The sequence below is a fragment of the Anomaloglossus baeobatrachus genome, chromosome 5 (genome assembly GCF_048569485.1).
Source record: "Anomaloglossus baeobatrachus isolate aAnoBae1 chromosome 5, aAnoBae1.hap1, whole genome shotgun sequence".
NCBI classification, from domain to species: domain Eukaryota; kingdom Metazoa; phylum Chordata; class Amphibia; order Anura; family Aromobatidae; genus Anomaloglossus; species Anomaloglossus baeobatrachus.
The window spans coordinates 560922753-560983700 of NC_134357.1; the positions used below are offsets into that span (position 1 = coordinate 560922753).

Here is a 60948-nt window from a genome sequence, read left to right on the forward strand (position 1 = left end):
GCACAATGTTATTAAAGATAATTTATCTAATAGATTAGACCTTATATGTAATGTGCAGCTTTTACATAGTGTAGATTAAGGTGTCAAATCTGCTTTAGAATATAATTTTGTAGTTTTAAAATATTCTAATTTTAAAATAAATACTACCAAGTTTGCATTAAGAATATTTTATATTTTTTCTGTTTATAATTATTGTTTATAAAACAATGTGATCGGCAGTGCTGAATGGGTGTGGATGAGGAGTGGTTATGGGTGTGACTAGTTGTGAAATGGGTGTGGTTAGGGGCATGGCCTAAAAAATCGCCGCGGCACGCCACACAGTTTCACCCTCTTTCCTTTCTTTGAAAGTTGGGAGGTATGGTGTTTGTACCAAGTACAGACTTTATAAAAAAAAAAATCAGTGTTACAGTTCGGAGTTTGGGTGCTTTATGTATCCTAACCACTCGATCTAGCATTGGTGTGCTCGGGCACACTCAGTGCTCGGCCCACTGCAAGACGTTTGCAGTGTTTGAATGGCTTTCACGTGGAGGTAAAAACATCGTTATAGGATGTATTGTGTACAAGGATAAAACTCCATCCAATGGCTAGATGCATGTGGGTGGAGACCTGAACTGCTCAATCAGTGACTTCCACTGGGGTTCAGGACAAGTCCGGTTCCCGAACTGAACTTTATTTAAAGTCCGATTGAAAAAGCTGAACACGAACTTCAACGGGTCCGCTCATCTCTATTTTTGAGTAGCCCTACAAAAAAAATAATCCTTTGGATATCACACATATTAAAAATCCTTTAGTTTGTTTAGTTTTATTTGGAGCGTTTGATGAGTGGCATGTGCCTCCTTGTGCCATGCTAGAAATAGTACTTCCTTCAGAGACTGGAGTGAGATTTCTGGCATAAGGAACGCCATAGCTCGTCATGAATTAAAGAACGTTTGCTGTCACGACCCTGTCCCACCCAAGCTCTGCCAATTTTGGAGTGAAAATGCCAAAAGCCGCCAAATGTTGCCACAACTCTCCGAATTTGAGACTTTTCAGAGTTTTTGTGACAATTTTTTTTACATAAAATCTTTGATGAATTAAGAAAAAAGCATCTTAACAACTTCCACATATCTAGCATGCATATTGCGATTCAATTCTCCCCTAAATATTTTTGTGTGAAATATCTACAGCTCTGCCTCAACTCCACAGGTTCTGAGGCAAAATCATCACATCTAGACAATAGATAAAACTAGGCATGAAGAATATGTATTTTACAAGTATTTATTAAAAAAACAACAAGAGTTGAAATGTAATTATATACAATGTGATATACTTCAGAGTTCCTATCTCCAATCTGGGGCTGTGCTTTTTAGTAAATAAAGCAGTAGGCAACCTGAGATTAGTAAATTATCTAAATATAATCCAGTATCAAAACTATTCAAAAATATTCCTAAAGGCTCTCAAAAGGGCTAACAGTGTGCCAGCTAAAAAAGAAAATGAATATTCACTGCTCCCCATACCCACCTCTAGGGAATGAAGCCAGTGCCAACCAAGAGGTGGGTGGTATTGTGTGGAGAGCAGTGAATATTCATTCTCTTTAATATTGGGTACACATGATCACCCAGCCGCTAGGCTTACTGCTGTGGCTGGGCGATCACTTGTGTCTATTAAGAGAATGAATATTCACTGCTCCCCAAGTCCATAATCCCGGCTGTGGGGAGCAGTGAATATTCTGGCAGCTTACGTCTGCATGTAACTGGGGTCAAATGGCAGTAATGTCATGCGCTGTGCTGCTTACATGCTAAAGTCACTTGCCAGCATCAGAAGAGAACACAGAGAGAGTGGAGGGATAGTGAGTATAATAATTTATTTTCTTATGTGTGCAGCGTGATGGGGAAATATATACAAGAATGGGCCCGAGATGAGGGCCATATATACAAGGATGGGGACATATATACTAGGACAAGAGCCATATATACCAGGATGGGATAAAGATGGGCAACATATATACCAGGATGAAAGACATACTGTATATACGAGTATGGGAGACACATATACTTGGAAGGGGCCCGGTATGGGGGATATTAGTACAGAATTGGGGGATTTTATCCCCGTAACAGTGTCAGCAGCAGATCCTACTCATAACAGTGCTTCATGACCACATTTTTGCTTTATTTTTTTCCCTATATTCCTTCTTCAAAACCTAGGTGTGTCTTATAGTCCAAAAAAATACAATAATTTCTAAAAAGAAGAAAATAGTTCTTTTACTCACAAATTCTTACTTAAGGAACTGTTTCCGATTTTAGGATAAAACCCTTTGAATTATAGTACATCATGATGGCTTATCCCGTGTGACTCATCTGACAACATGACCTGATTAATGATAAAAACATTTGGCAAAATCTGAAAGCAAAAATGGCTACTCCACTCTGTTTGTTTTCTGATATCGGCAAGACTTGATTTACCAGTTAAACATTTCAATTCTTCACAACATGAAAAGGTTCCTTCTCTGTGCAGCTTCTTCACATGTTTAACAAGATGTCATTTCTAAGAATTAAATTTTCCCCATTCAAAACATGAAAATGGATTATTTTGTGTGATTTTTTTGATGGTGAACAAGACCTGATTTCCTAGTAAAACATTTACCACATTCTGGGCATGAAAACAGCTTCTCCCCTGTGTGAGATCTTTGATGCACAACAAGTTCTGATTTCCGAATAAAACATTTCCTACACTCTGAACATGAAAATGGCTTCTCCCCGGTGTGAGATTTTTGATGCACAACAAGTTCTGATTTCCGAATAAAACATTTCCCACAGGTTGAACATGAAAATGGCTTCTCCCCTGTATGAGATCTTTGATGCCTATAAATATTTGATTTCTGAGTAAAACATTTCCCACATTCTGAACATGAAAATGGCTTCTCCCCTGTGTGACATCTTTGATGCACAACAAGAGCCGATTTATGAATAAAACATTTCCCACATTCTAAACATGAAAATGGCTTCTCCCCTGTGTGACATCTTTGATGCCTAACAAGATCTGATTTGTAGTTAAAACATTTCCCACATTCTGAACATGTAAATAGCTTCTCCTCTGTATGAGATATTTGATGCCTAACAAAATTTGATTTCTGAATAAAACATTTTCCACATTCTGAACATGAAAATGGCTTCTCCCCTGTGTGACATCTTTGATGCACAACAAGTTTTGATTTTTCAATAAAACATTTCCCACATTCTGAACATGAAAATGGCTTCTCCCCGGTGTGAGATTTTTGATGCACAACAAGATCTGATTTCCGAATAAAACATTTCCCACAGGTTGAACATGAAAATTGTTTCTTCCCTGTGTGACATATTTGATGCACAACAAGATCTGATTTCTGAATAAAACATTTCCCACATTCTGAACATGAAAATGGCTTCTCCCCTGTATGAGATCTTTGATGCCTATAAATATTTGATTTCTGAGTAAAACATTTCCCACATTCTGAACATGAAAATGGCTTCTCCCCTGTGTGACATCTTTGATGCACAACAAGAGCCGATTTATGAATAAAACATTTCCCACATTCTAAACATGAAAATGGCTTCTCCCCTGTGTGACATCTTTGATGCCTAACAAGATCTGATTTGTAGTTAAAACATTTCCCACATTCTGAACATGAAAATAGCTTCTCCCCTGTATGAGATATTTGATGCCTAACAAAATTTGATTTCTGAATAAAACATTTTCCACATTCTGAACATGAAAATGGCTTCTCCCCTGTGTGACATCTTTGATGCACAACAAGTTTTGATTTTTCAATAAAACATTTCCCACATTCTGAACATGAAAATGGCTTCTCCCCTGTGTGACATTTTTGATGCCTAACAAGATCTGGTTTGGAATTAAAACATTTCCCACATTCTGAACATGAAAATGGCTTCTCCCCTGTGTGCCATCTTTGATGCACAACAAGAACTGATTTATGAATAAAACATTTCCCACATTCTGAACATGAAAATGGCTTCTCCCCTGTGTGACATCTTTGATGCACAACAAGTTTCGATTTCCAATTAAAACATTTCCCACACTCTGAACATGAAAACAGCTTTTCCCCTGTGTGAGATCTTTGATGCACAACAACATCTGATTGCCGAATAAAACATTTCTCACACTCTGAACATGAAAATGGCTTCTCCCCTGTGTGACATATTTGATGCACAACAAGTTTTGATTTCCAATTAAAACATTTCCCACACTCTGAACATGAAAACAGCTTTTCCCCTGTGTGAGATATTTTATGCACAACAAGATCTGATTTCCGAATAAAACATTTCCCACACTCTGAACATGAAAATGGCTTCTCCCCTGTATGAGATTTTTGATGCCCAAGAAAAGTTGATTTCTGAATAAAACATTTCCCACATTCTGAACATGAACATGGCTTCTCCCCTGTATGAGATCTTTGATGCCTAACAAGATCTGATTTGAAATTAAAACATTTCCCACATTCTGAACATGAAAATGGCTTCTCCCCTGTGTGACATCTTTGATGCCTAACAAGATTTGATTTGAAATTAAAACATTTCCCACATTCTGAACATGAAAATGGCTTCTCCCCTGTGTGACATCTTTGATGCACAACAAGTTTTGATTTCCAATTAAAACATTTCCCACACTCTGAACATGAAAATGGCTTCTCCCCTGTATGAGATCTTTGATGCCTAAGAAAAGCTGATTTCTGAATAAAACATTTCCCACATTCTGGGCATGAAAATGGCTTCTTCACTGTGTGAGTTTTTTGGTGGATATTAAGATGTGATTTCCTAGTAAAACATTTCCCACATTTTGAACATGAAAATGGTTTCTCCCTTGTAGGATCAGTTTCATGTTCCACCTCCCTTCTGTAACTTTTATTTTGCTTACAATTCTGTGATAAATCGGAATTTTGAACTTGTTTGAAAAGATCTGATGATAAAGCTTTCCAAGGAAGGACTGGAGGTAAATCTGGGACAACAGCATGCTCTTCATATGTATCATGTGTGATATTTTCAGAATTTAAAACAGATGATGAAAGTAATAGATTTCCATCTGAGCTCCGAATACAGTCATCTGCTAAAAAGAAACAATGTTATTATTTTTAATGATATTATCTTGAAAGTAATTTTTTTTTTTTAAAAAAAAACCATAACATCAGAAATTTAATTAGGAAAAAATGTATTCTAAATCTCTTGTCCAATTTCGACATCTAAAGGCCGTTTTACATGCAATAACATCGCTAACGAGATATCGTTGGGGTCACGGAATTCGTGACGCACATTCGGCCTTGTTAGTGACGTCATTGCGTGTGACACGTACGAGCGACCGCTGACTATCAAAAATACTCACCTAATTGTTGATCGTTGACACGTTGTTCATTTCCCATATATCGTTGCTGGTGCTTGGACGCAGGTTGTTCGTCGTTCCTGAGGCAGCACACATCGCTAGTGTGACACCCTGGGAACGACGAACAACTGCTGGCAACGAGGTGGGCGTGTCGTTAATGCGGCTGGTCTCCGCCCCTCCACTTCTATTGGCGGGCCGCTGTTTGACGTCGCTTTGACGGCGCACGAACCTCCCCCTTAAAAAAGAGGTTGTTCGCAGTCCACAGCGACGTCGCTAGGAAGTATGTGTGACGCATCCTAGCGATATTGTGCGTCACGGGCAGCGATTTGCCCGTGACGCACAAATGATGGGTGCTTTCACGAGCGACATCGCTAGCGATGTCGCTGCGTGTAAAGCAGCCTTAAGAGTAGAGATGGGAGATCCTCCTGGTCGGGATCGGGGAGACTCGTCCGATCATTTTGTAAAGATAGAGATAATACGATCTTGCGTCCGATCACCGATCTTGGACTTTACAGTTATGGGATGGGGCGAGGGGGGGCTGTAAAATAAAGAATACCGTTTATAAACACTGTCATTATACTTACAGGTCCCGCAACGTGTCCTGCACTCTGTCTCCCGCCGCTTCTGCTTCCGAGTACGATCATCGCTGTGTCCTCCCGGTAACCAAAGGACCTTCCGTGACGTCATAGCCATGTGATCAATCACGTGGGAATGTTGTATTATCTCATTGGCTACAGACTGGGTCATATGACTATGACGTCATGCAAAGGTCCTGTAGTGTCACCATGCTCACCGGCAGACAGTGCTAGCCTGAGCATCTCTGTGCTCATTATAAACGGCGACTGCCGTGTACCGGTGAGATGCTGGGGCATATGCTCTACTCCCCCCTCCCTGCATGTTGGCGCTCTTTACAGAGTTAGCCCACATGCAGGGATTCGCTGCCACAGCCGGTGCTGAATAGCGGCACCTGGAATCAGGTGATCGGAGATCACCGTTGCTATAGTAACCCGCTCGTTAGGTTACTACGCCAACGGTGGCAGCGGTGACGTCACCGCTTACCAACCCGCAGCCTGTGATTAGACAGCGCAAGGAGCAGCAGCATTCTTCCTCCCCCTCATGCATTCTGATATAGCAGAGCTAGATCAGTGACAGAAGACCAGGATTGTGGAAGGGTGAGAGGGAGTAATAAAGATGGAGTCCATAAGTGTGTCTTTGTATTTATTTCTAATAAAGTATTTTTTCTCTGTGTAGTGTCTTTGTTTTAACCCTTTATTGGAGATTCTTAATGGCCGAGTCAAACTTGCCTGACATTAAGAATCTTGGGCTTAATACCAGCTGGTAAATCAAAGCTGGTATTAACCCCTTATTACCCAGGGCCGCTGGTAGAGTTGCATACAGCGCCAAAAGATGGCGCCTCTATGAAAGCGTTCGTTTCTGGGGTGGCTGCGGACTGCAATTTGCAGCGGGGGGGCCAGAAAGCTTTGGCCACCCTGCACTGAGGATTCCAATCCCCAGCTGCCTAGTTGTACCTGGCTAGACAGAAAAATTGGGCGAAGCCCATGGATTTTTTTTTTTTTTTAATTATTTCATGAAATAATTAAAAAAATGGCTTCCCTATATTTTTGGTTCCCAGCCGGGTACAAACAGGCAGTTAGGGGTGGGGGCAGCCCATACCTGCCTGCTGTACCTGGGTAGCATACAAAAATATGGCAAAGCCCAAAACAAAAAAAAAAGGGGGGGCTTCCCTGGGTTTTCCATTGCCAGTGAAGGTAACACCAAGGAGTGTGTGTTAGCAGCCAGGAGCTGCTTGGATTACCCTTAGCTAGCAATAGAAAATGCAGCGGGAGCCAAGGCATTATTTTTTTAAATAGCTAATTGAAAAAAGATTAAAAAAAAATGCTTCCCTGTGTTGCCAATGTATGTAAAGCGCTGTGGAATTAATAGCGCTATATAAATGAATAAAATTATTATTATTATTAATTATTTTGATTGCCAAGGCAAAGCCAGGCAGATGGGGGTGGGCGTAGCGGTCTGCTTTATGTGCACTGACAATCAAAAATACCGCGGAGCGCTGCATCATTTTTTAAAATTATTTCTTTATTTTTATACAACTATATATTGTGTACCAGTATAATATATATATATATATATATATATATATATATATATATATATTGTGAGACTGTGACCGGGGTTATCTATGACGGCCGGTATGTCTCGCCCCGGTTGTGCTCACTCCAGGATAGAAAGCAACTCCACTCCAGGGTTAATGCTGTTTCCCTACAGGCTGAAAGAAGGGTTAAAAGGAAACAGGAACAAGGGCGGGGGTGCCGAGTGTGAGGGAGTGAACACAACTCCCTAAGTTCTCTGCCGGAGAGGCACATGTGTACTGTTGTGGACTTTTGTTTGGATATTAAACCGTGTGCTGTGACCTATGGTGCCTGGATCCCGTGTCTTCTGCCGCGCAGCCGACCACGCTACCTCACATATGGTGGAGAATCGGCGGGCATGCCAGCCCGGTGAGGTGTAGCTTCCATTCCTGGTGACCCGGTAGCACATGTCCTGGATTCGAGCGGCTATACTACAGCCCAAACCCGGCGACACCATGGAGGAAATACTAAAGCAGCAGCAACAGATCAATGCACACCTGCTCCGGTCGTTGGATCATCAGCAGCAATCTTTGAAATTGCAGGAACAAAGGCACCAAGAACAGATGGTTCTCCTGGCCAAGTCGATCCGTGCCGGACCGGCAGCAACAACCCCGGGACCGGGTGACGACGGCAGCGTCCGGAAAGCGGTGAGACAAGCATTGCAAAAGATGACCCCGGGGGATGATGTGGAAGCGTTCCTGGCGGTGTTTGAGCGGGTGGCCGAGCGGGAAAAGCTGCCGACCCCCCAGTGGGCTGAGGTATTGTCGCCCTATCTGACGGGGGAGCCCCAAAAAGCGTACCTGGACCTCTGTACCGAGGACGCCATAGAATATGCGACTTTGAAAGCCGAAATACTGGCTCGGTTGGGGGTGAATACCTATGTACGGGCTCAGCGGGTAAATCAGTGGTTCTATGAGGAAGCCAAACCCGTACGCTCCCAGGCCTATGACTTGTTGCATCTCGTAAAAAAGTGGTTGCAGCCTGACACTCTGAGCCCGGCGCAAATGGTGGAAAGGGTAGTAGTGGATCGTTTTGTGCGCACTTTACCCGTCACCATTCAACGGTGGGTAGGACAGGGCGACCCGAGTACCCTGGACCAATTAGTGTCCCTGGTAGAGCGGCATGTGGCTACGCAGGACTTGATACGGGACACTGAGACTTTGCGTACCGCCCGTCGGTCCGGCCCCTCCAAGCCTAGGGCCAAGGACCCACCGCCGACACCGGTGCAGGAGTCCGCTACCGTCCCGTCTGAGGCCGCGCCCGCCGTCCCGGAGGTCCGGAAGGTTCTGTACCCTAAACGACCACTCGTCAAGGGGGTTTCCTTCCCTATTAGATGTTGGCGGTGACAGCGGGTGGGACATATGGAAGCCCAGTGTCCACTCACCACGGAGCCCATGGATTGTGGGGTTACCCGGCGGGGTTCAATGTATGCTCAGGTGGTGTATACCGCTGACCTGGTCTCCCCAGAGATTGAGCCCCACTTGTGCCAAATACAGGTGAATGGATGTCCGGTTACAGGCTTGTTGGATTCCGGAAGCTTAGTGACCCTTGTGCGATCCACCCTAAGGGCTAAAGTAAAGGCCACAGGACGTACCGTGGGGGTGGTTTGCATACATGGGGACCGCCGAGACTATCCCACGGGGATTGTCACCATCTCAGCACCTTGCGGTCAGGTGCAACATGAGGTGGGACTTATTAACACTCTTCCCTATGACGTGATCCTAGGAAGGGATCTGCCCTATTTTTGGACTTTATGGAAGGGACCTCCTAAGTCCCCTCAGATATTGGTCAGTCCGGGACCTGAGCCCTACAATCCTGAATCCGGGACGCCTGCCGTAGGGGTCCCCATGATAGGGACAGAATGTGAACCCGATAGGTCGCCCCTAGAGGTATTGGCAGGAGAGGCTGAGACGGTCGAGCCCATCCCGGAGTTGGAGGCGTCCCCGGATACGTTTGGGACAGCCCAACTCCAGGACCCTACATTAATACATGCCCGGAGTCGGGTGACAATAGTTGACGGGGTGGCACAGCTGCCCGGTGCCCAGGTAAGGTACCCCCATTTCGCTCTTAAGCAGGATTTACTCTACCGGGTAGATGAAATACGGGGCGTGGGGGTAGAGCAGTTGGTGGTGCCCCAGCCGTATCGCCAGCGGGTCCTCGACTTGGCTCATAAACACCTGATGAGTGGCCACCTAGGGGTCAAGAAAACGCAGGAGCGAATATTGCAAAGGTTCTATTGGCCCGGGGTCTTTGGGGAGGTAAAACGGTTCTGCGAAACCTGCCCGGAGTGTCAGCTTACCGCACCCCTGACCCACTTTCGCAGTCCGTTGGTGCCCTTACCCATTATAGAAGTCCCTTTTGAACGGATAGGGATGGATCTGGTGGGGCCCCTCGTAAAGTCTGCTCGAGGGCACCAACACATCCTAGTGATTGTTGACTATGCCACCCGGTATCCAGAGGCGATACCTCTTAGACATACTGCGGCGAAGCTTATTGCTCGGGAGTTGTTTGCTGTGTTCTGCCGGGTGGGGTTGCCCAAGGAGATCCTTACGGATCAGGGGACCCCATTCATGTCTAAAGTGACCAAAGAGCTATGCCGGCTACTCCAGATCAAGCAGTTGCGTACGTCTGTGTATCATCCTCAGACGGATGGGTTAGTAGAACGATTCAATAAAACCCTGAAAACCATGCTGAAAAGGGTGATCTCCGAACGGGAAAGCCTGATGGTTGTTTTTTCCCCATCTCCCTCCTCTTCGGGTCGTTCACATCCGGCTCCAGCGACCTCCGGAGAGGACGAACCGGAAGTAAGGATTGGAGAAGCCCTCAACAAGACACAGAGGCGAGAGGCCAGACGGCTGGTTCAGCAGAACCCCGATGTTTTCTCCGAGCTGCCTGGTAGGACCAGTCTGATACGACATGACATTGTCACCGAGCCTCACCTGAAGGTACGCCTGAAGCCATACCGGGTACCGGAGGCTCGAAGACAAGCCATATCAGAGGAAGTGAAGACAATGCTACGCCTGGGGGTCATCGAAAAATCCCGGAGTGAATGGGCTAGTCCCATTGTCCTAATACCAAAACCCGATGGCTCCTTAAGGTTCTGCAATGACTTTAGGAGATTGAATGAAATATCCAAGTTTGATCTCTACCCCATGCCCCGGGTAGATGAGCTGATTGATAGGCTGGGACAGGCGCGATATTTCACCACGCTCGACCTGACCAAGGGGTACTGGCAGGTGCCACTGACGGAGTCCGCCAAGGAGAAAACCGCTTTTGTTACGCCGGAGGGTCTCTTCCACTATGTTGTCTTGCCTTTTGGGTTACATGGCGCTCCGGCCACGTTCCAGAGGTTGATGGACTTGGTGCTGGAACCCCACCAGGCGTATGCATCAGCGTACCTTGATGACATCATTATTTACAGCTCCGAGTGGCAGACCCACTTGGAACAGGTACAAGCGGTGGTGGACGCGCTTCGAACAGCCAGATTGACAGCCAATCCCAAGAAATGTGCGTTGGGACTCACGGAAGCCCGCTACTTGGGCTACGTGATAGGCCAAGGAGTGATTAAGCCCCAAATTAACAAGGTTGAGGCGATCCAGAAGTGGCCTAGACCCCTGACCACGAAGCAGGTTAGGGCCTTCCTGGGTATCGTGGGGTACTACAGGAGGTTTGTAAAAGATTTTGCGGGACTATCAGCCCCCTTGACGGACCTTCTCAAAGGCAAGAAGTCCGTCATGGTGCGCTGGACTCCGCAGGCCGAGGACTCCTTCCGGGCCCTGAAGGGGGTTCTGTGCGGACAGCCCGTTCTTGTAAACCCTGATTTCCGGAAGGAGTTCATAGTACAGACTGACGCCTCGGAGTTCGGCCTGGGGGCAGTGCTGTCTCAGGTGGTTCAGGGGGAGGAACACCCCGTCACCTTCTTAAGTAGGAAGCTCACCCCTCCCGAGCGGAATTATAGCGTAGTGGAGAAGGAGTGCCTGGCGATCAAGTGGGCCTTGGAGTCCCTACGCTATTACCTGCTGGGACGGCAGTTTCGCTTGGTGACGGATCACTCTCCACTGGTCTGGATGAGGTCCGCCAAGGAACGGAATGCCCGGGTTACCCGGTGGTTCCTTTCTCTGCAGAACTTCCGATTTACGGTTGAACACCGGGCCGGTAGGTTGCAGGGCAACGCCGATGCCTTGTCTCGCGGCCCGTGTTTGATGGCGGGAGTTCAACCCCGCACGCTTGAACTGAGGGGGGGTATGTGAGACTGTGACCGGGGTTATCTATGACGGCCGGTATGTCTCGCCCCGGTTGTGCTCACTCCAGGATAGAAAGCAACTCCACTCCAGGGTTAATGCTGTTTCCCTACAGGCTGAAAGAAGGGTTAAAAGGAAACAGGAACAAGGGCGGGGGTGCCGAGTGTGAGGGAGTGAACACAACTCCCTGAGTTCTCTGCCGGAGAGGCACATGTGTACTGTTGTGGACTTTTGTTTGGATATTAAACCGTGTGCTGTGACCTATGGTGCCTGGATCCCGTGTCTTCTGCCGCGCAGCCGACCACGCTACCTCCCAATATATATATATATATATATATATATATATATATATATATATATATATATATATATATATATATATACACACACACACACACGCGCACTATATACATATATACACATATACACACAAAGCTCCGCCAAAAATTAATAGACCACTGCAAAATTTTCAGTTTTTCTGATTTTTCTCCTTATATATTTTTGAGTAAAATGTAAATTGTTCTTTTATTCTATTAACTACTGACAAAGTCTCCGAATTTCCAAACAAAAAAATTTGTATTTATTTTTACAACAATTTACATTTTACTCAAAAAAATATATACCCATAAAAAACAAAAATCAGAAAATCTGAAAACATTGCAGTGGTCTCTTAATTTTTGCCAGAGCTGTATACAAATATATATATATATATATATATATATATATATATATATATATATATATATATATATATATATATATATATATATATATATATATATATATATATATATATATATATATATATATATATATATATATATATATTTATATATATATTACACACACACACACTGTACATATATAAAATGTACACAATATATAGTTATATAAAAATAAATCATTTTAAAAAAATGATGTAGCGCTCCACGGTATGTTTGATTCTCAGCGCTCATGAAGCGGACGGCTATGGGCTGCCACCCCCATCTGCCTGGTTTTTCCTGACTGGTAATCAAATACAGGGAAGCCCATTAATTTTTTTTTTTAAATTAAAAAAAAAAAAAAAATGCGTGGGCTCCCACTGTATTTTGATCCCCTGTCAGATAAAGCCAGGCAGCTGGGGGCTGGAATTCTCAGCAGCCCGCAACCGTCCCTGGAAATGGCGCATTGTTTCTTAGTGCCATTTCCAGGTGCTTTACCCAACTCGTCCAGCGGCCCTGATGGCGGTAGCACGCTGGATAATAAAAGGGTTAATACCAACTTTGTATTCTCAGATGGTACTTAGCCCGAAATTCATGGTGTAACGCCAAATTAGACATGACCACCATGAATTTCTAGTAGAAAGTAAAAACACACAAATTTTTTTTAATAGAAACAAAACAAAAAAAAACAAAAAACATTTAGAGAATCCATCTTTTAATAAAAAAAAATCCTTAGTCCGACGTAATCTACAGGTAGAACAATGTCAGCTTCATCACTGTGCACAGACATAGTCTATACACAGTGAGAAGCAGAGAGGCAAGTCAGCTCTGCTACATCGCTCTCTACAGAGCAAGAAGCAGTCTGACAGTGAGGACATGATTGCACTTGCGTCTCACATGGGCATCACCTCGCACGACTGATCTCAGGACAGGAGCGCTTCAGCTGCATGGAAACACATGCAGCCGACCTACTGTTGTCTGGAGATTGAGCGCCGTGATGTGACACTCGCACAGTGACAGTCAAAGTTCAGGCTATAAGCCATGGACTCTGGTGAACCCTGACGTCATCGCAAACACAGCCGATGACTGCTGAGTGCCGAGCAGTGCAGTGAATACCCCTGGAAGTTAAGAGGACCTTTGAAAACGTCATAGTTATGTGACCAGTCTGTAAGCCAATGTCTGTACAACATTCACACTAGCTGGTCACATGGGTATGACGTCATTGAAGGTCCTGTAAGTCCAGTGTTGGTTACCGGGCGGCACAGCTATGAACGATCATGGAGGCAGAAGCGGCCGGGAGACAGTCTGCAGGACGCGTCGCGGGACCTGTAAGTATGATCATAATGTTTTTTTAATAATGTGCTTCCTCTTTACAGCCCCTGGACCCGATCTGTAACACAAGCTTTCCAGGAAATCTCGTGATCGCCAACGTGCACACGATCACTATGTGATCGGTACGATCCCCGATCTTTACAAATCGGGATCGCCCATCCCTATCTAAGAGTTATATCTTCGTTAATTTGAATCTCCCATTACTAGCACCAGTTCTCTAGAATGTGCTACAGTAAATAATCTGATTGACTGTCACAATGTGACTGCAAGATAATGAGGGACAGGGGCCTGCTATCCTGCCCCTCACGCTAGGGGACCCTAAACTGTTCCTAACCTCTCGATTACCCCTGAAGATGGAGATGCCTGAGTATTGTGCCTTACTATTCTCCTGACCAAATCTAATCTGTTATCCCCCAAGGAAGGAAGGAATGGATAGGAATATGATGGAAACACAGATTAAGACAGACAATACACATTGCAAACTCACAGAAATAAACAGTGAGAGACTAAGGAGAAAAGCAAGAGCAGAAAGGCAGCAAGAAAAAGACGAGGGTTAACACCACAACAGCTCACAGCAATAATACACAACAACCACCTGTAAGTCTGGGTCACAACACCTCACCAGACCAGTATAGGTAACCTATAGCTGGCATTAATGAAATAGTCCAGCCAGCATATACAGAAAGGGAGCGATGGATACTTTCTCCTCTACAGCATGTGATCAAAGACATTAACAAGCAGCCCAGCAGAGAATAACTCTTGCTAGCCTGCCCAAGCCTGTGTTTCGACGCCTGCATCTCTCTGCGCTGCTCACAGACATCAGAGCAGTTACCATGCCGAGTACCAGAATCTATAATTTCCACAGATCCTGACACCGCCATGACAGTTGGCAAAACCTACAAAAATCTCCTTGTATCATGGATCCACAACATAGACAATTTCAAAGAGATTTTGTTTCAAAGACGAACATAAAATAGTTACAGACAGATGCCGGATATTTAATGGGGTTGTCTGGGACTTTAACATTGATGGCCTATCCTTAGGCTTTGTAACCAAAGCAGGTAGCAGGGTTTTGCGGTCTGTGCAGACAAGCATTCGAGCTCCAATTCATCAAAACCGGCAATGGACACTGACAAATGACATCAGGGACTGGACTGAGATTTCTGGTATAGGGAACTCCACAGTTTGTTATGAATTAGAGAAGCAGTGGCATCACACCCTTCTTCTGGCCAAGCTCTGCCCATTTTGGCAAAGCTGGTTAAAATTGGCGTGAACACACACACCAGCCTTTGGTCACATGACGTGATGTCAAAAAGGTCCTTAAGCAGTCCTAAAATTGGCATATAATCACTGGGGCCCTTAGGAGAATGGGGACCTGTGAAATTATCCAGTTTGCGCTCCCTTTCCCCTAATGCCAGCCCTGCATGCCAGCCTGTGTCCTGTTCAGTTCTTTTAGACTCCTGCAATTAAGAGACCTTTGGTTACATCACGTCACATGACTTTGAAGTCATCAAAGGTCCTTAAACAATCAACCTCAGAATACAACTGATGGGGTCCCTAAGACTGGGGTTCCTGAGAAATTGCGCAGTTTGACTCCTCCCAACGCTGGTCCTGACTGTAACTAAGACTTATTTTTGGAGTAGGGCTTATATATTTCAAGCATTCTCCAAAAATCCAATAAAATCATGCTATGTCTTATTTTCGTTGTAGGTCATCTTTTCTGGGAAACAGGGTATTCATGAACCCTCTGCAGGTCTTTGAGTTGCCTTCATAACGACATAGAGAAGGCACTGGAAACAATAGCAGAAGAAGCAAAGAAAATACACCTGAAAAAATAGAGCAGAAAGTCTAAAAATGTAAACACAAAATTAGTGCAGAAAGTACGAGTAGAAATCTCTTACAGGATAGAGCTGGAGGAAACACATCCTGAGGAACATTGGGATCTTCTTGTCTACAGTCCCGTGGGAGAAGAGGACGGGGACATCTCTCTGGTGTTGTCCTCTTACTGGATAGAACTGGAGGAGACACATACAGGGACTGAATTCATTCCTTATATACAGATAATTATAGGCCGTGTGTATTTAGCCCTGTCTATTACCTGGTGATGTGAGGGGCTGGGGATCCTCCATCATGACGTCCTTGTACAGATCTTTGTGTCCTTCTAAATACTCCCACTCCTCCATGGAGAAATAGACGGTGACGTCCTGACACCTTATAGGAACCTGACACATACAATGATACCGTCACACCCGATCCCTTCATAGCGCTACTGTATAATGTCCCAGCATTCCCAGCAGTGTCACCTCTCCAGTCAGCAGCTCCATCATCTTGTAGGTGAGTTCTAGGATCTTCTGGTCATTGATGTCCTCATGTATCGGGGGGTGAGGTGGAGGCCCCGTGATTGGGCTCAGGGGTCTTCCCCATCCCTCAGACACAGGGGCCGGACAACGCTCACTAGAGGTCTTCTTCACTACTGTGTAATCCTGGTTATGGAGAGACACAGTAAGAAATCTCACTCCAGACATTTCCAGAGTCCTCACCTCTCCAGTTCTGTCCATCTGTTATTCCCATAGATAAGAACGATGTAATGTGACGTCATCAGAATCTCTCACCTCTCCAGTAAGCCGGAAGAGGATCTCTAGGGTGAGGTGCAATCTCCTCTCCTCCATCTTGCCCCTGGCCATATAAATCCATGATGGGTCGATCAGGAGAATTCTCTTATATAGAAGATCTCCACTGAGAGGATCCAATGTTGTAGGGACCTGAATGGGGAGAAGATAACGATGTAACATCATAAAGAATCCGGTGTAATAATACAATTACTGGAGATAACCGTTCACTAGATAGATATGATTCCTGCGCTACCATGAGGCGTCCAGACTAACTCTGGTGCCTTATTACAGTGAATGAATCCTTTGGGGGTTTCATTTGAATCATGCCATTTGAAGAATTACATGTAAACCTGTCATACTAATAGGTTGAGAAGAAGGGCATAGCCTCACTGCGCCCTGAACCAGACTTATCCAGAGGGGCATGATTAAGTGCCTACTCAATCATCACCAGAGCCTCTGGGGTTGGACTTTGCTGACAGTAGGCACCAGTTACCAATACAGGGCAGTCCCTGGTTGTTGTGTTTCACCAAGAGGCTGAGCGGTGTATCACGAGAAAGATGAAGTGGGAACCACTGCCTCTAGGGAAGAACAGGAAGGATAAACCCTGTCCCTTACGATGAGCAACTCTGTGTTCCCCAATGTCCCAAGACAGGTTCTTTCCCCTTGTGTGGAAATCAAGTGTGTATCCCTGCCGTGCCCTAATCACATCCATGTCTAGTGAGCAGGGCAGGAAGAACATTAGTCCTGCTCTATGATAATGACATAAAGGGAAAACGGCATAGGAAAAAGAAACTGTATTCCCAAACAACAGGTGGTAAAAAAAAGGGGATGGAAAGAGAAATTAATAAAAAGGGAGATGATCAATAGGAAGACACCAAGTAAAGTTTCCAGGCAGAAATCTCCAGGATCAAATTCAAAACAATTTCTCTTTCTATGGGTCACACCTCTACCCCAGGACCATGGGAAAGCAAGTTATCACTGGCAACTACTGAGGTAAAGTGGTGAGAACTTATACCAGGGGGAATACAAAATCAGAACAGCTGAGACAACTCAGGACGGTAAACGAAGAAAAACACAAAAGTCTGCTTAACCCTAACAGCGCCAGCACAAGGCTAGTCTGCACAGCTATGTAGAAGGCAGAGCAGATCCAACTAGTGCTGGCAAGCGCTGTGACCTTTTGACCCATGGAATAGGGGCTACACCTCTCTGTCCAATAACCCTGTGAGAAGACCCTGATGTAAGTGTTCAGTGTAGAGAACGGGATAAATGTGATCCAAAAGTCACAGACAGATGGAGAAGTCCCATCTATGATCAGCTCTAATCCTGCCATCTCCACCGCTCTCATTACACAAGTATAACACATATAATACTGGAGGATAAAACAAGACTGAGCACAAGACCTTCACAGCCGTCTACACATCATAGGAGATTTCATGGCACCTTCTCTCCATCTACCTGATGATCCTGAGGAACATCGGGATCTTCTTGTTCACAGTCCTGTGGGAGAAGAGGATGGGGACATCTCTCTGGTGTTGTCCTCTTACTGGATAGACCTGGAGGAGACACATACAGGGACTGAATTCATTCCTTACATACAGATAATTATAGGCCGTGTGTATTTAGTCCTGTCTATTACCTGGTGATGTGAGGGGCTGGGGATCCTCCATCATGACGTCCTTGTACAGATCATTGTGTCCTTCTAAATACTCCCACTCCTCCATGGAGAAATAGAGGGTGACGTCCTGACATCTTATAGGAACCTGACACATACAATGATACCGTCACCCCCGATCCCTTCATAGCGTTACTGTATAATGTCCCAGCATTCCCAGCAGTGTCACCTCTCCAGTCAGCAGCTCAATCATCTTGTAGGTGAGTTCTAGGATCTTCTGGTCATTGATGTCCTCATGTATCGGGGGGTGAGATGGCGGCTCCGTGATTGGGCTCAGGGGTCTTCCCCATCCCTCAGACACAGGGGCCTGACAGCGCTCACTAGAGGTCTTCTTCACTACTGTGTAATCCTGGTTATGGAGAGACACAGTAAGAAATCTCACTCCAGACATTTCCAGAGTCCTCACCTCTCCAGTTCTGTGCATCTGTTATTCCCATAGATAAGAATGGTGTAATGTGACGTCATCAGAATCTCTCACCTCTCCAGTAAGCCGGAAGAGGATCTCTAGGGTGAGGTGTAATATCCTCTCCGCCATCTTGTCCCTGTCCATATCCATCCTTCTCGGGGCAATCAGGAGAATTCTCTTCTATAGAGTGATTGTTCTGGGTAGAGTATAGGTAGCGTCTGGAGAGGAGTTGATTTTTTGAGGCAATGACGTCACCGGAAAGGGCGGGGCCTCCTCAGTCCAGTGGAACCGTTTAGCAGTGGGCGGGGCCTCCTCAGTGCCGTGCTGATCTGTGGGCGGGAAGCAGCAGTGCTCGGGCTCCTCTGTGCAGAGCGGACGGATCCTGACCCTGAGGTGGGAGAATATTCAGCTTTTCCTCATTAGTTATAGCTCTGGGGTCTCAGACTGTATGTTGGTGGCACAGAACAGTGTCTCCTGTCTGTGTTGGGGGCTGCAGCTCGTGTATATCGCACGGGGAATGTACTCACGCTGCAGCACCGTGCTTTAGAGGCTTCAATAAGAAAGGGGACTTATGGGGGGGTTGCACGGAGCAGGGGGTGATGCTGTGGAGGCTTTCATAAGGAATGTGGGGGTTACACTAGGCGACGCTGCACGGAGCAGGGGGTGATGCTGTGGAGGCTTTCATAAGGAATGTGGGGGTTACACTAGGCGACGCTGCACGTTTGGGGAGCTTGCACTGGGCAGGAGGCGACGCGGAACGCTTGGGGGTCTTGCACTGGGCAGGGGGCTATACTGCACGTCTGGGGGTGCTCGCAGGGGGCGACACTGCATGTCTGGGGGTGCTCGCAATGGGCACAGGGCGATGCACGTTTGGGCGGCTCGCACTGGGCAGCAGAGGGCAAAGCTACACGGGGGGTTCGCAGGGAGAAAGGCTGCACGTGAGGGGGCTCGCAGGGGGGAGAGGCTGCACGTGAGGGGGCTCGCAGGGGGGAGAGGCTGCACGTGAGGGGGCTCGCAGGGGGGAGAGGCTGCACGTGAGGGGGCTCGCAGGGGGGAGAGGCTGCACGTGAGGGGGCTCGCAGGGGGGAGAGGCTGCACGTGAGGGGGCTCGCAGGGGGGAGAGGCTGCACGTGAGGGGGCTCGCAGGGGGGAGAGGCTGCACGTGAGGGGGCTCGCAGGGGGGAGAGGCTGCACGTGAGGGGGCTCGCAGGGGGGAGAGGCTGCACGTGAGGGGGCTCGCAGGGGGGAGAGGCTGCACGTGAGGGGGCTCGCAGGGGGGAGAGGCTGCACGTGAGGGGGCTCGCAGGGGGGAGAGGCTGCACGTGGGGGGGCTCGCAGGGGGGAGAGGCTGCACGTGGGGGGGCTCGCAGGGGGGAGAGGCTGCACGTGGGGGGGCTCGCAGGGGGGAGAGGCTGCACGTGGGGGGGCTCGCAGGGGGGAGAGGCTGCACGTGGGGGGGCTCGCAGGGGGGAGAGGCTGCACGTCGGGGGTGGGGCTCGCAGGGGGGGAGAGGCTGCACGTCGGGGGTGGGGCTCGCAGGGGGGGAGAGGCTGCACGTCGGGGGTGGGGCTCGCAGGGGGGGAGAGGCTGCACGTCGGGGGTGGGGCTCGCAGGGGGGGAGAGGCTGCACGTCGGGGGTGGGGCTCGCAGGGGGGGAGAGGCTGCACGTCGGGGGTGGGGCTCGCAGGGGGGGAGAGGCTGCACGTCGGGGGTGGGGCTCGCAGGGGGGGAGAGGCTGCACGTCGGGGGTGGGGCTCGCAGGGGGGGAGAGGCTGCACGTCGGGGGTGGGGCTCGCAGGGGGGGAGAGGCTGCACGTCGGGGGTGGGGCTCGCAGGGGGGGGAGAGGCTGCACGTCGGGGGTGGGGCTCGCAGGGGGGGGAGAGGCTGCACGTCGGGGGTGGGGCTCGCAGGGGGGGGAGAGGCTGCACGTCGGGGGTGGGGCTCGCAGGGGGGGAGAGGCTGCACGTCGGGGGTGGGGCTCGCAGGGGGGGGAGAGGCTGCACGTCCGGGGGGGGGCGAGGCTGAAGAGAGAGAGAGGGAAAAAAAAAACCACGGATCCGGATCGTGCACTCCGGATCCCGGGTACTGGTTGGACTCTGATTGGAACCTCGAACCGTGTGGATCCGGATTTTTCAGATCCGGGTCCGCTCAACAACTAGCATAAATACAATTTTTACACCTAAATCGCACAGGACTCCGATACAAAAGATTTTTTTCTTTCATTGTCTCCAATGTCCAACATGGCTTTATTCTACGTATTGATTTGTAAAGTTGATTGTAATATATTTCGATGCCCGACCTGTCTCCTCCCCATTCCCCTGTAGACTGTAAGCCCCTGAGGGCAGGGTCCGCTCCCCTCTGTACCAGTGTCAGGATTGGTTTATTCACTGTAATTTATATCTGTATTTTGCGTGTAACCCGTTCCAATGGACTGCATGGAATCAATGGTTCTCTATAAAAATAAAACTATATAAATATATATTCTTTTTTTTTTTTTTTTTTTTTTTAGAACTCTTGGTATACTTGTTTAATAAAGCTGTTGTAGAAGTGGGATGAATGTTCATTTCCATAATGATAAAGCTTGGAGTGACATTAGTGAACAGTCACTGCCGGTTGGATCTGTATTGGGCTGCGGTCACACATTGCTGTAGGTAGTTTCCTCAGTCCTCGCATGTAGGCCCACAGTAAATAGTTCAGATCTCGCTGACAGTTTATTTTCTGTCTTTATCCCCCCCTGATCCTCTTATGCCCCACATTTATTAGGACCCAGTTGTGTTTCTCAGTGTTTCCCTCCGTTTGTGGCAACATAACTCCATGAGGCTCACACCGCCTGATTCAGGTCATATGGGGCGAAGCATTTTTTATTTATTTTATGTAAAGGGATGTAAGTTGCTGAGCGTCTGAAGCGTCTGTTGCCACCGCTGTTCCATTGGACAGGCTCTGGCAGAGGTCACACTACATATTTTACAGAGGGGTTAACAATACTGCCGCTGAGGAGAACATCATAATTTACAACCACTCAAAACGATAGTACATACAGTAGATGGTTATCCATAAGGCCCCTTTCAGACATCCCTGTTTAAACAGGTACAAGCCACATGTACCGGTATGGTCGTCCGTGTGGTACCGTTAAAAAAAAAAAAAGTAGGATACTGAAATGAATGTTTTTGGTTTTTTTTTTAATGTGTAAAGCCTGAAAAATTATAGATATAGAAAGATAAATAGAACTGATAGAATAGTGATATAGAGATAGTTGGCTTAACCAGCTATTTTACACCATTTTTATTTTTTAATTAAAAAAAAAATAAAAAAAAATACATGGGGTCTTCCCAACTTTCATGTCCCTCACAGGAACAGCTGCAGGCTGCAACACTCCGTTCTCTGCTGTACCTTGGCTGGTTATGAAAGATAGAGGGAATCCCATGCTTATTTAAATTTTTAGACACCTGAGAAGTGGCACATTCATTAGATGCGCCAATTGTGGTGCTGGACCTGGCTCTTCCTGTTGCTCTGGTGCGATGTCAAACAGGGTAATATTTGTGGAGTTGATGCTAGCTCCAGCTGGTATCAAGCCTTGGTATTAGTAATGGGTGGTGTCTAGCAAACACTGACATTACTAATCCAGTAGTTGAAAGAAAAATAACAGAGTTTATTTGAACAAAAAACCTCCGATTCAGCCCTCATTACCAATTTATTTGATGTTATAAATCAAAAAAAAAATTCTGCCGTAATCCTTGGTGAGGTCACATGACGTTCCCTAAAAAGCAAACCTGGAAAGACATAAAAAGAGAAAATCATTCAATAAATAAAGACAAGAGACACACCCTCTTTTCCAATTTATTTTTCTATCAAAGCCCTAATCCTGGTCTGCCGAAATCCAATTTTGGGCGGCCACGTCAATCCCATACTGCTGTCACATTCAATGGAGAACTGAACGTTCCTCATTGATTGTGAGAACACACACACACACACACACACACTCTGCTGTGTATGCTTCCATTCGGTGACCTGGATCTCATAAGGTGAGCTCGGGTCACCGCAGGGACGCCCTCAGCAGTATGTGTGCGGGCGTGGCAGTGATTTCAGAGGTTAATCAGAGTTCACAATTAACTCAGATGACATCCTGATGACACCCCTGTGACGTCCGCGCTACTGTGGGTGTCGCGGCAGTAACGTCATGGGTTCATCGGAGTACCCAATGAACTTTGATGAACCTGTGATGTCACTGTCGCTACACCCACGGTAGCATGGGTGTCATCAGGATATCATAAGAGTTCCTTGGATACTGCGATGACCTCTTAACCTCACTGCACATATAAGGCTGGATACTCACCAGTCCCCAGCGATGCTGTCCCTGGCACTGATGTCTCTGGTGCTGCTGCTGATTCCAGGTCCTCCGTGCAGTGCATATTCATTAAGTATAATGAGCGGGGATTGGAAGCAAGTGACAGCAGGGATGGAGACAAGAGAGTATAATATATAATTTTATTTCAGAGACACGTATTTTCTCCGGTACGTGTCACACAGATCATATTAGTGTGTGACACCCATGCTGCTGGAAAAAAAACGGACATGTCTGTGTACAGGGAAACGTGGGGCCATGCGGTCCATGTGAAAACACATGTGTGAGGAACACCATAGAACACCATAATAACATGAGTACGTGTGGCATACGTGTTAAAAACGGTTTTCCCAATCAGTGTGGGTCCCAGTGATCTGACACTGATCAGCAGGTTATCACCTGGCCCATGGATAGGTGATAACTTGTTTTCACTAAACAAACCCTTTAAGGCCCGTAAACAATCCCTACAATTGTTTGTCAGACAGCTCTCTCTTGACTATCACATACAGGAGTGCTGGACCAAATATTCTTGTGTTCTCTATCTGAGAGCAGATGTCGCCTCCTCTGGTGACTGCTTATCTTTGAAGAGAACAAAAGGATCAACAAGTGGAATTCAAACACGTCAGTTCCTACTATTGTGTCACCCTGGGCAAGCCAGGGGACACAGAACACAACACCCACACCCCACATCCCAGGTAGGAACACCACAGTCAAAACACAAATCCTTGTTGCCTTCCTCCAGCAGTCTGTTGATGCACACCAGGGGGTGGGCCAGGCGGTTGGCTCCGCCCACCAAGGAGCTCACAGATCTGGAGGCAGGAAGGAAACCAGGCAGAAGAGCTCAGGGAGAGCTTGAGTGAGGAGTCAGCTCAGGGACGAGCTTGAGTAAAGAGGCAGAAAGCCCAGGCAGGGCAAGAGTGAAGTCCAGTGAAGGGCTAGAGTGAACAACCAGAAGTGAAAGTAGAAAGGAGAAAGTAGAAAGTGACAGAAAAGCCTGAAGGTCCGTGACTGTGTGTCCGGACGGAACCAGCAAGGTTGGCAACGACGGTGAAGGTCTGGAGTGGGACTGTCTGGAGGTTACTGGAAGGACCCCGTTGGCTGTGTGCCCGGTGGTCTGGAGCGGATACAAAGGGCAGTCAGCACCAGAGCAGGGGCTTTCGGATCCCAGCAAGGCTAGGAGTCGCTGTAAATTGCTAAATCCGTTAGTGAAGGGGACGTAGATCCCCCAGCAACAAAGTCCCGATTGACGGCAACAGCCCGACCATTACCGAGGAGACACCGCCACCGCCAAGGCACCAGTTTCCTCAGGGCCAGCGCCTGCGGGCAAAGTGTAGGGCTCCTCCGGCCCAGATTGCAGCCGGGGAGCGGGTAACCGGAGGGAATCCACCGCTACCACCATCAGAACACAAGGTGCAGGGAAGAGTGACAACACCGTTAACTACCGGGAGTGCAGGTGCAACCGTCTGTGGGACCGTCCTACCAGCCGTTGGTTTACCGTACAAACTGTGTCCGTGTCTCAGGCTGAGTGAGTACCACAGTGCCGCAAGGCACAGCGCTGCCCCCGCGTCCCTGCGCCCTCCAGGCCCTACACTTCACATCTCTTCACCGGGCCCCGGGATCACCAACCCCTACCCACGGAGGGGCAACACAACACCTGGCTGCTCCAATCACCATCCCCGGGACCCCCACACTGAGCAGCGGTGGTGCCATCACCACAACCGTGGGTGGCGTCACGAACTATAATCCCAACAAACACCCCCCCTTTCACTCACGGGCGAGGAGTGTCGCTCGAGACACCCCGGGATCCGGCCCGCAGCTCGAGCCACCAGGAGCAACTGCCGGACCCGAGCAGAAGGGGTGAGCGCGGTATGCTGACACCCTCCTCCCCGCCTGCGACAACTTGGCGTCACGAACAGGATCTTACCGCTCTGCCGTCAGGTAGAGGTGCGCCTTGTTACAGCCGGAGGTATCCGGCAGAAAAATTTCAGAAGCCGCCATCTTTGGCGCGAAAAGTTCCCGCTCGAGCGTCTTCTCGAGCAGTAGAGGTGCGAAGGCCAAAACCCCGCCCCGAGAGAGGAGGGGCCGGAAAGAGCTAAGGGGGACGGAAACAAGATGTCTGCGCCCGACGGAGCCGCTGGAGGAGCGGTGGTCGCAGCCGCAGCGGCACCCGCGGATGGGAATGGGCCTGCCCAGGTCCCGGCCGTACTGGCGGGAGGTGCCGCGGCCCCCGCGCTTGCTCAGGTCATGCCGTTTTCCTTGCCCTATGCGCCCGGAGCTGCCTGGCTACCGCAGTATGACGGGAAACCGGATGCGTTGCAGGCCTTCCGGAAAAAGCTTAACCCGTTGCTAGAGCTGTACCCCCTGACTGATAAGCAACGTGCAGCGATAGTGCTAGGCCAGCTAACCGGTGCGGCGGAGCAGGAAGCGGAGACCTGGGCCGAGGGGGACCGGCTCTCTGTAGCCACCATCTTTGAGAAGCTACAGACTGCCTTCGAGACCCGGACTGAAGCTGAGCTGAGGATGCAGTTTTACCAGTGCCGGCAACGAGCCGGGGATAGCATTCGGGACTATGCTCTACGTCTGCAGACCGCCCTCCGCACGCTGAAGCGGGTGAACTCTATTAATGAGGCGGATAGCAACAAGATGTTGGTGGAGCAATTTGCGCAGGGGATGAGGTCCCCTGAGGACCGTAAACAACTCCGGCTGTGGGCTCTGGAACACCCTGATGTGGACTTTGCTGTGTTAAAGGAGCGGGCTATCAAAGCACTACAGCCCCCAGCTACTGAAGTTCTGGAACCCGCCCCGTGGCCCGTCGAGACAGCTCCCGTTGTGGCGGCCCCAGCCAAAACAACCTCCTTACTACCTGCAACCTCGAGCAGCACAGTGGAAGAACTGGCAGCCCAGGTCCGTCGCCTGGACGGAGACCTTGCCAAAATCCTTGCTGCACTACAACCTCTGACCAGATCCCAGCCCCCAGCGCAGATACAGCTTGCTGACAGTCCTGAAGATGTTCCCTGGATGCAGCGGAGAAGCGCTAACAACCCGCGGAGCAGACCTCCAATCTGCTACAAGTGCCGTAAGCCGGGCCATGTTTACCGACAGTGCCCGTTAAACGAGCAACCCCTGGGGCCCCGGGCCAATCCTCAGGAGTAGAACACCGTGGCTCCCCGGACTGGCGAGACCGATACGTCGGGACCCGCCCTATCATCCCTGTGGCTGTGGACGGCATACCCGTGATGGCTCTCTTGGACACTGGATCACAGGTAACTACCATACCGTACACATTGTATCAGCGATATTGGGCCACAGACGAGCTGGCGCCTCCAGACAATAGTATAAATTTGATTGCCGCTAATGGACTTCCATTGACCCAGGTGGGGTACAAAGAGGTGGCTATGACAGTGGGGCAAGCTGAACTGCAACACCAGGGTATGATTGTGATCATGAATGAGCCTAGTGATCATAACCCGAAAATAGTGTTGGGAACCAATGTGATGGAACACTGCATGGCTGATGTGTTGAACCTTTTGCAGCAGCTAGCCGCCACGGCGGCGGGGAGCAGGCAGAGGGCTGTGCAGCGTGAAATCCGCGCCCTGATGTACCGCCAGCATGTAAGCTCAACCGGAGGGGAGATTGGTGGAGTGCGAGTGATGGATGTTGCTCCATTGACTGTGCCCCCTAGGAGTGAGATGATGATCTGGTGTAGGGCAGCAGTAGGGCCTCAGGGGCGTGACTACCCTGCAATGATGGAGCCCATGCCTTCTGAGCACTGGCCCACTGTAGTGGCCGCCCGAGGGGTGGTAGATGTGAAGAAAGGGAGAGTGCCTGTGAGAGTGTTGAACTGTGGGGAGGAAGAAGTCAGGCTCCCCCGGTATGCCACCATTGCCAAGCTGCTCACCCTGGATCCTCACACTATCCAGGAAGCCCGTCCATCCACACTTCCACCTACCACCAGCGCTTCCCCACCCCAGGGGGACACCAAGGAGTGGCACCAACAGCTACATGTGGGCACTGATGATACCCCTACACATCACAGGGCGGGGGTACACAGGGTAGTGCAGGAGTACGAACAGGTTTTCAGTAAGCACTCCCTAGACTTTGAGCAGATCAAGGGGGTCCAACACCACATTCCCACGGGTGAACATCCCCCTATCAAAGAGAGGTATAGACCTATTCCCCCTGCACATTATCAGTGTGCCAAAGATATGTTGAAGAATATGAAGGAGGCAGGGGTTATTCGGGACAGTTGTAGTCCCTGGGCCGCTCCGTTGGTACTGGTCAAGAAGAAGGATGGTACCATGTGGATGTGTGTGGACTACCGGAAGATCAACCAGATAACCCATAAAGATGCCTATCCATTGCCTCGTATTGAAGAATCTTTGGCTGCACTGAGAACTGCAAACTACTTCTCGACCCTTGACCTCACCAGCGGATACTGGCAAGTGGCCGTGGCCCCCGAGGACCGGGAGAAGACCGCCTTCACCACCCCGATGGGGCTATGCGAATTCAATAGCATGCCGTTTGGGCTGTGCAATGCCCCCGGGACCTTCCAACGATTGATGGAGTGCTGTCTGGGACATTTAAACTTCGAGACCGTCCTGCTGTATTTGGATGATGTGATTGTTTATTCCCAGACGTATGAGGCCCATCTGGAGCACCTGGCCGAGGTGTTCGCGTCCCTTGCCAAGTTCGGGATGAAGTTGAAGCCCTCGAAGTGCCATCTGCTGAAACCCAGGGTGCAGTATCTCGGACACGTGGTGAGTGCGGATGGTGTCGCCCCCGACCCTGAGAAGATCACTGCCATCCAGAGCTGGCCGAGACCAACCACAGTGAGGGAAGTAAGGCAGTTCCTGGGTCTGGTGGGGTACTACCGGCGCTTTATAAAGGGGTACACGAGGATGGCTGCCCCCATGCAAGATCTCCTCGTGGGACAGACCAAAGGTGGTAGACCTATTGGAGCTCCACTGTTGTGGGAGGACAAGCATGAGGAGTCCTTTAGCCAGTTGAAGGCGGCCTTGACCGGAGAAGAGGTCTTGGCGTACCCTGACTATGGGCGCCCGTTCATCCTCCACACGGACGCCAGTAACGTGGGGCTAGGAGCGGTCTTGTCCCAGGTCCAGGATGGGAAGGAGAAGGTGATTGCCTACGCCAGCCGAAAACTCCGGCCGACCGAAAGGAACCCTGAGAACTATAGCTCCTTCAAGCTCGAGCTATTGGCGTTGGTGTGGGCTATCACAGAGCGGTTCCGCCACTACCTGGCGGCGGCAAAATTCACCGCGTTTACGGACAACAATCCGCTAACTCACCTGAACACGGCCAAGTTGGGCGCGCTGGAGCAGCGGTGGGTAGCCCGGTTAGCCAACTATGATTTCACCATAAAGTACCGAGCTGGTCGTGTCAACATCAATGCAGATGCACTCTCCCGGATGCCCCATTTGTCAGAAGAGGGGTGTGAGGATGACGACCTCGAGGAGATTGAGTTGCCTGCGTTTCACCAGCCGCCTACTGAGAGGGTACAAGTATGTCAGCAACGGGTGGATCTGGACCCACGGCCCAGTCGAGAGTGGCAGGACGCCCAGGACCAAGCGCCGGCTGTCCGCCTTGTCAAGACCCTGGTGGAACAAGGTGCTATGGGGATAGACCCTGCCGCTCCAGCCGAAGCCCAACGCTTGTGGAAAGAACGAAAACGGCTCTACCTACACCAAGGGAGGCTGTACCGTGAGCTGATCAACCCAAAGACCCATGAGAAAATATGCCAGTTGATCGTTCCTCAAGCTGAGGTCGCTACCGTCCTGCGGGCATACCATGATGGTGCTGGCCACTTCGGGTGGAAGAAGCTAGAGATGCTGTTGAGGGAGCGGTTCTATTGGAGTGGGATGCGTGAATCGGTGGAAGCCTGGTGCCGAGAGTGCGGTCCTTGTACACTGAGGAGAAAGGACGAGACTAGCCAGAGGGCACCGTTACATCCCATAGTCACCCATCAACCGCTGGAGCTGGTCGCCCTGGACCATGTCAAACTCACCCCTAGCCGAAGTGGGTACACCTACGCATTGACCATGGTAGACCACTACTCAAGATTCATGGTGGTAGTCCCCGTTAAGGACCTGACTGGTCGAACCGCTGCCCGAGCGTTCCAGGCCTATTTTTGCCGACCCCATGGGTACCCCGAGAAGGTGCTGACCGACCAAGGCCCGGCTTTTGAAGCAGAAGTGTTTCACGAATTCTGCCAGTTGTACGGCTGCAAAAAGATCCGGACCACTCCGTACCACGCCCAAACCAACGGCATGTGCGAGAAAATGAATCACTTGGTCCTGGGGCTCCTCAAGACGTTACCGCTGGAAGAACGGAACATGTGGCCGGAAAAGTTACCCGACTTGGTCGACATGTACAATAATATCCCATCCAGCTCGACGAAGTGCACCCCAGCGTATCTGATGAGGGCCCGGCCTGGCCGCCTGCCGGTGGATCTGGAAATGGGGTTGGAGGCTCCGGAAGCACTCCCTTCAACGGCAGAATGGGAAAGTCGGAGGAGGGCCCAGTACCGGCAAATCCAGGAGTATGTGGAGAAAAACCTCGGTCGAAGTCGAGAACAGCAAGAGCACCGGTTCAACCAGAAGGCGCCTGCAGGTCCTTTCCAGCCAGGAGATGTGGTGCTGAAACGGAAGATAAAAGCCCACAAACTGGATGACCAGTGGGAGCAAGTCCCTTACGTCGTACAACCCACCGAGTGGGACAATGGGAAGACCTACCAGATCAGTCGCGACCAAGGGGGCACCCTGGCCACAGTTTCTCGGGACCATCTAAAAAAATGCCCCCCAGCGTTGAAAGCAGAGGCTGAAGTACCGGTTCCTCCACCGGTGGAAAAGGCAGCAGAGGTAATCCACACTGTCATGGGTGACTTCCCAGCAAACTGGCCCACACAGAACGGCGCGGTGATACTTCCAGTGATACTGTTCCCACAACCCGTGGATGAAGAAGTAGTGGAAGCGGTTAACCGTGAGCCAGAACCAGTGCCAGTGCCCAGGGATGAACCTGTACCCAGCCCCCCTGCACCTCCGCCTGCCCCACACTCTAGCAGGGAGGAGGAACCGATTGTTCCCTCTACCCCACTGTCTAGCACCACTGACACCGGGCCCCGGAGGTCCACCCGTTCCAACCTAGGTAGACCCCCACTTAGGTACAGGGAGACCGTTCTATGAGTAAGAGGGGCCCGCAAATGTAAAAGAGTGTTGTGTGTTTGTTTGAAAAAGTTTAAAAGTTTTGAAAAATGAAAAATGATTACCGAAGTGTTACCTGATTATCTGTGTGATTAGCAACCGGCTGGAGCCGGCACCGTTGTCCCCGTGGGGACCGTTTAAGTTTAAAAATGCATGGGAACTATCCATGGACAAGCCCGTGAACTCTGCAGGGCAACCACAAACGTTAGTGGCTTGTAAATATGTTGGGTACCGTTACCGTTTCCGCAATGCCGCCTCCGGAGAGGCAGGTTGGAGGGAGGGCCCTGAGCAGAGCAGGCCAGGGCCCAGCCACCAAAGGGACCGGTGGCTACCCTCTGGAGGGAAGGACAGATCCCGCTCGGGTGACTTGTGCTGGACTGTGGGTCAAGGGGTGCTGCCTGGGTTTTAGGGGCAGCATCAGGGCCAGGTTGCTTGGGTGGGAGAGAGCGGAAACCGTGACCGTAAACCGTTGAAACGTTAAAAGTAAAATGTGCCTCCCGTCTTGGGAAGAGTTGATTAAAAATGTCATGTATGTTTTGTTTAACCCTGTTATCCCCTTTTTGCAGAAAAATAAAACCGGTGTAGGACGGCAGCCCGCGGACGGTCTGCATTTTGCTAAGGGGGAATGTGTCGCCCTGGGCAAGCCAGGGGACACAGAACACAACACCCACACCCCACATCCCAGGTAGGAACACCACAGTCAAAACACAAATCCTTGTTGCCTTCCTCCAGCAGTCTGTTGATGCACACCAGGGGGTGGGCCAGGCGGTTGGCTCCGCCCACCAAGGAGCTCACAGATCTGGAGGCAGGAAGGAAACCAGGCAGAAGAGCTCAGGGAGAGCTTGAGTGAGGAGTCAGCTCAGGGACGAGCTTGAGTAAAGAGGCAGAAAGCCCAGGCAGGGCAAGAGTGAAGTCCAGTGAAGGGCTAGAGTGAACAACCAGAAGTGAAAGTAGAAAGGAGAAAGTAGAAAGTGACAGAAAAGCCTGAAGGTCCGTGACTGTGTGTCCGGACGGAACCAGCAAGGTTGGCAACGACGGTGAAGGTCTGGAGTGGGACTGTCTGGAGGTTACTGGAAGGACCCCGTTGGCTGTGTGCCCGGTGGTCTGGAGCGGATACAAAGGGCAGTCAGCACCAGAGCAGGGGCTTTCGGATCCCAGCAAGGCTAGGAGTCGCTGTAAATTGCTAAATCCGTTAGTGAAGGGGACGTAGATCCCCCAGCAACAAAGTCCCGATTGACGGCAACAGCCCGACCATTACCGAGGAGACACCGCCACCGCCAAGGCACCAGTTTCCTCAGGGCCAGCGCCTGCGGGCAAAGTGTAGGGCTCCTCCGGCCCAGATTGCAGCCGGGGAGCGGGTAACCGGAGGGAATCCACCGCTACCACCATCAGAACACAAGGTGCAGGGAAGAGTGACAACACCGTTAACTACCGGGAGTGCAGGTGCAACCGTCTGTGGGACCGTCCTACCAGCCGTTGGTTTACCGTACAAACTGTGTCCGTGTCTCAGGCTGAGTGAGTACCACAGTGCCGCAAGGCACAGCGCTGCCCCCGCGTCCCTGCGCCCTCCAGGCCCTACACTTCACATCTCTTCACCGGGCCCCGGGATCACCAACCCCTACCCACGGAGGGGCAACACAACACCTGGCTGCTCCAATCACCATCCCCGGGACCCCCACACTGAGCAGCGGTGGTGCCATCACCACAACCGTGGGTGGCGTCACGAACTATAATCCCAACAAACACCCCCCCTTTCACTCACGGGCGAGGAGTGTCGCTCGAGACACCCCGGGATCCGGCCCGCAGCTCGAGCCACCAGGAGCAACTGCCGGACCCGAGCAGAAGGGGTGAGCGCGGTGTGCTGACACCCTCCTCCCCGCCCGCGACACTATCCCTTGACATCCATTCTCGAGGTAAGTCAGGAAGCCCCCATACACATCAGACAGTTGTCTGATCCTGGCGACTTTAGTTCTGAGCTTTCATAGAATCTGTATAAGGGCTTATTCAAACATCTATGCACGTCAGTACAATCTTGGGTCACAATACATGGACTGGGTGAGACCGTCATTATAGACAGTACAGTAAGCTCAGAAATCATGAACCTCAGTGCAGCAACTCCGCTCTAGTCACCTCTGTAGTGAGACAGAATGGAGTTGCTGAAGGGAGGACGTCCTTATAGACCAGTCATGGCGAACCTTTCACAGGCAGAGTGCCCAAACTGTAGCCCTAAAACCATTTTTTTCCGAAGTGCCAACCAATCCTATTATGTAAATAATTGATTTTAACCTTACTTTTGCTGTCTTCTCTTCTCCTCAGCAGGGGGCATCACGCTCATGCATGCTTACCACACATTGCAGCTGAGCCCCTGCCATTTCCAGACACAGCAGTTGGATTGATCTTTCTGGAAAAAATTGCAGCATATTAGACAGAGATTTTAGCATGGAATGCAATCAGATTTCACCCTATAATCCACATCTACATTTCAAAGTCTGAACATTTTGAAATCCCATAAAGATGTACGAGTTGCTCCCCCTCCCCCTTCATTGTGTAGTTATGTCCCCCTTCCTGGCCACTTTTTGGTAAACATGTCCCCCATCTTGATATTTATTTCCTACATTCTGGTATATTTTACCACATCATGGCCCCATCCTGGTAAATGTACCCCATCCCAGCATATTCCCCATCCTGGTAAATGTACCCCATCCCAGCATATTCCCCATCCTGGTAAATGTACCCCATTCCTGGTAAATGTACCTCATCCAGGCATGTTCCCTTATCCTGGTAAATGTCCCCTTTCCTGGTAAACGTACCCCAACCTTGTAAATGTACCCCATCCTGATAAATGTCACTCTTCGTGCTAAATGTTCCCCATCCTGGCATTTTTCCTCATCCTGGCAAGTTCATGTACCCCCATCCCGGCATGTTTCCCCCCATCCTGGTAAATGTATCCCATCCTGGTAAATGTACCCCATCCTGGCATGTTCCCCCATGCTGTTAAATGACCCCATCCTGGTAAATGTACCCTTTCCTGGGAAATGTACCCCATCCTGGTAAATGTCACCCTTCCTGCTAAATGTTCCCCATCCTGGCATTTTTCCTCATCCTGGCATGTTCATGTTTACCCCCATCCTGGTAAATGTACCCCTTCCTGCTAAATGTACCCCATCCTGGCATGTTGCCCCCCCATCCTTGCAGCCATGTTTCCCTCCCATCCTTGCGTGTTTCACCCATCCTTGCAGCCATGTTTCCCCATCTTTGCATGTTTCTCTCCCTCTTTGCATGTTTCCCCCATCTTTGCACGTTCCTCTCCATCTTTGCACATTTCCCCCATCCTTGCAGCTATGTTTGCCCCGTGCTCTGTTTGCCCCCGTGCTCTCCATGGCTGCCCCCGTGCTCTGTTTGTATGCCCCATGCTCTCCATGTTTGCCCCCGTAGTCTCCATGTTTGCCCCCGTGGTCTCCATGTTTGCCCCCGTGGTCTCCATGTTTGCCCCCGTGGTCTCCATGTTTGCCCCCGTGCTCTCCATGTTTGCCCCGTGCTCTCCATGTTTGCCCCATGCTCTCCATGTTTGCTCCGTGCTCTCCATGTTTGCCCCCGTACTTTGTTTGCCCCGTGCTCTCCATGTTTGCCCCCATGCTCTCCATGTTTGCCCCGTGCTCTCCATGTTTGCCCCATGCTCTCCATGTTTGCTCCGTGCTCTCCATGTTTGCCCCCGTACTTTGTTTGCCCCGTGCTCTCCATGTTTGCCCCCATGCTCTGTTTGTTTGCCCCGTGCTCTGTATCCCCTGTGCTATCCATGTTTGCCCCCCGTGCTCTGTTTGCCCCCCGTGCTCTGTTTGCCCCCCGTGCTCTCCATGTTTGCCCCTTTGCTGGATGTGTCCCTCCACACCTTGGCACAGCCGCACACAGCCTAAAAATAAAAAAAACCCTCACCTTCCAGCACAGGTTCCCGCGCGGCCACAAGACGCCGGCACCGCCTACTGACGCTCCTCCGTCTCCTAGGCCCAGGAGAGGAGTCAGAGGGAGGAGAAATGTCTCCTGTGCTAAACACCACTTTGTACTGTCGGCGCGATCACACCGACAGTACAAAGTGTCTCAGTGTGGCGACAGCACGCGTGCCAGCACAAAGGGCTCTGCGTGCCCTGTCTGGCACGCATGCCATAGGTTTGCCGTCACTGTTATAGACCGTACCCAGAAATCATGGACCTAAGTGCAACAACTCCGATCTAGTCACCTCTGTACTGAAACATCTATAATGAAGTTGATGTACACCAGACGTCCTTATAAACAGTACAGTAAGCTCAGAAATCATGAGCCTCAGTGCAACAACTCCGATCTAGTCACCTCTGTATGAGATAGAATGGAGTTACTGTACAGAGGACGTCCCTTATAAACAGTGCTGTGAGATCAGACATCCTGAACCTCAGTGCAGCAACTCCGATCTTGTCATATCTATACTGCAAAAACTAGAATGGAGTTGCTGTACAGAAGGTTTTCCTTAGGCCAGAGCCACACTAGCATAAGGCATCAGATGAGATATGCTAATTGAACTCGGATAAGGTTCTGCTGCGAGTGTGAGTCGAGTGTCATTATACAGTGATCGGATCACAGGAGCAGGAGAGAGGGAGGGATTAATCTCTCCATCTTCTCCATTACTTGTTTTTGCGTATATCCATATGTCATCCGAGCGCAGTACGATGTTTCACACGCACCCATAGGCTTGTATGAGTGCAAGTGAGTCGTAACTCCTTGCAATCGCAGCAAAATAGAGTATACCCCGGCACACTATTACTCCCAAAGAAGAAAAAATCATGCGACTGTTCATATGCAAATTTCTTTTTATTGATCAAATTGAGCTGAAATTTATGGAATATGGTTCGTCCAAACAAGTCGACGTTTCGGCTGTAGGCCTTCGTCAGACTGGACTTTATTTTATCTGAACATGATAACAGAAACAAAAAATCAATATCATATATACAAGATTGACAAAATGTGATTACAGTTTCCAACATTAATGGAAGTAAATCAATGACATTATAGAGAACACAGAAAAGGTAGAGGCATCTCCTATCATTTTGTAACACACTTCCGTGGTACAATGAAGAAACACTCCACTTGTTTAATACAGAGATTTGTAGAAACATGCACACCTTATAGTAACATGGATACGCTGAACTTTGGACCGGGGATGCGTATAGTTAGTGCTCATGTGACCGTGGTTAGTATATATGGAAAACCGACCATAGGGAGGAAGTTTGACAAGAAGGCGGGGAAAAAAGACCAGTGGAGAGAAAAGAAAAAACATGCAAACCATAAAGAGATGAAAAAATGAAAAAAAAGGAGAAACCGGTATAGAAGGAGGGAGGTAGTCTAACTGTTTTTTTTGGCTCTTGCTCCTGATCTCCCTCTCCAACATTTGTTCAACCAAATTTTTCAACTTTTTCTTATAATGACGAAGAAACCTCAAATATAGTCTCCAAAGTTACTACCTCCAGTAAGTTCTTGATGATACCACCTGAGGAGCTACGGGGTAGAGACTACGATAAGGAACTCCAAAGACAAGCTGCACTTGACCTCCACCTAGTGACTCTAGTAGAATACCACCGCACGAAAAGGATACCTAGAGGCCTGAGGGTATCCCTTAGACCGACCCTCTTTTCAGAAAATCCTCTTTTTTGTGATAAGTTCGAAGCCATTTTAAACAAGTGCTCTATTGATATAATCACATTAACGATAGAATTTTTGCAGAAGGAGATTCAGCAAGTTACTGAGAACATAAAGTCCACAGAAGAACAACTCAAACAATCTTTATCAGCATCAGATTTGGATCAACTGAAGACTAAGGCCAACGACTTTATAACCAACTTCCGCAGTAATCTTGAAACAAAAAAACGACAAATTTCTTCGTGACCAAGAAGACTACGCCAAGGGCACTGTATACCGATGGCGGTCTGGAGAAGGATTCAGATTCCAGCGTTCATACAGACATGGAGGGTATGCTTCCACCAGCGATTCAGAAGGCGACTATGGAACATCCCGCCAGCAGCCGAGTTTTTTAGAACAACGCAGACCACCAGTAAGAAGACAAGGCGAGGGAAGAGGAGGAAATTCCAACAACAGAGAGGGCAGGATATGGACTCGATCCCAGGTAACACCAACCTTGTCCTCAACATCTCTTCTTACAACCTATCGCCCGCTGAACATCTAGTGTTACAGAAGGGATTATCCTTCAGTCCCACCTCACGGTATGATACTTTTCAGGTAGAACAGGAGCTTAATCAATTTTTTAGATCTCTTAGACTGAAGGTACATTTTGGTAGTGAAAACACAAGACCTGAGCCTCCACTGAGGGGTAGTGTCTGTTTTAACCCTAAAAACCTTGGCCTGACTATTGCCAGTACATACATGCCACCACGGCACTACCATCCAGTAGAGACTTTTATTTCATTGGACAAGGGTGAATTTCAGTTAAATCATAACCTGAGTATTGAGGAATCCAGAGCCATACAAAATCTGAGAGATAACACGACCATCATAATTAAGCCAGCCGATAAAGGTGGGGCAACGGTCATTTTAGACCGAGACTATTATGTTTCAGAGATTCAGGGACAATTGGCCGACACAAGCACCTATGAGCCTATCCCAAGAGATCCAACATCACAGATATCTTCCCTCATTAAGCCACTTCTTCGCGATACCTACAATTAGGTGTCATAGAACAGAAATTGGCCAGCTTTCTCACTAACTCACATCCCAGCATCCCGGTGTTTTACACTTTACCTAAAATTCATAAAAACCTCACCCATCCACCAGGCAGACCCATAGTGGCATCGACAGACTCAGTACTCTCCCCTCTGGCTAAGACCATTGAAAAAATACTATCTCCGTTTATACCCCTCATACCATCATATGTGAAGGATACTTCACATTTCCTTGATATCATTAAGGACTTACATAACATCCCCATCCCTGCATTCTTGGTGACGCTAGACGTTAACAATCTGTATACGAGTATCTCACTCAAGGATGGCATGGATGCGGTACGCTGGTTCCTATGTGAGCATACCACTTTACCCATTGACAATAGGCAATTCTGTCTTGATCTTCTTGATATAGTTCTTGGGAAGAATTATTTCATGTTCCAAGATCAATTTTACATGCAGCGTAAGGGGACCGCCATGGGGTCTAACATGGCGCCCCCTTACGCTAATATCTTTATGGCCTTCTTTGAAGATAAGTTCATCCACTCCAACCCACTCATCAATAGACATGCCTAACTATGGCGAAGATACATTGATGATATTTTTTTGGTGTGGGATGGAGACCTTAACAGCCTTCAAGAATTCTTTTCTGACCTTAATGAATTCATGCCCGGACTGACCTTCACTATCCACCAAGATCAGACCCGAATTAATTATTTAGACTGTATGGTGATAAGAGGACACTGGCCTTTTGGTCACTGACATTTTTGTGAAACCGACGGATAGGAACAGCCTTCTTTTTTACACTAGTAATCACCCTAGGCACGTTAAAAAAGCATTACCTATATCGCAACACACACGGGTTGACAGATTGGTTAGAAAACCAGAGACAAAATTAAAACGACTTGAAGAGATGAGCCTAAAATTTCTACAGCGGGGTTATCCGCGTGAGATAGCCGAGAACAAAGGGTCCATCACTAGACAAGATAGGACGGCGCACAATCAGGTACCATGCGTGACTACTTATCATCCCTTTCAACCCTTGTTAAGAAAGATCATTTGCCAGTACTGGCCCCTTCTGAAAACGGCGTACCCCAAAATTGAGGCTTTTCATAATCTACCTCTCTTCTGCCATCGTAGATCACCTAACCTGAGGAACCAATTAGTACGTGCAGATATAGGTTCCACGAAAATAGTATCACGTCAGACGTTTTTAGACACACAACAGAGAGGCACATTCCCATGTTTGGGATGTGCGCAGTATGCCAATGTTACCAAAGGTGATACTTTTACACATGCCAGAACAGGAAAAAATTTTCGGATTAAAGGTTTCCACACATGTGACAGCACGTTTGTGGTATACTATAGTATAAGTGTCCCTGCGGTCTCGGGTATGTTGGGGAAACTACCCAGCATATCCGAGACCGCATCAGTCGACATAAATCAGACATCCGGTGTGGTAACACCCTCCTGCCTATACCTAATCATTTCTTAACAGTTGGTCACCGAATATCCCAACTCAAATTTCAAGTGATTGACCACGTAGATGCTATACGCAGGGGAGGCGATAGGGTTAAACGCCTCCGTGATAGGGAGGCAAGGTGGAGCCATACCCTAGGAACACTTGAACCGCATGGGCTGAACCGAAAATATGAGACTTCATTCTAATGCACTATTATATGTCATCAGTGGGTCTAAATACTGTTGCAGGGTTATGGCCATTTGCTATAATACATGACATCGATGATATCTAGCATCTTATCTATGTTATAACGTATATATCAATTTGTCACCCATAGATATGGGTTAATGTCTCCTTAAGCACATGACCATTTTTTATGCATGACCATTTTCTATGCATGACCATTATAAATGTTTATTATTGTCACACTGACATGTATCCCTCTTTTTTACAGAAACGCTAATATGTCCTGATAATGAGCACTAGCCAGCACTTCCTGGATAAATACACCTTCTCCCATATCTCCATTGGCACTCTGGACTAGGATTATGGCTCTCACCCACGCCAATGCACGTGATCAGTGGTTATCTAGACTAGTAAACATCCAGGCACTTGATACCGGCTCCTGTGACGCACCAGCAGGGGGCCGGGCCAGTGACGCATGCTGCGCATGCGCGGTTTGCGTTCCACGGGCCCGGCTTCCTGTATTCCATTGACAGGAAGTGGTAACTGTAGTACACGCCCACACTTCCTTTTAAAACGACTGCACGCTGTAACCACACACAGTGCAGGATCCTCCACTCACAGACCGCACGTCCAGCACCAGTGTGGTAAGTAATGGTAGCCGACCTCCTTCCTGTCCTACTTTATAGGATTCTATCATGCTGCTTGCAATCTTCCTTATTTTCCTCTTTTCATGACCCTAAGAAAACGGCCTCTGTTGATTCCGGTCCTACCGGTGATATTGCACAAAAACGGCCTGGTATCCCTTACTGGTCAGCAACACTATTTTGCCGCTAAATATAATATCAGGTATCTTATGGAACTCACTTAGTTTCGTTTCTACCAGCTATATATGACTTTCTTATGCTACCTGCAACCTTTTTATTGCCTTCTCTAACCTTAAGGTGACGGCCTCTGACGTTTCCGGTCCTACCAGCGACATTACATGTAATTGACCGGAACATAGGTAATATCTTTATACCATTTGCCTACTAGCATTGCCATTTTATAGCTACTGACGTGCCATCTGGTATCTGCCTTTTCCTTCTTATATAGGATTCATCTATATTACCTACCGTATATCGGTCTGCACCCCAGCAGTCTCCAGTCACACCCCCTCCCACTGACCTGCAGGTGTGTCATTTCTTTGTACACATATAATACACCCTTCATGACATAAGGGTTCTGCCCGTCCACAGTTTAACACAGGCTGTACATTTCACATTTCTCATGACCTTATCCTCTACTTTATCCCTTACTCAGAATATGGATCCCACAACAATCCGGTTGTGATAAGTGGGTCATGTGATGGTGATTCTTTTACACAATCAACATTAGGTATCCACCGCAACTTTTTTATATATATATACCTATGTTTTACATATATGCCTGTGTATGACAATAGGGGCAATTTTGACATAACATCTATGAAATCAATTATAATTCATTATTTTTTTGCATTGAGATCCAGGAACCTACTACTAACCCCTGGGGTGATATCTTTACTGACGTAGCACGTGACGCATGCACTCCGTATATCTACATAATAATCCTTGATCTACATGTTCACACAAACTTCATAACAGGTATTTAATTATCACCATCTGTCCCTGTAGAACACCATGTTGATGTTTTTTACATGAACTTTACCTAATACATGTCTTCTCTATTATAGCGCATATCATAATTGACGCATTGTCCTCCGCTGTTTTAATCCTTGGCTCACGCCTCGGCGTGATTGCATTCTGTCATACTTCCAATGGTGAGTGGCACAGTGAGCTTTCTGTGACGGCAGTACCAGTTAGACTACCTCCCTCCTTCTATACCGGTTTCTCCTTTTTTTTTCATTTTTTCATCTCTTTATGGTTTGCATGTTTTTTCTTTTCTCTCCACTGGTCTTTTTTCCCCGCCTTCTTGTCAAACTTCCTCCCTATGGTCGGTTTTCCATATATACTAACCACGGTCACATGAGCACTAACTATACGCATCCCCGGTCCAAAGTTCAGCGTATCCATGTTACTATAAGGTGTGCATGTTTCTACAAATCTCTATTAAACAAGTGGAGTGTTTCTTCATTGTACCACGGAAGTGTGTTACAAAATGATAGGAGATGCCTCTACCTTTTCTGTGTTCTCTATAATGTCATTGATTTACTTCCATTAATGTTGGAAACTGTAATCACATTTTGTCAATCTTGTATATATGATATTGATTTTTTGTTTCTGTTATCATGTTCAGATAAAATAAAGTCCAGTCTGACGAAGGCCTACAGCCGAAACGTCGACTTGTTTGGACGAACCATATTCCATAAATTTCAGCACAATTTGATCAATAAAAAGAAATTTGCATATGAACAGTCGCATGATTTTTTCTTCTTTGGGAGTAATAGTGTGCTGGGGTATACTCTATTTTGTCTGTTTTTTTTCCCCTGAGCACCTATATATCGGTGACGCAGAGCTTCTCTCCTAATTGCAATCGCAGCATGCTGCCATTTTTTTTCCTCAGTCCGATTGCGACTGAAGAAAAAATCGTAGATCTGAGCTGCATCATTGTCTAACATGAAGCCACGTGCAATGCAAGATTTTCTCGAATCATACACCAGTGTGACTCTGGTCTTATAGACGGTACAGTGCCCAGAAATCATGAACCTCAGTGCAACAACTGCGATCTAGTCATCTCTGTACTGAGCAGTGGTATAACTAGAGTTTGATTGCACCCTCGCATTCCATGTATAAGGTGTCCTTCATATTGTATTATGCAGCCCCATAATCATCCATATATAATGCACCTCTATAGTCCATGTATAAGGTAACCCCATTAGTCCTCCATATAATGCAACCTTCATAGTCCTATATGTATTATAATGCACCTCATAGTCCTTCATATTGGATTATCCAGCTCCATAGTCCTCTATGTATAATGCACCCCTATATTCCATGTAAAAGGGATCCTTCATATAGTATTATGCACCCCTAATATTCCTCCATATAGTATTATGCACCCCTTATATTCCTTCATATAGAAGTGTACACCCTTTAAATTCCTCCATATAATTCCAAGATGGCCGCCATGGTGGGCAGGTGTGCTTGAGGGAGCTCCTGATTGGCTCTGCTTAATCTACGCCATCGGGCTGCTGCAGAGCTCCCTTGTACATCCCTTTCAATACAAATGGGGTTTAGCACTATTGGAGAGAACGGGGCCACTGACTATTGAGCCCCATTTGTGAAAAACGTGACTTTGGAGGAGGTGAGGTCTGCTCCTCGTGGAGGCCAGAGATCTCCTTGTTTCTAAACCCTGACTGGCCAGAAAGACAAAGCATAAGGGGTACTTTACACGCTGCGACATCGCTCTCGATATATTGTCGGGGTCACGTAGTTAGTGATGCACATCCGGCGCCGGAAGCGACATCGCAGCGTGTAAAACCTATGAGCGACGATCAACGAGCGCAAAAACGTGCAAAATCGTTGCTCGTTGACACGTCGTTCATTTCCATAATATAGGTGCTGCTGCAGGTACGATGTTGTTTGTTGTTCCTGCGGCAGGATACATCGCTATGTGTGACGCCGCTGGAACGACAAACATCTCCTTTCCTGCGTCCACCGGAAAAAAGAGGAAGGAAGGAGGTGGGCGGCATGTTTCGGCCGCTCATCTCCTCCCCTCCTTTTCTATTGAGCGGCGGTTCAGTGACACTGCTGTGACGTCGCTGGGACGCTGAACCAACCTTAGAAAGGAGGCGGTTTGCCGGTCACAGCGACGTCGCTGACCAGGTATGTGCGTGTGACGCTGCCGTAGCGATAATGCAGCAGCAGTGATCCAGAGGAAGAGATAAGGGTCACGCTGAGGCACAGACAAGCGGCATACAGGAGCAGCAGCAGAAGAATCCCCCAGCGCTGAAGATAGCATCAGTGAAGATCGATTGCTGGGGATTCAGTGTGGGGTAGGCGGAGTACATTAACCCTCTGCCTTCCTGAATTTACAGTACACAGCACAGCAGATAAATATATTCAAGGCCTTTGAGTCTGGACAGGAGACCAGCAGTACAGCTTAGAAGATAAGATAGTGCTAATGTGGCGCCCCTGACCTGGTCAGGCACCACTGAGTACTGCACCCATGCTGGGACAGTACTTCCAGGTAATTCTGAAGGCTGAAATAGGGGGTGTACACACAGACACATAGCAACCAGGTCTTCCACACCTTAGAGGGGACCCTTGGGCAGACCCAAGAGGGGGTGTGCCTCCACATCTCAGCTAGGTGTGTAGGGGAGGTGCTGGAAGCTAAGGTGGCAGTGGCTGTCAGGAAAGTAGGAGGAGAGCCAGTCTGGTGGCGGAGAGCGAAGGTGTTGCAGAAAGGGAGAGACGCACGGAGACACGCTAGTCAGACCCTGCACGTGTAGTAGCCATTAGCGGGGGAGAAAGGTTACCAGAAAGTCAGTCAGAAAGACGCTGAGGAAGTCAGCTGGTCAAGTACGGGGACTCCTGGTGGCTAGGCACGCACGGGGAACAGGTCCCTAGAGTAGACGCCCATTTAATGATCTACTAAACCTGCCGGTGAGGGGAACCACAAGTCCCTCACCAACCAACTAGAGTCCAAGCCTCAGCAGCAACGAGAGGGCTCATAAGGGGTATCGAGCCTGGAGCCATCTACCTTGGTCCATGCTGCCGGCAAATGGGCCAAAAAGGGGAGAAAAAGCAGTAGCGACTTCCCTGGATGAATCCCATGGTACTTCAAGTCAGGGGTTATCCGAAACAAGAAGTGCTAGGAAGGCGAGTTAACGGTTACCCTTAGACCAGCCTGAAGGATACCTGGTTCTACCTGGTTTTTCTCAGCATCGCCCGGGTTACCTCACAAAAACACCTGAAAGTGAGTAAACAAGTTGAAAGACATCTTGGACTGTGTTTGAGTTATTCTGGGACCTGTTGTTCTACACACCCAAGCCCTGGGACCAGCCTCACTCACGGGAGGCCATACCACCCAACTACAGACTCCATTAGCCCCAGACGCTCATTAAACCTGCAGTGGCGGTCACCCCTATCCCTGACCACAAACCGTGAGTGGCGTCACGACTCCCATGTAAATAAACCTGACATACCTGTAGCCAGAAACACCAAACGAAGACCCTGTGGCGTCCCTGGAAGTGAAGTGATGTCCCTGAGGCGACCGCTAAAGGTGGGCTACACATCGGCAGGCCACAGCGAGTTCCTGTTGCCAGGATACACAGTCTGCTACTGTCGCAGGCGGGGAGGGCGCTGCGCTCACCACGCTCGGGTCCGGCGCTGCTGCTCGGTGGCTCGAGCGGTGGGCCGGATCCGGGGACTCGAGCGGCGCTCCTCGTCCGTGAGTGAAAGGGATGGTTTGGTTTGGGGATGTAGTCCATGACGCCACCCACGGTTTGTGGTGATAATGGGACACCACCGCTGCTCTGGACGGGGATCCTGGGAGCGATGATGGAGCAGCTGAGATGTTTCTCTCCCCTCCGTGGGTAGGGGGGTTTGGTGGTCCCGGGGCCCAGTGATAGCGACTGGAGGGTGGATGGCAGGAGTTGGGGAGGTGCAGGGTCACGGGGGCAGCGCAGTACCCGACGGCACGGTGGTACTCACTCAGCCAGTAATGTACACGGAGTCTCTGGTAAAATAAACGGCTGGATGGACAGGTCCCACAGACTGCTGCGGTGGTCACTCCCGGTAGGTTGGCGGTGACTGTCTCTCCCAGCACCTTTGATGTGTTTTCGGCCCCGATGGCTTCCCACCGGTGACCCACTCCCCAGCAGTGTATTTGCCAGAGGAGCCCCTTTTGCCCGCAGGCGCTGGCCCTGGGAACTCTAGCTGTGGCGGTAGCTGTATTTCCCTTCACGGTTGAGCGGTTGCCTTCAGTCGGGTCTTTGCTGCTGGGAAACCCCGGAGGTTCCCGTCGCTGACGGATTTGACCGGTTTAACGGCGACTCCAAGTCTGGTCGGGGTCCGTAGGCCCTGGCGAATGGTGCTGGCTTCTCTTCGTTCCCCGGTCCGGTACCGGCGGGCCACCACCCGTCCCCGGTCCTTACGGTTGTGCGTCAATCGGCCTCGCCTGCAGACGATCACCACCGTCTGCCAACCTTGCTGTTTGTGCTCGGGCCACGTACCCGGACACGGTCAGTCTGCTCCACTACCACTTCCCTCAACTCTCAAACTCAACTCCTCTCCTTTTCCCGCCTCCAGGACTGTGAACTCCTTGGTGGGTGGAGCCAACTGCCTGGCTCCACCCCACCTGGTGTGGACATCAGCCCCTTGTCAGAGTTCCGGGATTTCCAGTTTTCTTTTGAAGAATCTTGCCCTTTGTTAACATGGAGTTTTCTGTTCTGTTGCCCTACTTCCTGTTCATCTGTTTAAAAGCCGCCCCTAAGCTTAGTCTAGTTGCCTGAGTATACTGCTTCCTGTGTACTCCTGCCCTGCTGCTCTCATCTCCTGATTGCTGTTTGGATCCAGTGGAAACACCTGACACCAGCCTTGGACTTCACCTCTCATCCAACTGTGCTCGGACTCTGTCTGCTGTCTCTGGTCGGCACTTCTGCCCGGTCCCTTCCGTTCATATCCACTCTAGGACTCACATCACGTACGGACATTTTTTGGACTTTATCTGTTGCCCTTTTGTGTCCCGGCTGCTGCGCATTTAGGCCTTCTTGGGTGATTGCCGGACAGCCCCTGTATAGGGGTTCGCTCCTGGTGGTCTCCCTGGGGGAGTCCGGTGTGCGGCCCCGGGAATTCCCCTTTGCTCTGAACCCGGCAGGTATTTACTGTGTTTATGTTCCACTGTGTATATACTGTTCTGTGCACATATTGCGGTTACATATTACTGTGCATATTTTGTTCAGTTTACATATTGCAGTTGCATATCATTGTGTGTATATTCTGTTCTGTGCACATATTGCGGTTACATATTATTGTGCATATTCTGTTCTGTTTACATATTGCGGTTCCTTATTATTGTGTATATTCTGTTCTGTGCACATATTGCGGTTACATATTATAAAACGTGTTTTGCACCAAGTACTCGTCTCTGGTTGTCATTGCCCTAACGCAATCGAAATCCTCAGTACATACAATAGTATTACTTTATACTCAGGCCAATAAGAGGATTTCGCTGGGGCAATGACTGAGACACGAGTAGATCAGCTTTTCTCCGTGATTAACTCCTTGCAGCAGGAGATGGAGGCAGTGCAGACTAAACTGAGAGATGTGGAGGTACAGCTGGGCCATGATTACCAGGTACTTGGTCCGGCTATTCAGGATTTGCAAACCAGAGTGGAGGCTCAGGAAGCCGCCCCCACTACGTCCGTATCAGCTGCCGGTATGCCTAGGTTACCCCCATTTCGTTTCAGTGGTGATCGAAGTCAGTTTCGTGGGTTTGTTAACCAGTGTATACTATTTTTTGATGTACATGCTGATTATTACCGTTCTGACCGGGCAAAAGTGTTATGTATAATCATGTTGTTAACCTCACGAGCACTGGCTTGGGCTAATCCTATGATAGAGAATCGTGATATCCGTTTAAATAACCTGGATGACTTTTTAACAGCAATGGCGCAAATGTTTGATGATCCTAATCGCCGTGCTACCGCTGAATCGGCTCTGCTTTCCTTACGTCAGGGAAAGCGGTCTGTCGTCGAATACGCCACTGAGTTCAAAAGGTTAGTGGTAGACACCGACTGGGGAAACAATGCACTATTGTCAGTTTTCAGAAAGGGTTTGTCCGGTACCATCAAGGACGAGCTAGCTCGTGCCGAATCTCCACGGGATTTTGAACTGTTTCTCCAACACTGTGTGCGTATCGACACCCGCTTGACGGAACGCCGACAGGAAAAATGGGCATATGTAAACCGGGTAACCAACTTTGCGTTTCCTTCTAGAGAACCCGCGCACAAGACGCCACGGGAGGCCGAGGATGTTCCTATGCAAGTGGACTCTCTACAAAAGCGAGAGACCAACGAACGTCGTGAACACCGGCTCCGTGAGCGTTTGTGTTTCTATTGTGGTCAATCAGACCATTTTCTGATTGACTGCCCAAAACGTCCAAATCGCCCGAATAAGGTACTGGCAGCAATGGCAGAGTGTGACGACACGGACGCAGAGTCCGATATCTCTGAGACAAGTTTACACCTGGATGCGGTATTTCCCTTGACTTTGATGTCAACTTCACCTAAGGACTCAGAAGGGAAATACACCCATTGCTCGCTTCCCATTCAGATACGGTGGGAGGGACAGTTAATTCCTACATCTGCTATGATAGACTCTGGGGCAGGGGGAAATTTCATGGACTCTTCTTTTGCCAGGAAACACGGTATCCAGACTCAACAAAGATCCTCACCGGTTACCATGGAGACGGTAGACGGTTCTCCATTAGTTTCTGGACCAGTTGATCGGGAGACAGTACCCCTTGAATGTGTGATGAAACCAGGTCAGCAGGAGACCCTTGTTTTCATGTTGATTTCTTCTCCCCATTTTCCAATAATTTTAGGAATTCCTTGGCTGCGGTCTACAAATCCAGTCATCAATTGGGAGACTAAAGAAATATCCTTCCCACCCCAGAGTGGTCCGACCATTAGTCCAACTGTACCGGTTCCAGTAACACCGAATGCGGAGGGCACTGTACAGGTACCTGTTCTACCCCCGGTTTATAATGACTTTGCTGATATATGCGACAAAATAAAAGCAGATCGGCTTCCCCCGCATAGACCGTATGATTGTCCCATAGACTTACTCCCAGGGGCAGAGATCCCGTTTGGTCATGTCTACCCGTTGGCGGCACCTGAGTTACAAGCACTAAAAGATTACATCGATGAAAGCCTAGCCAAGGGATTTATTCGACCTTCTACCTCACCAGCAGGGGCACCCATCTTTTTCGTGAAAAAGAAAGAGGGGACTCTGAGACCTTGTATCGACTACCGGGAACTAAATAAGATAACCATCCGGAACCGGTATCCGTTACCGTTGATTTCCGAACTATTGGAGAGAGTATAACAGGCCAAAATATTTACTAAATTGGATCTCCGTGGGGCATATAATCTACTCCGCATACGTCCCGGGGACGAGTGGAAAACAGCGTTCAGGTGTCGGTATGGACATTATGAGTATCTAGTGATGCCTTTTGGACTTTGTAACGCCCCTGCGGCTTTCCAACACCTAGTCAACGATATTTTTAGGGATATAATGGACCGTTCATCGTGATTTACCTGGATGATATCTTGATTTTTTCTGATTCCCTACAGGAACACCAGGAGCACGTCAAGACAGTACTTACCCGTCTGAGGGATAACCACCTGTATATTAAACTGGAGAAGTGCGAATTCCATTGCTCAAAGATACAATTTTTAGGATATGTCATCTCTCCTCAGGGAGTCTGGCAAGATACGGGCAATTCTAGACTGGCCGGAACCGGGAAACATCAAGGAGGTACAACGATTTGTCGGTTTTGCTAACTTTTACAGACGCTTTATCCGCAACTTTTCAGAGATCGTCCGCCCTATCACTCTGTTAACCAAAAAAGGGCAGAAGTTTGTGTGGTCCGCCCAGGCCCAGGAAGCTTTCAATCGTCTCAAGGTTTGTTTTACCTCAGCACCAATACTAATACACCCGAATCCCGCACTCCCTTTTATTGTGGAAGTCGACGCTTCCGATTATGCATTAGGGGCTATCCTTTCACAAAGGACTGGGGACAAGAGTCTCTTGCACCCGTGTGCTTTCTTTTCTCGCCGGTTGTCCCCTGCAGAAAAGAATTATGACATTGCGGACAAGGAATTGTTGGCGATTATTTCAGCTTTTAAGGAATGGAGACACCACTTACAGGGAGCAGCGCAACAAGTGATAGTTCTCACAGACCATCGTAACCTAGAATTCCTTAAATCTGCCAGGTGCCTGTCTCCACGGCAAGCCCGTTGGAGCTTGTTCCTTAACCAGTTCAACTTTATCGTTACATACCGTCCAGGGTCACGTAATGGGAAAGCCGATGCCTTGTCCCGAATCCCCGCCATGGACTCCGTGCCTGGAACCCCGTCTCAGACCGTGTTATCAGATGCCAATTTCGTTGGAGTAATCCAGGACCAGGACTTGTGGAAGGACATCAAGCTGGCCTATGATGGTGACGTATTTCTTGCTGCCCCCCCGAATGATGTGACTCTTGTCCTTCGGAATGGTGTGTGGTTGAGAGAGCGACGTATTTATGTCCCGGAGGCTGTAAGACTTCGGGTTCTCAAGTTGGTCCATGACTCCGTGTTGGCAGGTCATAGGGGGGTACAGAAGACGCAGGAATTTCTGAGTCGTTTTTTCTGGTGGCCTACCTGTTTAAAGGATGTAAAAGACTATGTCCACTCATGTGTGGTTTGTGCCCGGTGCAAGGTCCCTCGTGTGGCTCCTACGGGACTCCTTCAACCGTTACCCGTACCATCTCGCCCTTGGGGATCCATCTCAATGGATTTTATTGTGGAGTTGCCCGTCTCAGGCGGTAACAATACCATTTTAGTGGTGGTGGATCGGTTGACAAAGGCTGCTCACTTTATTCCATGTACCGGTCTTCCCTCAGCCGCAGAGACAGTGGATTTGGTTATCCAGAATATATTTCGATTGCATGGGGTACCAGATGAAGTCATCTCTGACCGGGGCGTGCAGTTCACGTCTAAGTTCTGGAAGGGGTTTTGTTCGGCACTCCATATTGATGTCTGTTTGTCTTCTGCATACCATCCCCAGACAAATGGGCAAACCGAACGGACTAATCAAACCCTGGAGCAGTACCTACGATGTTATGTCAGCCATCTGCAGGACGATTGGTTGCAGCTGCTTCCTTTGGCGGAGTTCTCGTATAACAACACTCAGAGCAGCTCCACTAAGGTAACGCCCTTTTTCGCTAATTTGGGTTACCATCCGAATATTTTGCCTAGGTCACCGGTAGCGGTTTCGGTGCCAGCGGTGGAGGACAGATTGACGGAGCTACGACGGAATCTGGAGGTTTTAAAGGACTCTTTGGCTTCGGCTCAGGAGCGTTACAAGAAGTCGGCAGACACTCACCGGAAACAGGCACCCATGTATAAGGTAGGGGACTCGGTGTGGTTATCCACCAAAAATCTGAAATTAGGTGTTCCTTCGCAGAAGCTGGGGCAGAAATTCATTGGTCCGTTTAAGATCACCGGGATAGTGAGCTCTGTGGCCTGTCGGCTGAGGTTGCCGCACAATTTAAAGGTACACCCGGTCTTTCATGTTTCTCTGCTAAAACCAGTTTCCCCTAATACGTTTCATGGTCGTATCGTGCCTCCTCCTCCGCCGGTGATGGTTGATGGCCAGGAGCAGTTCGTGGTTGAGGACATTATTGACTCCCGGCTCCATCGACATCGGCTTCAGTATCTGGTACGTTGGCAGGGGTACTCCCCCGAGGACGATTCCTGGGAACCTGTGGGTAACATTCGAGCGCCCCGGAAGGTTGCTCAGTTTCATCGGAGGTACCCAGACAAGCCTGGCCCTGATCCGTCCTGAGGCCGTTTCTGGGGGGGGGAGTACTGTCAGAGTTCCGGGATTTCCAGTTTTCTTTTGAAGAATCTTGCCCTTTGTTAACATGGAGTTTTCTGTTCTGTTGCTCTACTTCCTGTTCATCTGTTTAAAAGCCGCCCCTAAGCTTAGTCTAGTTGCCTGAGTATACTGCTTCCTGTGTACTCCTGCCCTGCTGCTCTCATCTCCTGATTGCTGTTTGGATCCAGTGGAAACACCTGACACCAGCCTTGGACTTCACCTCTCATCCAACTGTGCTCGGACTCTGTCTGCTGTCTCTGGTCGGCACTTCTGCCCGGTCCTTTCCGTTCATATCCACCCTAGGACTCACATCACGTACGGACATTTTTTGGACTTTATCTGTTGCCCTTTTGTGTCCCGGCTGCTGCACATTTAGGCCTTCTGGGGTGATTGCCGGACAGCCCCTGTATAGGGGTTCGCTCCTGGTGGTCTCCCTGGGGGAGTCCGGTGTGCGGCCCCGGGAATTCCCCTTTGCTCTGAACCCGGCAGGTATTTACTGTGTTTATGTTCCACTGTGTATATACTGTTCTGTGCACATATTACTGTGCATATTTTGTTCAGTTTACATATTGCAGTTGCATATCATTGTGTGTATATTCTGTTCTGTGCACATATTGCGGTTACATATTATTGTGCATATTCTGTTCTGTTTACATATTGCGGTTCCTTATTATTGTGTATATTCTGTTCTGTGCACATATTGCGGTTACATATTATAAAACGTGTTTTGCACCAAGTACTCGTCTCTGGTTGTCATTGCCCTAACGCAATCGAAATCCTCAGTACATACAATAGTATTACTCCCCTGGAGGGAGGCATCAAGGATTTGTGTGTGACTCTGATGTTCCAAACCGGGGTGTGGGGTGTGTTGTTGCTGTATCTGTGACGTCCTGGCTTGTCCAGGGCGCCACATTCCCCCTTGGTTAAACGCAGACCGTCCGCGGGCTGCCCGTCCATCACCGTTTTTTTTTTTTTGTTAACTGTAAAAAAAGTAAAAACATATATAAACATTAAACACAAGCATTACTGTATAAACTTCCCATAACGGGAGGCACGATTCTTTTAACGTTACTAAACGGCAGTCAATTTTATTAAACAAACGGCTTCCGCTCTCCCCCCGCCCAAACAACCTGGCCCTGATGCTGCCCCTAAGAAGTGGGCAGCACCCCTTGCCCCAGTCCAGAACCAAAGCGGGTGCCCGAGCGGGTACGGTCTCTTTCAGGGGACCCACGTCCATGGGGGACCCCTGACCCCCGGAGGATCGCCACCAGTTACGGTAGTGGCGGGCCTGGGCCATCCATTTGCTCCAGGCCCATCCTCCAAATCAGCCTCTCTGGAGGCGGTAACGGTATAAGCCAACATTTTTATTTACATGCCCCTAGTTTGTGGTTGCCCTGCAAGTTCTCGGGCTTGTCCGTAAGCAGTTTCTTACGCAAACTGTGCAGAAAGTCCCAACGGGGACTAGCTGCCGGCAACGGCCGGTTAAATCACGGTGAAAATCAGATTAATTACTCGGTTGATTACTTTCCTTATCATTCGGTTACTTAACGGTACTGGTGGTCCCAACGGGGACAACTTGCGGCGGAGGGACCGCTGACATCACTGCTGGTTCACTACAGCGGCTAGAGGAGGAGGCTGGGCCAATGCTTGGGCCTCCTGACTGCCCCTCAATTTGGCATCCAGGGCAAACCAGCCCCTCTCTCCACAGTGCCGTGTGTATTTCACCAGGTCCCCTGGGAGCAGGTTACGGTCCGGGTGGTCCTCCGGTAAGTGTGCGTTGACGTCCCGGCGGGCCACGAAAACTTCGGCCTCCAGGCCCGGCTCAAAGATAAACCCGTATCCCCGACGGACATCGAACCTCCAAACTTGCCCCTCATGGATCGGGCCCCGTACCCGGAAGGTGGCTCTACGGAGGCTCTCCTTCTCTCTGATGGTGCGGGCTATCATCTCAGCTCTCAGCCTCTCCCTCTCCGCGATTTCTCGGCCCAGCGGGGTCGGTTCCCTGTCCCAGTAAGGGACTACTTGCCCCTGCGCGCGGGTCGGGCCCCGCGAGACTTCCACCACGCTGCCTACCATTGGCGCCCTCTGTGGAAGATCCCGCGGTGTCGTGGCCTGGGGTGCTGCCTCACAGCAACGACCCGGCGCAGCCTCAGCTGAGGCGTGGGGGATGGGTACAGGGTTCCTCTCCCGCTCGACCTCCGCCTCCTCCTGCACGGGACGGGCTGCCGGAGTCGGTACGGGATCAGGCACGGTCACTGCATGTGCCTCCGGTACATCTCCGCCGACAGGCTCGGTCTTCGGCAGCTTCCAGGGGAGCGGGTCAAGACGGTTATAGGCCTCAGCTGCAGGTCGGTCCGCTTGGGCGGACGGGCAGGGTACCGCTACCGGTTGGGCAGGTAGCGGGCCTAGTGGCGGGGTGGTAGCAACCAATACGGGTAGCGGGGGAGGCAGCAGGGGAAGCGGGTGCAGGCCGGGCCCCATAGCCGCTACGGCTGATCCCTTCGGACTACAGGAGCGTGTGTCGCTTACCCGACTCTCCATCTCTTCCTCCACTTCGCATCTCCGCATAGCCGCCACCACGTCCGCCATGTCGGCCTCCCACTCCTCCAGGAGGAGCTGCACCGACCTGCAGACGGCTGCTTAGCTGGACGGTCCAGACCTCAACCCACGCCGCGGTACCGGGCGCGGGGGCTACGGTGTTGCTGGCTGGACGGTGCATCGCTGCGGCGGCCTCTTCCAGGGACCAAAAGATGGCCGCAGAGTCCTGGCGTCCCTGCTTTTTATAGCCGCGGTCTACATGTGGCCGGACGCCATCCGTGCCCCCTTGGTTTCTCTCCGGCACCACCTCTTCAGGAGCGGAGCTTCGGCTTTCGCGCCTCCACTCGGGAAGACGCTCGAGCGGGGAACTTTTCGCGCCCAAGATGGCGGCTTCTGAAAATTTTCGGCCGGATACAAGGCGCACTTCTTCCAAACGGTAAAACGGTAAGATCCTGTTCGTGACGCCAAGTTGTCGCGGGCGGGGAGGGCGCTGCGCTCACCACGCTCATGTCCGGCGCTGCTGCTGCTGCTCGGTGACTCGAGCGGTGGGCCGGATCCGGGGACTCGAGCGGCGCTTCTCGCCCGTGAGTGAAAGGGATGGTTTGGTTTGGGGATGTAGTCCGTGACTCCACCCACGGTTTGTGGTGATAATGGGACACCACCGCTGCTCTGGACGGGGATCCCGGGAGCGATGACAGGGAGCAGCTGAAATGTTTCTCTCCCATCCATGGGTAGGGGGGTTTGGTGGTCCCGGGGCCCGGTGATAGCGACTGGAGGGTGGATGGCAGGAGTTGGGGAGGTGCAGGGTCGCGGGGGCAGCGCAGTGGTGGTACTCACTCAGCCAGTAACGTACACGGAGTCTCTGGTAAAACAAACGGCTGGATGGACGAGTCTACAGACGGCTGCGGTGGTCACTCCCGGTAGGTTGGCGGTGACTGTCTCTCCCTGCACCTTTGATGTGTTTTCGTCCCTGATGGCTTCCCACCGGTGACCCGCTCCCCAGCGGTGCATTTGCCAGAGGAGCCCCTTTTTCCCGCAGGCGCTGGCCCTGGGAACTCTAGCTGTGGCGGTAGCTGTATTTCCCTTCACGGTTGAGCGGTTGCCTTCAGTTGGGTCTTTGCTGCTGGGAAACCCTGGAGGTTCCCGTCGCTGATGGATTTGACCGGTTTAACGGCGACTCCAAGCCTGGTCGGGGTCCGTAGGCCCTGCCGAATGGTGCTGGCTTCTCTTCGCTCCCCGGTCCAGTACCGGCGGGCCACCACCCGTCCCCGGTCCTTACGGTTGTGCGTCAATCGGCCTCGCCTGCAGACGGTCACCACCGTCTGCCAACCTTGCTGTTTGTGCCCGGGCCACGTGCCCCGGACACGGTCAGTCTGCTCCACTACCACTTCCCTCAACTCTCAAACTCAACTCCTCTCCTTTTCCTGCCTCCAGGACTGTGAACTCCTCGGTGGGTGGAGCCAACCGCCTGGCTCCACCCCACCTGGTGTGAACATCAGCCCCTGGAGGGAGGCAACAAGGATTTGTGTGTGACTCTGATGTTCCTAACCAGGGTGTGGGGTGTGTTGTTGCTGTATCTGTGACGTCCTGGCTTGTCCAGGGCGCCTCATTTTAAGTGCCTGGCACCCTGAGTCAGACATCTCTGCCAGCTGCCTGAGAGAAGGGACTGCATTCCATAGCAAGTATTAAGATCTGTTGATCTGAACTGGGAGATAAAGGGGTCTGAGCCAAATCTTAAGCTGAGACTATGAAATTCATACTGTCATACATGGAGGGGAGATGTGGGGCTCATTACCTGAAATAATGTTCTACTCTACGCAGATCCAAGTCACAGAGTCCCCAGCACCAGGGACACCCTGCCCAATAGCAACTTCTCACCCTCCCTTAAATATAAATATAAAAGCAGCAAAAGCACGTGATGATGACCAGAGGCAAAAGAAGACAGAAGAAGCAGGGGAAACTAGAGTTCTATTTCAATAATTCCAGAGAGGAAGGAGGCACACTGGACCAAGGGAGAAAGGAGCCCACAAGAGTAAATATGGAAAACAATCCCCAGCCAGGGGTTCTTTCAACACCGCCAGCTGGCTCACCGCGGGCCCCCTGAAGCCCCCGCTCTGACTCCCCTGTGCCAGGATCCAGGTATAGCCCTTTGAGACAATGATGCAACACCCTCCTCCGGGCAGGAAAGTGGGGGCGCAGACTGCTTGGGGAGCCCTGTACCACCCGTTGAAGTCAGGGGGGCACATGCTGTTCCGTGAAGTGTGATTTCTGCCTTAGAAGCTCCCCCTACAACAGATCAACAAGCATCAGGCACGCTGATCCAAAATATGTTACTCATATTCAGCCGATCCTTACAAAAAGATCTGGAGAGTACTTTCCTTCCGATACAAGCTCAGACCCGGGAGTTGGATTCAAGAGTATCACATATAGAACAAAAGATGGGAGAATTCGCAGAATCCCATAATTCCCTAGCGGAGGAGCACGGAGACCTAGTAGATGAACTGCAGTCTGTTAAAGCAAAACTAATAGATCTAGAGGATAGGTCTCGTTGTAATAATATCAAGTTCAGAGGAATCTCGGAGGAAGTGCTACCAGCTTCACTCAGAGCCTATGTTCAAGGCCTAATTAAAGCATCTCTTCCAGACAATTCGACACTAGATTGGACAATAGACAGAATACACCGGACACCCCGCCCAAGACATCTTCCAGATGACGTCCCCAGGGATGTGTTAGCCCGCATCCATTTTTTCCATATCAAGGAGGATCTTCTTAGAGCATCTAGGGCTGCAGAGACTTTACCATCTCCATACTCGCACATCAAAATATATGCGGATGTGTCGGCTGCCACCTTGAGATACCGGAGATCCCTCGCGCACATCACACAGGCACTACGGGATAATTCAATTGTGTACAAATGGGGCTTCCCGCTGAAGCTTCTCATCAGACACCAAAATGAGTGGCATAATATTTGTCTGCAGAGGATGGAGAGACTCTTTTGAGACTCTTTTAAAAGACTGGGGTCTCCAAACTGGGGATCAGAGGGGGGACTTCGAAACGGGTGGAACCGGAGTGGCAGGTGGTGTCCAGCAGATAGAGGTGCAACCGCTGAATTGGTTATATTAAGCTAGTTGTGGACTTTGTGAGAAAATGATGGAGCTGCAGTTGTAGAATTTTTCTGTTTTGTCTCTTTCTTTTTCCCTGATGTTTTTTTCAGGCCCATTCCTCCTCTGACATGGAAAATGGTGCAGTCGGGGAGGGAGGGCAATGTTTCTTGAAAATGTTGTATGTTTACAGTTTAAGGCTATGTGCGCACGTTGCGTAATTACATGCAGTTACGCTGCGCTTTGTAGCGCAGCGTAACTGCATGCGTCCTGTGTCCCCTGCACAATCTATGGAGATTGTACATAATCCATGCGCACGTTGTGTTTTAAAACGCAGCGATTTGCATGCAGAAATTTACATCCAAATCGCTGCGTAAAAAAAGCAACATGTCACTTCTTTTGTGCGCTTTGGTCCCATTGAAATGAATGAAGGATGTTCAAAGCGCAACGAAAATGCATCTCTGTGCGCTTGCACTGCATTTTTGTTGCGCTCTGAATGATACAGAACGCATGCAGTTTGCCCTGGAAGTGAGGTCAAGAGGTTGGTTTCCTGTTGACCTCACATCCTGGCAAAGTACAGTCATCTTTCCTGTATTTTCGGAGAGAGGCGGGCGTGTTTTTTTTTTTCCCTACCCAGGTTCGGAGCAGTTATTTGGAGCATATACCATGGCGTGGTATAATCGTTTAAAAATAGATGTTCCGAAGATGATCAGCCTGATGAGTATAGTCAATGTTTTATTTTTTGTTCCGTAGTTTAGCCCCCGTGACCTGGTGCTGGCCCGTCCCCTAGTTTAGCCCCTGTGATCTGGTCCTGGCCCGTTACGTAGTTTAGCCCCTGTGACCTGGTGCTGGCCCGTCCCGTAGTTTAGCCCCTGTTATCTGGTCCTGGCCCGTCCCGTAGTGTAGCCCCCGTGACCTGGTGCTGGCCCGTCCCCTAGTTTAGCCCCTGTGATCTGGTCCTGGCCTGTTCCATAGTTTAGCCCCTGTGATCTGGTCCTGGCCCGTCCCATAGTTTAGCCCCCGTGACCTGGTGCTGGCCCGTCCCGTGATGCGGCCCCATCCCGTGATGCGGCCCCGTCACCTGGTGCTGTCCGGTCCCGTGATGCGGCCCCGTCACCTGGTGCTGTCTGGTCCCGTGATGCGGCCCCGTCACCTGGTGCTGTCTGGTCCCGTGGTGCTGACCCGTCCAGTGTTGATGTCCCATCCGCTCCTGCTCCCCCGTCCACTCCTGCTTGAATGACATATTTCTTCATGAGGTGAGGTGACGTCACCCCAGCCGTGGGAAATGTCCTCAAGTTACCCTATTCTCCCCAGCTGAGGTGACGTCACCCCAGCCGTGGGAAATGTCCTCAAGTTACCCTATTCTCCCCAGCTGAGGTGATGTCCTCTAGTCACCCGGTGTGATAAAATGTAAAAAAATAAAATAAATTTTGTGATCTTATCTTATCTATCGATTCTTTCTTTTTATGTATATTTTCCATCTTTGTATGTGTTTGTTCTATCTTATGTATATTTTCTATCTTTCTATGTGTTTGTTCTATCTTTCCATTTATCCATCTATCTATGTATATTTTCTATCTTTCCATGTATCCATCTTTCTATGTGTTTGTTCTATCTTTCAATGTATCCATCTTTCTATGTTTGTTCTATCTTTCCATTTATCCATCTATCTATGTATATTTTCTATCTTTCCATGTATCCATCTTTCTATGTGTTTGTTCTATCTTTCCATGTATATCCATCTTTCTATGTGTTTGTTCTATCTTTCCATGGATCCATCTTTCTATGTTTTTGTTCTATCTTTCCATGTATCCATCTTTCTATGTTTTTGTTCTATCTTTCAATGTATCTATCTTTCTCTGTGTTTGTTCTATATTTCCATGTATCCATATTTTATAAAATCAAATTTTACATTTATCTGTACAATGTTTTTGTTTTTTTTTCCGGAACATAGTTTTTACTGCTCTTTTGTGTTTCTAGGTGGAGTCGTTCCCCTGCTTATGGGACCCATCCTCGCCAGATTACAGCCAGAAACAAAAGCGGCAAAACAGCTGGACAACCATCTGCCGTGAACTTTTCCCTTGGTGGCATGAGGCTGATGCTGCTCTGCAGAATAAAATTGGTAATGTTAATTGATGCGTCGTACTGTCTACCAAAATATTTTATACTCTGTCTCCAAGATTTTTTAATTTTTATTTTTATTTGTTCCAGAAAACGATATACGTAAGAGATGGAGGTCAGTGAAGGACCGTTACAATAGGTTCCAAACGGATGCCAACCGGAGTGGATCTTCGCCTTCATAATTTAAATTTCCTTTCCATGATGAGTTGCAGTTTCTCCACACAAGTCGAGTCTTACGTCCGTAAGTTTGCAAAATTGTTGCTCAAAAACCAACCAATGTTACCCATCTTACCAATTTGTTAATATTTTAAATTCTAAAAATGAACTATTTTATGTATTCACAGGACCGAAGGAAATATAGCTTCTCCACAGGAGCCTGCACAAGACAGTTCTCTGGACAGTGAAGAGATGGTGTTACAACAACCACAACAGACATCTCCAGCCAGGCGTCTGAGGATTCAAACATGGCGGCAACCGAACAGCATGACAATCCCAGCACAGGCGGTTCATCGGTGGCAGCGGCAACTTCAGTGTCTGGGATCCTTCCAAACACTTAAAGAGGGGGAAAAAAAAAAAAAAACCTCAACACAAGGAGAGCCAAGTCCTGACCCACTAGCAAATGAAACTTTAGCTATGCTAAAAAGTACGGCCCAGGAGGATCACTTTGATAATTTTGGGGCAAGCATTGCGAGTCGATTGCGTCTCCTTAACAATCGTTCTAAACAATCTACATGCATGACGGGCATTTGTTCGGTATTAGCTGGCTTTGAGTAAGATGTGCCCTTCCCAATAGGAGGTGAGCTTGCCTGTGGCATTGAACAAATATTTTTTCGGAAACAGGCAAGAACACTAATTGTAACAACAACAACAAGTGCCACCGTCACAACTTCTAGTGCCACCATTCCAACACCACCTGCCCCTTATTCCTTTGTTCGTCCCTCCCCCTACCCAGACTTTCCTAGCACATTTGGGGTGAGACCTGCCACCCCATATTATCAAGCACAATTAAGGCAGGAGGTTCACCCAAAAAACACTGAACAAAATACCCCCCCAATTACTGGCCCATCACAAGGCTTTGAAGCCATGACCAACTTGTATTCTCAAGACTTTTTGAATCTCTAAATTAAAATTCCAAAAGAAAATTGAGGTTTATTACACAGCTATGTTTAGACTGTAAAATAAAAAAAAATGGGTCTTATCCTAAAGAATTATTTAATGTTTTAAAAAAAAATTAAAACAATGTGTATGTTTATTTTTACACTGTCAAGTTTAGAACACTGTAAAATAAAAAATACTAGGTTTCAATTGAATCTTTTTGGTTAAATAAATTGTGAAAAACAGTTTTGATTTTGTGTGTGTTAACTTCTTTTTTTGTTTCATCCAAATTGTGACACAATAATTACATCATTTTTCATTTTAAACATATTTATTTCACATAACATAAACATGTTGCATTTGAGGTATTAATTAGGGGTGACAAGATGTATTATTCCATTGAGCGTGAAAAAAAATCTTCAACATCTTGTCTTTCATTCGGGGTCCTGTCTTCTCTGCTGGTCTGGCTGCTCAACACCGACACTGGAGTATTGCCAGTGCACGGCACCCTCAGGACTCATAAAGTAGTCAGTGAAGGTCTCTCTCACAGAGACACCAGAATTACTTGGCCGACCAGAAACGGTCAATACTGGCATAAAGCTTCGTGCCTGTGCTTCTTCAACTACATCACTGGTGTACTGACGAGCAAAATTGTGTAGAGCACAGCACACTTTTATGACAGCATCAACCATGTTTGGTTTTAACTGGATGGCTGTGTGAAAGATCCTCCACTGACTACTCATGATTCCAAAGGTGCACTCCACATATCTACGTGCACGACTCAGCCGTTAAAAATCCTCCACCGGTTATCCAGTCCCCTCCGTGGGTATGGGCGCAGCAGGTTTGTTCGTAAAGGGAAGGCCTCATCCGATACCATCACAAAGGGGACTGGATCTGTGGAGCCCGGCAAAGGTTGTGGGGCTGGGAGCGTTACGCAATCTTGAAGAATTTGCAGACCAATCTGTGATGTTCTCAACACCCGAGAATCCCCCGTACTGCCATAAGCACCAACATCGATGGCCACAAAGTTGTAATGGGCATCCGCCACCGCCATGAGAACCACAGAGAAATATTTTTTGTATTTAAAAAAATTGGATCCTGATCGCGGTGGCTTCTGCACTCTTACATGTTTGCCATCGACGGCACCTATGCAGTTGGGGAAGTTGGCCACAGTCTGAAAGCCTGCCGCAACCTGCAGCCGAGTCTCCTCGGTTGGGGAAGGCATCCCTATGGGCTGCAACTTCTGCCAGATCACGTTGCATGTGCACCTCACAATTTCGGAAATGGTTGATTTACCAACCCGAAATTGAAGATGCAGGGATGCAAAACTCTCTCCAGTGGCCAGAAATCTGGAAAACAAAAGAAAATGAAGTGAAAACCAGTTTGGGACATTTTTCAAAATTTACATACATTGCAATTTAATTCAACCAATTCGCAGCAGTGACCTCATTACCAATCTCGCTGTGTGTGACACTGGGCAGCGAGCTAGCCCCTGCTGTGAGATCGCTGCTCGTTACACACAGCTCGGCTTCATTTTTTAGTTGTTGCTCTCCCGCTGTGAACCACACATCGCTGTGTGTGACAACGAGATAGCAACAATCTGATTGTGCAGTGAGCCGGCTTCTGCGGACGCTGGTAACCAAGGTAACTATCGGGTAACCAGCCTGGTTACCTTATATTTACCTTAGTTAATAGCTTCCGCCGCTCTGACGTTGCCAGTGCCGACTCCCTGCTCCCTGCACGCATCGCCGGAGTACACATCGGGTAAATAAGCAAAGCGGTTTGCTTATTAACCCGATGTGTACTCTGGCTAGGTGTGCAGGGAGCCAGCGCTAGGCGGTGTGCGCAGGTAAGTAAGGTAAATATCGGTTAACCAAGCACTTGGTGACCCAATATTTACCGTAGTTACCAAGCGCAGCATAGCTTCCACGCGTCGCTGCTGGCTGGGTGCTGGTCACTGGTCGCTGGTGAGATCTGCCTCATTGACAGCTCACCAGCGACCATGTTGCGACGCACCAGCGATCCTGACAAGGTCAGATCGCTGGTGGGATCGCTAGAGCGTCGCTAAAGTGTGACGGTACCCTTACTGGCTGCGTTGTGACAAGAACACATTACATACAAAGGTGTTGGCTGTGCATTGTCCTCAAGTTCAGGCTG

The 60948-nt window shown here is 49.1% G+C and overlaps 1 protein-coding gene and 1 long non-coding RNA gene across 3 annotated transcripts; one reads left to right on the top strand and one right to left on the bottom strand.

The window, feature by feature from the left end:
- Positions 1–1316: 1316 nt before the first annotated feature.
- LOC142312315 (uncharacterized) lies at positions 1317–18708 on the bottom strand. Its single transcript, XM_075351242.1, has 5 exons — positions 18536–18708; positions 18227–18406; positions 18022–18145; positions 15675–15788; positions 1317–5079 (listed from the first exon to the last, which is right to left on the bottom strand). The coding sequence occupies exons 1-5, from the start codon at positions 18611–18613 to the stop codon at positions 2564–2566; spliced, it is 3012 nt and encodes a 1003-aa protein (XP_075207357.1). The 5' UTR covers positions 18614–18708; the 3' UTR covers positions 1317–2563.
- LOC142312352 (uncharacterized) lies at positions 18518–58967 on the top strand. Of its 2 annotated transcripts, none has more exons than XR_012754359.1 (11): positions 18518–18856; positions 38641–39016; positions 39114–39218; positions 39314–39375; positions 39465–39542; positions 39672–39746; positions 39874–39994; positions 40084–40170; positions 57556–57697; positions 57787–57937; positions 58041–58967. It is a non-coding gene; the product is annotated as an uncharacterized LOC142312352 (long non-coding RNA). The 2 variants fall into 2 exon arrangements; XR_012754360.1 differs by having other exon boundaries at positions 39880–39994.
- The last annotated feature ends 1981 nt before the right edge of the window (positions 58968–60948 follow it).

Bases quoted from the DNA above. Each gene is read 5' to 3' on its own strand.
- LOC142312315 (XM_075351242.1), bottom strand. From the start codon at position 18,613: ATGGATATGGACAGGGACAAGATGGCGGAGAGGATATTACACCTCACC. The intron at 18,407-18,535 runs GTGAGAGATTCT...CTCCATAACCAG, and splicing joins TCTTCCGGCTTACTGGAGAG to GATTACACAGTAGTGAAGAA. The intron at 15,789-18,021 runs GTAATAGACAGG...TGTCTCCTCCAG, and splicing joins CCAGCCCCTCACATCACCAG to TTCTATCCAGTAAGAGGACA.